Source organism: Nicotiana tomentosiformis, chromosome 3 (genome assembly GCF_000390325.3).
Source record: "Nicotiana tomentosiformis chromosome 3, ASM39032v3, whole genome shotgun sequence".
Classification (NCBI taxonomy): Eukaryota; Viridiplantae; Streptophyta; class Magnoliopsida; order Solanales; family Solanaceae; genus Nicotiana; species Nicotiana tomentosiformis.
In genome coordinates this window covers 124204918-124267569 of record NC_090814.1, presented here as the reverse complement: position 1 = coordinate 124267569, position 62652 = coordinate 124204918, and the positions used below count along the sequence as shown (strand labels likewise).

The 62652-nt window shown below is 39.6% G+C and overlaps 2 protein-coding genes across 2 annotated transcripts; one reads left to right on the top strand and one right to left on the bottom strand.

Annotated features, from left to right (window-relative positions):
• The first annotated feature begins 9849 nt into the window (after positions 1-9849).
• LOC138908449 (uncharacterized) lies at positions 9850-35891 on the top strand. Its single transcript, XM_070199115.1, has 14 exons — positions 9850-9931; positions 29597-29702; positions 29799-30093; positions 30253-30402; positions 30795-30974; positions 31228-31351; positions 31430-31531; positions 31626-31919; positions 32148-32470; positions 32721-32780; positions 32868-33145; positions 33489-33631; positions 34016-34086; positions 35775-35891. Exons 1-14 carry the CDS (start codon positions 9850-9852, stop codon positions 35889-35891), a joined length of 2325 nt encoding a protein of 774 aa, XP_070055216.1.
• Positions 35892-36276: 385 nt separating this feature from the next.
• Positions 36277-44283, bottom strand: LOC138908448 (uncharacterized). Its single transcript, XM_070199114.1, has 3 exons — positions 44231-44283; positions 40165-40481; positions 36277-36746 (listed from the first exon to the last, which is right to left on the bottom strand). Exons 1-3 carry the CDS (start codon positions 44281-44283, stop codon positions 36277-36279), a joined length of 840 nt encoding a protein of 279 aa, XP_070055215.1.
• Positions 44284-62652: the final 18369 nt, after the last annotated feature.

The following is a 62652-nucleotide window of genomic DNA, read 5'->3' as shown; positions in this document are numbered from 1 at the left end:
CTGACTAATGTGCGCACGGTTATGCGATATCCCAATAATGCAAAAGACAGCTTTTCATGCCATTGTCTAGAACTTTGAATCATTTTCCTAAGGATCTTCTTGATATTCTTGTTTGCAGCTTCAACGGTGCCATTAGCTTTGGGCTGATAAGGGGTAGAGTTACGATGCGTAATCTTAAATTGTTCGCATACCTGCCTCATCAAGTGGCTGTTCAGATTTGCAGCATTGTCTGTAATGATAGTTTTAGGAATACCAAAATGACAAATAATGTTGAAATGCACGAAGTCCACCACCGCTTTCTTGGTGACAACTTTGAAAGTGACTGCTTCAACCCACTTTGTGAAATAATTAATAGCAACCAAGATGAATTTATGCCCATCTGAAGCTTTTGACTTGATCGGCCTAATGACATCCATAACCCAGGCAATAAATAGCCAAGGCGCTGACATAGGATGCAATTCTGAAGGCGATGCATAAATCAGGTCACCGTGTATTTGACACTGATGGCATTTCCGGACAAAACTGAAGCAATACTTTTCCATGGTCATCCAGTAATAACCTGCCTGCAGGATTTTCTTTGTAAGGACATATCCGTTCATGTGGGGCCCACATACTCCCGAATGCACTTTGTTCATGATCTTTTCAGCTTCTTGGGCATCTACGCACCTTAAAAGATTCAAATCTGGAGTTCTTTTGTACAAGACTTCTCCGCTAAAAAAGAAACTGCTGGCAAGCCTTCTGATAGTTCTCTTTTGATCTCCACTGGCATGTTCGGGATATTCCTTTATTTTCAAAAACCTTTTGACATCATGATACCATGGCTGAACATCTGGTTCTATTTCAATTGCATTACAATAACCATGCCTTTCTCGAATTTGGATTTCCAGTGGGTCAATATGGACATTGCCCGGATATGGCAGCATTGAGGCCAAAGTAGTCAGTGCGTCAGCTAACTCATTGTGGAATCGAGGGATATACCTGAACTCTACGGACTTGAACCATTTGCTAAGATCTTTCACATGTTGCTTGTATGGAATAAGCTTGATATCTCGGGTTTCCCATTCACCTTGGGCTTGCCGAATGATCAAATCAGAATCCCCCATGATTAATAATTCTTCCACATCCAGATCAACTGCCATATTCATGCCCATGATGCAAGCTTCATACTCGGAGGTGTTGTTTATATAGAAGAACTGAAGTCGGGTTGTGGTCGGATAGTGCTGACCAGTGGGCGAAACCAAAATTGCCCCAATTCCGACAATCTTCTGGAATAAAAGAACATCTAAGGGGTATCTTCTGGAATTACTTTAACTGGATTTACTTCCTCGTCCGGAAAGTAAGTACTTAGGGGTTGGTATTCATCATCAACCGGGTTCTCAGCTAGATGATCCGCCAAGGCTTGAGCTTTCATTGCCGTGCGGGTGACATAGACAATGTCAAACTCCGTGAGCAGGATTTGCCATTTTGCTAACCTTCCCGTTGGGCATTGGTTTCTGGAATATGTACTTCAGAGGATCCATTCTGGTTATGAGATATATAGTGTAAACCAAAAGATAATGTCTAAGCTTCTGGGCAATCCAAGTTAGGGCGCAACAAGTTCTTTCCAATAAAGTATACTTGGCTTCATAACTGGTGAACTTCTTGCTCAGGCAGTATATGGCTTGCTCTCTCTTCCCGGTCATATCATGTTGCCCCAAGACACAGCCGAAAGAATTTTCTAAAACTGTCAGGTGCAAGAACAAAGGTCTTCCTAGCTCGGTCGGAACCAACACTGGCGGATTTGACAGATATTGTTTTATTTTATCAAAAGCCTCTTGACATTCATCCGTCCATTTAATCGCCGCATCTTTCTTCAGCAACTTAAATATGGGCTCACATATGGTAGTAAGCTGAGCAATGAACCTGCTTATGTAATTCAGTCTTCCTAGCAGACTCATGACCTCTTTTTTGGTTCTCGGAGGTGGCAAATCCTGAATAGACTTTATCTTTATTGGATCTAACTCGATACCCCTTCGGCTGACTATAAACCCTAGAAGTTTTCCAGATGGAACTCCAAATGCACATTTAGCTGGGTTCAATTTCAAATCATACATGCGCAGACGCTCAAAGAACTTCCTCAAATCCCGCACATGGTCTTCCTGCATTCTGGACTTAATGATCACATCATCCACATACACCACAATTTCTTGGTGCATCATGTCATGAAAGATGGCAGTCATAACTCTCATGTAGGTCGCCCCAACATTTTTCAGACCAAATGGCATGACCCTGTAACAGTAAGTACCCTAAGGTATGGTGAAAGCCGTCTTTTCTGCGTCTTCTTCATCCATCAGAACTTGGTGATATCCAGCATAACAATCCACGAAAGACTGTATCTCATGTTTGGCACAGTTGTCAACAAGAATGTGGATGTTTGGCAATGGGAAGTTGTCCTTAGGGCTTGCTTTGTTCAAATTCCGATAATCAACACACACTCGGGTTTTCCCGTCTTTCTTTGGCACTGGGACCACGCTAGTCAACCATGTGGTGTATCGGACCACCAGAATAACACCAGCCTTTGATCTTATCACTGATATCCGTTTTAAACATTCTCTGCTTTTGTTGGACGAGTGGATAACCGGGATAAGTTGGCAATTTATGTACCACCAAATCAACACTCAGCCCTGGCATATTATCATAGGACCATGCAAACACATCTTTGAATTCAGACAAAAGTCAGATCAATGCATCTCTAGTTCTTTCATTGGCGTGAATGCTTATCATGGTTTCCCGAACCTCTTCTGGACTACCCAAATTAACTGGCTCAATTTCATTTAAGTTTGGCTTAGGCTTATTCTCAAATTGTTCCAGTTCTAGATTTATTTCCCTAAAAGCCTCATCTTCGTCATATTCTAGTTCTTGATTCATTATTTCACATTTAGATAGCGTTTTAGGATCTGGGCATGAAGTCCGCAAGCATGTCATGTTATTTAAGTCCGCATTGTTAGAACTGAAAAAAGAAAAAGATAAGAAAAATAGCAAAATCATAATAAAGAAAAAGGAGACATCCATATATGATGAAATATTGATTTCATTTCATTGAATTGAAGATAAGAGGGTTTACATTGAAATCAAAAGACAATAAAATAAAAACATTCGAGTTACACCCTGAAATAACTCGTAATGTAGAAAAGATGGCAAGACTGGACTACCGGGATTCCCGCCTGACAGGGAATGGGGTAGCTTTCCAATTCTGCAGCTTGGCATTTGGTCCCATGTACAACACCTCAGCAGCGCTTGTGCCTTCCCTGGACCATGTGGGACCCATACATCATTTGTTTCATGGCTTCACAAATGTCCTCAATCTCTTCGGCCGTGAATGCCTCTTCTTCTTCTTCTTCTTCTTCTTCTTCTTCTTCTTTTTCTTCTTCTTCCTCCTCCTCCTCCTCCTCCTCCTCCTCCTCCTCCTCCTCTTCTTCTTCTTCTTCTTCTTCTTCTTCTTCTTCTTCTTCTTCTTCTTCTTCTTCTTCTTCTTCTTCTTCTTCTTCACATATCAAATGACTTGGCGAGATACGGAATGGGCTGAGGCAGGACTCACCCATTTTTCTTGCGCTCATCAGCCCATTTTCTAACGGCCTCTGTAGCTCAGAAACCTACGCCGAAGAACTTCTCATTGGCGGTTGAAGTAACGGGCTCTATGATGACTTGTAGAGATACCCCGAGCCCCTTTCCGTGCTTGTACCCATGTTTAATCATTTCAGTGGCAACCATGATCGGGGCATTAGATAAGCAAGGTTGAGGGAACGGGGCCCCTTCTTCGCATTGGTCGGCGACCACAATTTCGAAGGTTTGATAGACAATGTGCTCACTTTCTTCTCTAGCTTCGAGACACGGGACTGAAGGGTCCCTGTAAATGGACTTTTCATCCTCCCTATGTACAACAATTTCTTGGTTTTCATACTCAAATTTGACCATTTGATGGAGAGTGGAGGGCACATTCCCTGCAGCGTGAATCCATGGTCTTCCTAGGAGAAAATTATATGAAGTATCCATGTCCAGAACCTGGAAAGTCACTTCGAAATCCACAGGGCCAATGGTCAAAATCAAATAAATTTTCCCTATTGTTTCTCGCTTGACACCATTAAAAGCGCACACACAGACATTGTTTGGTCAAATTCTTTATGTTCCAATTTCCATCCTTTGGAGCGTAGAGAGAGAGAAAATGTCGACCCGGGACTCACCATCTAGCATGACTCTCTTCACATAATAACCTTCACATTTGACTGTCAAGTAAAGGGCTTTGTTGTGGGCAGCTCCCTCTGGGCAAATCATCGCGGCTGAAAGAAATCCTGTTGACTTCGAAGAATCGTTCAGCCATTCTCTCCAATTGTTCAACTGAAGTTTCAACCAGGACATATGCCTCTTTTAATGTTTTCAAGAGTACCTTCTGATGTTCATTTGAGCTCAACAACAGGGATAAAAGTGAAACCTAGGAAGGAGTCTTCCGGAGTTGATCATCTATGGCATATTCCGAAGTTTTCATTTTTCGAAAAAATTCTTCTGCTTCTTCAGCGCTCGCAGGCTTCTTGGGCGGAAACCATTTATCATTGTTCAGTTTTAACTTCTTTAGCTCTTCTAGGTTGTGGTACTTCCCAGATTGGTTCATTTCGTTCACCTCTCCCATAATCTCTTTCCCTTTGTAAGTAACCACTATTTTGTTATAATTTCAAGGGACTGTAGTGGGGTCTCTCATAGGGCTCTGTGGTGCGCGGCTGATAACCACGGGCTCAGTCAGCCTTGGAGGAATTACCGGCCCTCGCGCCACATAAGTCCCTTTTGGCACATATAACTTTGGTATATTTAGCGTGACTTTCATTTGCTCAAATCTTTTGGGAGTTTTCAACATGAGTTGTTCCTTCCTTGGGGACTTAGGAATATAGAGAATTACGTCCTTAGCAGGTGCTGCCTCGGTTTTTGTTTCTACAGCTTTTTCTGCAACTTGAGGGATTGGAGTGATTTTCTTCTCATTTCTGGCTTATTTCGCCGCCGCTTTGGGTCTTGCCTCTGAATCGGCATTGGCGATGATGGCTTTCAAGGCTGGATCAAACTCTTTATCATCACAAATTATTCCAATGACCGGCCTGCTATTGTGCGCCGGTAATGAATTATTAGTCACATTGGGGACTTCTTCGTCCCTCAGCACCACTCGTTTTTGTTCTATCAGATTCTCACCTGCCCTCTTGAGAGTCCAACAATCCTCCGTATCATGACCCTCTTCCCCCGAATGATAGGCACACCTGGTACCGGGCCGGTATGATGGAGATTTCAGATTTTGCTGATTTGGAGGCACATGTTACAATAGACCTATCTGGATTAATTTTGGAAGCATGCTAGAGTAGGACTCACCAATAGGGGTGAAGTCGCTTCTCCTGGGAGGTTCACGGGGGCGTGTATTATGTTGGTAGTTGTTTTGTGGTGGACAGGGGTTATATGGAGCTTGGTGAGGATGGTTATGTCTGGGAAGTGGAGCTCAGTTTTGGTTGCAATGCTGTTGTGGCCGTGTATAGGGTTGGGCATTCATCACCGCATAGGGAGGCGGTGCCACGGCATATGCTGCATCTTGATGGGGGTAGTAGTGTTGTGGGGTTCTAGGAGGCAGGTAGGAGTGATCACGTGATCGACGGGGGCCTCTCGAACCTGAATCCATCATGGCTCCTTCTTCCCTCTTCTTTTGATTTGCTAAACCTCCTGAGCCGTTCTGGATGGCTTGGGAGGTGGCTCTCAAAGCATATTGACTTATGATTCTGCTAGTTTTCAGGCCATTTTCTACCATTTCTCTGATTTTTATGGCCTTCTGCAAAAGGTTTGCCCATGGCAGACATCATGTTTTGAAAGTAATCGGCCTCTTAGGCCTGCAAGAAAACATTGACCATTTCTGTCTCATCCATAAGCGGTTTCACTCTGGCTGCTTGCTCACGCCACTTGATAGCGTATTCACGGAAACTTTCCGCAGTTTTCTTCTTGAAATTGGTCATGGAATTCCTATCTGGAGCTATATCAACATTGTATTGAAATTTCTTGACAAAATCTCGGGCTAAGTCGTCCTAAATATGCCAATGGAATATGTCCTGGTCCATGTACCATTCTGACGCAATTCCCGTCAAGATCTCCCCAAAATAGGCCATCAAAAGTTCTTCTTTTCCACCCGCCCCTATCAGTTGATTGCAATATCTTTTCAAATGAGCGATCGTGTCTCCGTGCCCATCGTACTTTTCGAATTTTGGCATTTTAAAGCCAACGGGCAAATGAACATGAGGAAACATGCATAGATCGAAGTACAAGACACTCTTTTGGCCACTCAGGCCTTGCATGTTCTGAAGACTTTGTTCGGGACTTTTCATCTCCCGAGCCATTTTTTCCTGCTCGGGGTTTCTTTCCGTTCTTTCCTGTTCTACTGGAGACTCGTATTGCGGGTGCTGAGGGTAGGGGTTTAGGATGACATGAGCTGTGTCTAGCTAAAATTGTGGTACTTGAAAAGTGAAAGCTGATGGTTCGAAGCATGGCCTAGGCACTGTTGGAAGTGCCGTAGTAGAGACTGGTGGTGCGATGAATACTGTAGAAGATACTCCCGAAAACAGTGCCTGGGGGCAAACCTCAGAAGGCATATCGGTGAAATTAGCTAATATAGTAGGGTACCCAAACAGGATGAATGGGTTGGTTACGGGAATGGGGACGTTGGAGGTTCCGCTTGTCCTGGGAAGCAGTTCAGGAAACCCGGGGATTATACTGGGCAGTTCTTTGCCATTAGACCAAACGTCCCACATCTCTAACATACGGCAACGCAACCTTCTATTTTCTTCAGCAGTTGCTGATTCTGACTGTGGGATAACCGATGCCAGGCTATCCTCAGAAGGATCAATAATTGGTAGATGACTTTCGGAGGCCATAGGAACACTGCCTTTGGATCTTGTGAAGTAAGGATGGGAAGCCAGATTACCAACAAAACCAACCACCAAACAGGACCTGTCTAAACTTGCACACACAACAACCTTGTCAGTTTGAGACATTTGACAGATAGAGAATCACATATTGGAGATGCAATGCACCTGAACAGTTAAACGTTTCTAAATATTTTGCAACGGCTATGTATTTCATCCCAGCTTTGCTATCTCTTTTCTCAAATTTCAAATCCTGATTTCTTTTCTCTTCTCTTTGCTGTTTTCCGCACTTTTATTTCTTCACTCTTTTCTTTCTTTTTCACTCAATTTTTCCTTTTTCTTTCTCTCTCCTTTTTCACTCATTTTCAGTTTATTTTTCACTCAGATTGTCTATAGTTGTGATCGAATCCGATAGGCATTGTCTACGTATCATGACGCCGCATGAATCAGATTATTACGTAGTTCAGAAAATAAATACAGAATAAAAGAAAAGAAAATTTTGCATTTTTCAATATTTCATTAAATAAAATCTTTTTGGGTTTTTCAATTACAAAGACTTTGGAAATATTGACGATTAAACATACAGACTCAAAACAGAAAAACAAACAGACTTGGAAAAGATAAACAGACTCGAAAAGGTAAAATACAGACTCAAAGCCAAAAATAAATAAATAAAAAAAAATCAAGAATACATAAGAGCCTCCAATACTATTCCGGGGGCCCGCGAGACATCAGTCGGTCTCGACGCGGGCCTGCGTACAATCTCTTCTTAAAGGTACTCTAAATCAGCCATCACGTGACGGACAAAGGTCATCATAGAAGCAAAGAACATGGACCTGGTCATATCTTCGCATTCATGGCACTTCATTGCGACGTAATCATCGATTTCTTTAATCCTCATTCTAATGACACCCTTTTCTTGGAGCAAGCATCCAATTTGCTGAGATCAGGCCTCCAACACCTGCGTGACCATATGGTTTTGGCCTTGCAATTGTTGTATGTCTTCTTCCAATCGGGCAATCAATGTATAGCAATGCTCTCTTTCAGCTTTGAAATCCTTTATCTGTTGGAACATTTTATTTTCGAGATTAGTCAGCTTTTCCCTTAAGATCGCGACCCCTCTATCATACTTTTACTTTAACTGCTGAACACACCTTGTCCGTTCTTCTGCATTTTTTGCTAGTTTTGCCCGAGCTCTTGCCAATTCTTCCTCAGCCTTTGTCAGATCAGCCCCATAATTACACACTTTTCGCCTAAGACTGCTTATGAGTCTTTCATCCTTTTTGCTTCTTCCCGGGTTTTCAGCGGCTATTTTTATTTTCTGAATCTCAGCTCGGAGGGCTTCATTTTCCTGAGCCAACTTTTTCTTTTCCCCTTCATCCACAACGGCCTGCAAACTACTATCAAATTTGATGTTTCTGATTTGATATTCTAGTTTGCTTATGGTAGTCCGATAGTCATTCTCTTTGGCTAACCAAGCCCATTGTTCTTGCGATGCGTCGACAAATTCTTGGATATGAGGCCTTTTAGTCTGCCTGTCAGATTCATCATTCGTCACGACTCTCTTTCCATACCAAGCAAGATAACCCGGTAAAACCTCGCCCTTGGACAAATCGCTTACTCGGGTGTTTGCCCCCAAATACTGGCATTCGTTCCAAATATGGCGAACCACTTCTTCAGGAAATTGAGCCTCGGAGCAGATTTCAACCACATGAGTACTAAGATCTTCATCTCTAGGAACTGTTTGGCATCTTCCAAGTTGTCTCAACACCCGGTACGGGGCATAGGGCTGAATGCTTCGGAGACCCATTAGAAGGAAGTAAGGACCGGTGGCGGGCATGTAAACAATCTTATCAACGGGAATCTAACCTAATGTCCACTCTATCTGATCCTATACCTGTTAATCGGGTCGGGCTAACCCGTTTACAACCCGGTTCAGCCCGGGTCAGCCCGGTACTGTAGCGTGGGGGGCAGGCTGGGACGGGTTGGGTGGGGAGCGGGTTTCAAACATACAGTTTTTTGATACCGGTGCACCGAAACCTGCTAATTAACGGGCTTCAGCCCGGTTCAGCCCATTTTTTAACGGTTTTTTTAATTATTTATTTTGGACCGTTGCCAATGGTCAAAATCAAATATTATAAATTATCCTACTATTGCAAATGGTTTAGTTCATATTGCTGAAATTTCTCTTTTACTACATAATTTGAAGAAGAAAGAAGTATATACTTCTGTTGTTGAATCTATGCTAGATAAGTTTAAAAAATATTTCTACCCAATTCCCCCTATTTACCTAATTGGTGCTATTTTAAACCCTTCTATCAAAATGGCCACTTGTCGCCAATTAATCACTGCATTATATTGTTATATGGATATTGGACCATCTGAAACTCCTGATATTGACACTTGTATTTCTGATCTACACAAACATTTAGAAATATTATATAATTATTATGCTAACATTGTTGATGCTTCTTCTGTTGTAGATGCAAATATTCCTTCAAGTTCAGTTTCAACATCTGGGACCAGTGCTTTGGATGATAATGATGGTGTTGGAGATTACTTGATTTGGTCTACACTAGGGGAGCATCAACAAACCAGTAGCAGGAATATTGATGAACTTTAATTCTACTTGCAAAAGTCAGCAGAGCCCTGCACAAAGAACTTTCTACCACTGGGTTGGTGGAGGAGCAACTCAAATCAATTTTCTGTTCTTTCGGCCATGGCTCGAGACGTGCTAAATGTGCCGATTTCAACAGTCGCATCATAGAGCGCATTTAGCCAAGCAAGGCAGCAACTAGGAGATACCCGTCATTCACTGGGCAACAACGCTTTGGAAATTTTAGTGTGCTTCAAAGATTGGATAAGATCAGAACGGCAAAATCAAAGGCATGACGAGGTATATGAAGCGGAGGACCAAGAAATTGGAGATATAATGGTTTATGGTTCTGATTCAACCAATGTCGGAAACCAAGAACATCATGTTGACATGGATGAACTTACAAAAATAATGCAAAGTATGTGATGTACTATTTTTATTTTTATTTTTTATAATTGTTGTAAACTTTTAATTTGCAAGTTCAAAAATAACAAAATCAAAAAAGAACTTGCAATTTAATTTGAAGTATTATATATTATTCAATAAAAATATCAAATGAAAGTCTTCGGAGCTTGATCTTTACATATCGCCTATTGGTCTTACTAAATAATTTTTTGTAACCACTTACTTTCAAATTTTAATTTTAAAATTATAAAATTCAAATTTTAAAGTTTAATTCTAAGCCTTAAAAGTTTGAAAATACTTAAGTATCAATAACATGGAATATGAAAAATAAAATTTACTTAAAAAAAAAAAATTGCACGGCCCGGTCTAGCCCAAACATGGACGGACAAAAAAAACCTCAAAAAAGTACAGCCCGCTAACTCAGCCCGCAACGTTAAACAGACGGGCTGGTTTTTTTGTGTTCAGCCCGTCCCAGCCCGCCTGTTAAACACCCATATCTGATCCGCAGTTATAGAACGAAGGCGGAATATCCAATCTTTGACCCCTTCCGGCATTTCGAACCCTGTTACTCGTGTACTAAACTCTTCGATGCTTTTTTTTTCCGTAGACCCATAGTTCATGTATCGGGGACGGTAACAAAGGTGATCGATCATCCACATTTGCAATAACAGATTGCACCCTTCAAAAAACCTGACTTCGGCCTTACAAGATGTGAGAGCTCGGAATATATCTGATACGATCATGGGCGCGAGGGTACTCTTGGCCTGGGTAGTCAAAACATGGACAACTTTCGCTACACGTAAATCAATGCACCCGTCCTCCCTCGGGAACACTAAAAGGCCTAAAAATGCAACCATGAAGGCAAAGCATCTATGTGTTTCCCACTTTGACCGGTTTCCCTTACTGCAGAGTCCATTTTCTGGGTCTTCAAATCCTCTTAAGTGCTCGTACCGCTGGTATAGAAAGTGAAAAGTGGAAGCTCCACATACTAGACTTTCAGTCTTGATCTGCCTGTTTATTTTCAGTAGGTCTAGAAACTTGTGGGGAGTAACAATCCTTGGAGATATCATATACTTGTGCCTTAATCCCTCCGTATTCTCGGTATAACCCGCAATTTGTTCCAAGGTAGGTGTAAGCTCAAAATCTGAGAAATACAAAACATTGTGAGAGGGATCCCAGAACGAAACCAGTGCCTCTATCAAATCCCTTCTAGGTTGAATTTTTAATAGTTTAGTGAGTGCCTCTAGGTATCAGTTGACCTTGTCTTGCCCTTGTTTTCCCAAGTCTTCCCACCACATGTGGATTGCTAGTGGAATCTGATCCATAACCTTCACCGGTAAATTCTGAACAGTGCTCATTCTGCACATTTTTAAATTAGGGTGACTGGGTTAAAACATGTGAGTTTTGTTTGAAAACTGATCAGAAAAGATTATTTTTGCAAAATTCAATTTAAAACAAATCACGGCTACTTTTGCAGATATGACCCTTTAGCACTTCAGAAGGGAAGATTTTAGGGCTGTGTTTGCTAAGTGGACAAACAATAGAAAAAGGACTATAGGCGACTATTCTTGCAAAACGGTCTTCTGGCGTCCGGTCGGGACATTTTTGGCTATTTGGGCAAAAACGGAATCACCTAACTTATTTATGACAAAATGACAACATTTCATATTTTTGGTTATTTTTTGCAAAAAAGCGGGGCTGGACCCGATGAAGGTTGCCTACGTATCCCACATCCGGTGAGAATCAAACCCACGTAGTTCGGTAAGTTTTGACGCAATAGGAAAATATGACTTATTTAGAAATAACTTATTCTTTTTAAAAAAAAGAATTTGGCAGAGTTTCGGGATATTTTGAATACCGGGGTTTTCAGAAACGGGTGACTTTCTCTCTCCTACCTCAATCTTGGTTTTTCTTGATTTTTCCTCCCTATTCTAAAAGCCAGTCAACATGCAAGCCGAAGCAAATAAATGCACAAGTAGTACGTAAAATGCATCAGGATGGTCTTTTTATTTCGGGTACACCTGTCCTAGACGGACCCAACTCTTGTGTTGAGTCCCCAAGGTCAAATGCACATGATGCAAACAAGCGTTCCTACTAGGGATCCGGCATGAGGCTATGTTATTCTAAGTTTAAAACCTGGGTGTATTGTTCTAGACTTGACTAACCCGAGCGGACAACTCGAGCCGGGAGGGAGGGGGGGAGGGGAGGGGGAAGGGCAGCGTACCGGTAACCAAAAGATCATCCGGCTTTGCAACTTATCCGATCCTCGTTCTAAATTAGGGATATGACACTAACAGAAAAGAAGTCACGCCAGCGTGCACTTCCCAGAAGATTTAGAAGACTTAGAGAGAATAAGGGTTTCGTAACAGTTTATATACAGTTCAAGCAATATCAAAACGGTAAAAAGCGGCATTTAGCACATTAGGCTCAAACATGTAAAAATAAGATAATAAACAAAAGCCAAGTATAATAGTTATTCTAAGCTAGAATTCTGAACCCAGAACCAGAGATTCTGGGTTCGATCCCCAGCAGAGTCGCCAGAGCTGTCACACCTCCTTTTTTCCGAGGGGGTAGGGAGTTTTTCCAATTAAAGTGACATTATTCGAAATGTGATTATTTATTTAATTAAAAGTCGCCACTTGGAATAATTTATGGTGTCCTAAGTCACCGGTTCATTTTAAATCCCAAATCGAGAAATTTTGACTATGTTTTAAAGTCTGCGAAACCAGAAGACCGGGTAAGGAATTCTGTTAACCTGGGAGAAGGTGTGAGGCACTCCCGAGTTCTGTAATTTTAGCACGGTCGCTCAACTATTAATAATTAGCCTAGCTATCTGATTTAATACATGTTTTAAACCTATGTGCTTTTTTATTCCTTTTACCGCTTTTATTACATTACTGCATTTTAAACTTCTATGGAATTAATATGAGACGAGTTACATTGTCGTACACCCATTATTTTTACACATCGCAAATCGCACCACGTAAAACGCACCCGCAATCTACAATGTGTTTAATGTTTATTATTGTTTGAAGTTATGGTCGAGTCACGCGAAACGCACACTCCAATTGGGGATTACTTATGATGACTATGCCACGACAACCGTACCCATAGTCACGATGATTATTATTAACGCGCCTAAAACAAACTATGGTATTCATAATTGTTTTTCTAAACTAATTTGGGGTTACTGGAGGATCAAGAGTTTATGGATGGATGATAGCTTATAATTAAACCACATTTCTTATTTCAATTAACCACATCGATGTGGATTTTTAAACTGGAAAACTGGCACAAGTCAAAATTTGTTTAGGCACTCAAATTGGACTTTTAACAATTACATATACATATAAAAATGGACTTCAAGTAATAGTTTAAACGTCTTCTACCTTATAGAGGAAGAACAGACCACTGGCTCATTGAGCGAGCCCAAAATAAATCTGACCAGGGGTCGAAAGTCTGTTAGGGCTGCAAAATTTATTTAAAGCTTCGTTGGGCTAGTTTTTAGGCCCAATGACTGGGAACCAAACTTAATGACTCAAGACTTCATCTATCATTGAAAGAAAAATATAGTAATTTAAGCATAATCCCAAAATGAATATATACGATTCAAATTCTAATTACAACACCAATCTCTCATAACTAATTTGCCATTCAAATACGCTAGTAATAGCTATTCTAACAAGGCTGGTCAATGAACTTCAGTTTAACTCATACGAACTTCTATAGCTAACCATTGAAACCTGGAGCTGTTAAATGTATGAAAAACTATGAAACTCATACACTATATACTTTTACAATTTAAAGTGCTGTATTGGCTCCTTTAGAGATGACTCCGACCAACTCGTGGTCAAATCCATCCATGCCGCCACATCTTAATACCATTTTTGAGCACAAATCATTAGTTAGACAATAACAGGCTATAGAAGATGATGAACTGATTAATACAACATTTTTAACAAACTAAAATAGTTTCAACAGACAAAAATCAACCAAGGAGGAATACTAATGAGTCTAGAGCACACTGGACAACCAATTCAAGTAAGCAAAAGTTAGGGCAAAGGGTTCTGGCTTGCATTATTCAACACATCAAACAAGCAGAAATAAACCATAATGAAGTTAGTTAAATTTCGATCCACTAATCGACAGACTAATAATAAGAGAATCAACATATGAATACAGTAAATGTTTAGGATTTCATGGAAACAAATAAAGAGATTGATTCATTCATGTCAAAAATAACAACTCAATTTTACAGATGAGCACCTGATTACTGCAAGATAGACAAGATAGAAAATAGATCTCTGAAGTTGAGAAGTGCAGCAGAAAAACATAGCTTAAACAGTAGCAGCCAATAGCAGTGGAAAAAGTATACATGAGCTTTGATTTTCAAACCAAAAATCCAGCAGTAAAACCAAAGACCAATGAAACTCTAATGCGGAATCATAGCCAAATGAGAGGGAAGTTCTCAATTTTTAAAAAGAAGAAAAATTGAATTCCAAATCTGTTTCCAAGTCAGTCTCAAAACGAAGGAAAAGAAATCTGAATTTCAGAGATTTCTTAGGGTGAAAGTCTGTTTTGAATCCAGAGAGAGTAAAAATGAGAGGAGATGAGGTCTTATATCGAGAATGAAATCTGTTGTGTGCACAGAAAAATCAGGGAATAATTCTAGAATGTTAGTCCCTAAAATTTAGGAATAAAGCATCTTTTCTGCTGAAAAGGGACATCTGTCCCTGTTTCTAGATAATTCTTTTTATTTCCTACCCTTTTTACTTTTGTTTTTACCTCTTTTCCACCCCAAGTTTTAACTAATTTGCATTTTAATCCCTTTTACTTCCTTCTAACATTTTTTCAGTAGCTCAAACAAAAGATTTCCTAAATTTCTATCTCATTTAACCCATTTAGACTTTTGTTAATTATAAACAAACTAAACACAAAAGATTCGACCAGATTGGAAATCAAAATAGAGCAAACAATGTGCAAAAAATCAAACAATTTAACCAATAAACCCTAATTCAAACATGGTGACTAACAAAATCAGGATTGACTAGCCTACAAGATAATTATTATGCAATTAAAACTGTTAACCTAACTAGGTAAAAACAATATGTGAAATGTCTACTAAAAATACAAAAATAGGGATTCATTTGAAATCAACCAAGAACAATTAATCTGAGACAAAGAAAAGGTCGAAAGGTTACCGATCGATGCCATATAGACGCAGGTTAGAAGAAAACTGAGGATATACCAAACTCCGCCAGGCAGAACAAATTCCGGTGGCCGTGAGATGAACTTAGACCAACATCAATCGATTTCTCTCATCAAGAGCAATCAATTGATGTAGGTTTCGAGTTCAAACGGGTCGAGATTGAGGAGAAACTAGAAAAGGACAAATTTAGGTTTTTCCGACCTTCTTAGATCTACGATTCGACCAATTCGATGGGGCTTTTGAAGAAATTGAAGGTGGATTATAGCTGAGGGAGTGCTGGAGGTTGTAAGGTGGTGATTTGGAGTCATTTGGAGAGTGCCGCCGGTGAAGGGTTTTGGGGCGGCTAGGTTTTGAGTGGGGGAGATGAGAGTGGTCTTTGAGAATGAGAGAAATCATTTTGGGGGAGTGGGTCGGTTCGGACAGTTAAAAGGGAGATAGGAAGGGAGTTGCGAGCCGCTGGATTAATGAAGATGAAGTGTTGAGATTTAAGGGATCAAAATGGGGTCGTTTTGGGTTGAGGGTGTGGACCGGATTGGACCATGAGTATTGGATTGGGCGGATTTGAGAATTGGGCCGCTAAAATGGCTATTGACCCAAATTATGAGTAAATCAAACAAAAAAACCCCTTATCTTTCTTTATTTCTTTTTCTCTTGATTTTTAAATCCTAAACAAATTAAATAAGAATCCTAAATTTGATCCTAAATTAGTCTAATTCGTAAAATTAATCTTACTTAATTATTTTCCATTAACTTACCACTATTTAGTTTAAAACTAAAAGCAAAAATGTTAACAAGACCATTGTATTTTTTTGTAATTTTTGTTTAATAATGCAACTAATAAAAACCTAAAATGCTATGCAATAAAGATTTGGACATTTTATGGTACTTTCCATGATTTTTGAAATATTAAATATACACAAAATGCAATTAAAATGCAAACAATAATTAACAAGAAATTCCTTAAAATTCTATAAAAATTAGAAATAATTAGAGAAAAGAAAAAAAAAACTATTTTTGCAAAATTTGTAGGAGTATTTTTTGTGAGGCAAAAATTACGTGCTCACAATGGGAATTCACTAATTACGCGGGCTGCTGGGTAAAATAGCTTGGGCCGGGTATGAGAATCCGCTAATAAGTGGGCCGCATAAATAGTCTGGGCCGCATGGGTAGGAAAAGTAAATAGTTTGGGCCTGGGTATCAAAGGATAAATAGTTTGGGCTTAATAGGTATAAGTGAGATTTCGAGTAGACAGTCCATGAAAAACCGAAGTGTTCAATAGCTTAATACGTACCTTTTAAAAAAACTAGTCTCTATACTCGTGCGTTGCATAAAAATTTAAGTCAAACCTGTAATTGCATATGTTTTTAAATAATAACATTTGTGAGACTAATAAAATGGATTCTTTTAAAAATGTATATAATAAATTACCATAATTAGTGAACTATTCCCTCCATTCACTTTTACTTGTGTGCTATACTAAAAATATTTTTTTATTTTTACTTGTCAATTTTAGCAAATCAAGATAAAATCAACAAAAAATTTCCGTTTTATCCTTATCATTAACTATTCCTTCCCAAATCATTTCCCAAGACTTTTTAAAATGCTATTATTATTAAGGTTATTATGATGAAATATGTACTTTATTTATTATTTCTTAAGGGATGTGCCAGGTTCAATGTGGACAACTTAAATTGAACGGAGGGAGTAATATTTGAAGTCAGAATTCGCCCAAAGGATCGCCATTAAAATAGTTACATGTAATTTTTTGCTACATTACCTTTATTTATTAAAAGATACAAGCATGTTATTGGTCCTTTTTTGTGTGTGTATATTTTTGTTGCACTTTTATTGATATCTCTAAGGCGGTGTCGTTCGCAGGGGTGAAGCTACATCGTCCTAGGGATGGTCAATTTACTACTCTTCGTCAAAAAATTATAATGTATATATAAGTAAAATATTAGATTTTACAGGTATATAAAAACATATATTGAACATACTTTGTCGGAATTTTTTTTTTTAATTCTTTCAAGTTTGAACAACGTTAGAGAAATTATCTATCTTTATATGGTTAAACTATTATAGCAAGCAAAGAAGAAATTGGAAGGTTTGAAAGCTGCGATATTTCAACAAATAAAGATAATAGTTCAAAGTTGGATAAAATTGTATGTGATATTTAACATTTTGTTCAATACTTAGGATGTCGACTTCAACTAAAATTTATTATTTGACCACAATTGTGTAATTGGAATTTTAAAGCTAAATACACTAAACTTTCCCATAGGCCAACGTGAGTCGTGACAATAAATCATCTTGAAAAGGGATAATACTTAATAGATCTTTTACTGAAATTAGAATCCTAAAATTAATACTTATCATTCTACTAAGCCAATGTCCTCTCAATTTCTAAGATTCCCTAGTTGGTTAATGCCTATATCTCTTTATAGTTGAATCCTATTTTTACTTTCATCTAATAAGTAACAGAGCTCGCACATACAAATTTACTCTACAAAACCTTTGAACTTTATGAGATGAATATACCTCATAAAGCTGATGTACTTTAGTAATGGTTCTGAACTTTAGTTTTCATATGAATTTAGAGTCTGACCCTCGTGTTATTTGCTTAGAAGAAGATGATAAAATTTGAAGTTAATTTTTGTCACCGTAGGCCTGAACAAGGTAAATCGAAAAATTAGACCTATATCATTGGGATTCAAGGGTTAAAAAAATTAGTGATAAAAAACCAAGCAAAAAATCTAAGAAATAAGAAGAACATGAGATAAGGATTAACAGAAAGTTTGAACACCTATTGATATTCATGAAGCAAATAATTTGAACGGGGTCAAAAGGTTATTTTCTTAATTTTCGGAGAAACTTATACTCTGAAGTAAAGATTTAAGCGCTGGGGAAGGTGGAAAATAAAAATTATACTTGTTACGATCCGGAATTTTCACCGACGGGACCGTGATGGTGCCTAACATTTCAGTTGCTAGGCAAGCCAACGTTAGAGAATCATTAAACGAATTCCTTATTTCCATTCAGTAAATAACAATAATTAACTAAGATAAAATATGATAAGTGCGGAATAATATAAAAACTGTATTAATTACTACCACCCGGATCTGGAGTCACAATTCACGAGCATTCTAGAATTTACTACAAGTAATAGTCTGATAGAAATACAACTGTCTGAATGAAAGAAACAGTAGAACAGAAAAGAGAGACGGGGACTTCAAGGTCTGTGAACGCCGACAGATCTACCTTGAATCTCTGGATAGCGGTCCAATAGCAAAATCTCGATCAACCCGAGCCGGTACCAAAATCTGCACAGAAAGTGCAGAGTACAGTATCAGTACAACCGACCCCATGTACTAGTAAGTGTCAAGCCTAACATCGACGAATTAGTGACGAGGCTAAGGCAAGGCACCTACAAATCAACCTGTACAATTTAATAGTGTATATGCAAATAACAGTAATGAAGAGCTAGACAACAATTATCGGGAGGGGGAAACATGCTGAGGGAAATACGAGATAAAGAATTACAGCAGAATAATAACTGGTACAACCAATATACTATGAATCAACAGAAACAACGAATACAGTAAAGGAAAAATGCACGGCATCATCCTTCGTGGTTTTACTCTCAATCTCACCATAAAATCAATAGAAACAGCACGCCATCACCCTTCGTGTATTAACTCTCATATCATGGCACGACATCACCCTTCGTGCATTAACACTCACAATATGGCATGGCATCACCCTTCATGCTTTTACACTCACAATATGGCATGACATCACCCTTCGTGCATTAACACTCACAATATGGCACGACATCACCATTCGTGCATTAACACTCTCCCTCACCATAACGCAATGCATAAATAACAACAGGGAGATAAAATAACAAGTACAAACCTTACTTCAATATTTGGTTCCACAAATATCAATCTTAACTTTGAAATAAATACTCAATTATCACCAGAAAATCCGAAAACATAATAAGAACGGTCAATTTAACAACACTAGTGTAAAAACATAGCAATTAGGCATAGGAAGAAACAATGTAAGAAAAACGGAAGAAACATAGAAAAGAAAACAGGTAATTTGGCGGCGCATAAGTACTCGTCACCTCACCTATACGCCGCTCGCATGAATTTCACATAGCAAATAGTCTAAGGTTCCTAATTCCCTCAAGTCAGGATTAGACACAACACTTACCTTGTTCCAAGAGCCACTTAATTCTCAATCATAGCTTTTCCTCTAGAATTCACCTCCAAATCACTCGTATCTATTCAAAAATGACTCAATAATATCAAATATTACTAAAGGAATCAATTATATTGTATAAATTAATTTTTTCAAATTTTTCTCCTAAAAGTCAAAAAATCGACCCCGGGCCCGCTTGGTCAAAACCCGAGGTTCGCACAAAAATTCATTTATCCATTCACCCCCGAGCCCGAATATATAATTGGTTTTGGAATCCGACTTCAATTTGAGGTCTAAATCCCCAAATTTCTGAAATCCCTAGTTTCTACCCTAACCCCTAATTCTACCATGAAAACTCTAGCTTTTAGGTTGATAATTCATAAAATGTAATGGGTAATTGAAAGAAAATAGTTTAGAATCACTTACCAACACTTTGGGGAAGAAAATGACTCTTGAAAATCGCCCCTACCCGTTTAGTTCTTGAAAAATGTTGAAGAAATGGCTTAAACCCGTATTTGATTCTGTTTTAAATGCTGGGCGACAGTGTGCATCGCGTTTGCAAGGCCACTATCGCGTTCGCGAAGAGCATTGGCTACCAAGCCTTAGCGTTCGTGAGACAGTGTTCGCGTACGCTACCCTCTGGCCTTCGCATTCGCGAGGCATTGCTCGCGTTCGCGATGAAAGAAAGACTGACTCCCCCCACCCCCGCCCAGTTCCTAACACTATGCGTTTGCCATGCGCTCGTCGCGTTCGCGAAGGGTAATGCTCCATCGCTTTGCATACGCAACCAAGCCTTTGCGTTCGCGAAGAAGAAAATTCCGGCCTCATCAGTTTACTCTTGGCATTCGCGAGAGGACCTTCGCAAATGCGAAGAAGGACATGCCAAAACACCAAAATCTGCAGAAAACCAGATTTTTCAAAGTCCAAAACATCTCGTGGCTTATCCGAAACTCACCCGATCTCTCGGGGCTCCAAACCAAATATGCACACAAGTCTAAAAATATCATACGAACTTGTTCGCGCGATCAAATCGCCAAAATAACACCTAAAACTACGAATTTAGTACCAAATCAAATGAAATTCTCAAGAACATTTTAAAATTTCTATCTTCACAATCGGACGTTCGAATCACGTCAAACCAACTCCGTTTCTCACCAAATTTCACAGATAAGTCTTAAATATCATAATAAACCTGTACCGGGCTCCGAAAGCAAAATACAGACCCGGTACTAACAATGCCAAACGTCAATCAATTCTTAAAAATAAATAATTTTCAGACTTTTAATTTTTATCAAAAATTCATAACTCGAGCTAGGGACCTCCGAATTCGATTCTGGGCATACGTCCAGGTCCCATAATTCGATACGGACCCATCGAAACCGTCAAAACATAGATCCGAGTCCGTTTACCAAAAATGTTTACCGAAGTCAACTAAAATCAACTTTTAAGGCATAAATTCTTATTTTCATCAATTTTTAATATAAAAGCTTTCCAGAAACATGTCCGGACTGCGCACGCAAATCGATGAGGGTAAAAATGAAAATTTTAAGGTTTAAGAGCGTAGAATCGAGTTCTAAAACATAAGATGACCTTTAGGGTCATCACATTCTCCACCTCTAGAACAACCGTTCGTCCTCGAACGGACATAGAAAAGTACCTAGGCTGGGGAAAAGGTGGGGATATCTACTCTGCATATCGGACTAAGACTCCCAAGTGGCTGCCTCAATAGGCTGACCTCTCCACTGCACTCGAACTGAAGGGTAACTCTTTTGATCTCAATTGGCAAACTTGTCGGGCTAGAATAGCTACCGACTCTTCCTCGTAAGTCAAATCCTTGTCCAACTGGATAGAGCTGAAATCTAACACATGGGACGGATCGCCGTGATACTTTCGAAGCATGAACACATGGAATACCGGATGAACAACTGCTAAACTAGGTGGTAACGCAAGCCTGTAAGCCACCTCTCCTACAGTTTCTAGAATCTCAAAAGGTCCGATATACCTAGGGCTCAACTTGCCCTTCTTTCCAAACCTCATTACACCCTTCATGGGTGATACCCGAAGCAACACTCTCTCTCCGACCATGAATACAACATCACGAACTCTGAATAGTGCGCTCTGACTGTCCAAGTCTGTCTGCGGATGAAATGCTGTACTCAACTCAACCCGCGTACCCAACTCACGTTGTACTGCCCTCCAGAAGTGCACGGTGAACTGCGTACCTCGATCAGCAATGATGGACACGGGCACACCGTGAAGACGGACGATCTCATAAATGTAAATCTCTGCCACTCGCTCCGAAGAATAGGTAACCACCACAAGAATGAAGTGCGCTAACTTGGTCAGCCTGTCCATAATGACCCAAACTGCATCGAACTTCCTATGAGTCCGTGGGAGTCCAACAACAAAATTCATAGTGATACGCTCCCACTTCCACTCAAGAATGTCTATCTTCTGAAGCAAACCACCAGGTCTCTGATGCTCATACTTTACCTGCTGGCAATTTATGCACCGAGCTACATATGCAACTATGTCCTTCTTCATTCTCCTCCCCCAATAATGCTGCCGCAAGTCCTGATACATCTTGGTAGCTTGGACTTAGAAGAAATTCTGGCATGCTGGTTTCTGGTGTTTTCGCACATGCGGTGGGGAGTCCGCAGGTGCGGCCCTGCAGAAACGAAGCTGGGATCGCAGGTGCGCCTTTAGGCTTGGGAGTCAGTGGTCGCAGATGCGACGAGTGAGACGCAAGAGCGGAGTCGCATCTGCAGAAGGGCAATCGCAGATGCGGAGATGAGAAGGACTCAAGGTTCAGCAGAAGCGGACGAGTAGACGCAGAAGCGCATCCGCAGATGCAGACTTAGGCGTGCAGGTGCGGACTCTGGAGTCCTAGCCACAGAAGCGGTACCGCAGGTGCGGTTGAAGGCTCGCATAAGCGAGTTTACTGGGCAGAAAAGTGGGGTTCCGAGAGTTAATTTCCCATTTCGATTTTGGGAGTTTGAGAGCTCGGTGGAAGATGAGTTTTTGAGGTTTCCTCAAGGAAATTATTGGGGTAAGTGGTTCAAACTCAGATTGGGTTATATTTCATGAATATATCGTTATTTTTGTCTTCTAATTTGGGATTTGAGTTGAAAATTTGGGGAAAAATGGTAGAAACCTCATAGGCCATAATTTCGAGTTTTGGAAGGCGATTTGAGATCGGATTCGAGTGACTCTTGTATGGTTAGGCTCGTGATAAATGGGTGTTCGTATTTTGTGACTTTTATCCGATTCCGAGACGTGGGCCTGGGTCGACTTTTTTAGGACGGATTTCGGAATCTTTTTTAAAATATTGATTTCATTAAGTAGATTAGTCTATTATAGTTGTATTTGTGATATGTGATTGTTTTGGCTAGATTTGGACCATACAGAGTCGGATATTCGTGGAAAGACATTGTTACCGATTGATTGAGCTTGGTTCGAGGTAAGTGGCTGGCCTAATTTTGTGTGGGGGAACTCCCCATAGGATTTGTACTATTTTTGATATATGAGCACCGGGTACGTAAGGTGACGAGTACGTACACGAGCTAATTGTGTGAAAACCCATTTTTTCTACTAAGTAATAACCTGATTTCCTTCTTATTTGAGTTCCATCAGCATGTGTGGTATCCAGCTAGACTAGAATAGCATGCCTACTGCCTTAACTATTTACTTGAACTATGTGCAGCATGTTTAGTGAATTTACTTGTCTTTCCTTAACTGGTACTTAGGTTGAACTGTAGAATTTCGTGCCGTAAGTATTGAATTCTATTGTTTGGCTGTATATTTACTTTGGGACTACGGAACGGTATTTCGGGAGATCCCCCTGTACTACATATTTTACTTTGGGACTACAGAACGGTATTCCGGGAGATCCCCCTATACTGCATATTTACTTTGGGACTATGAAATGGTATTCCGGGAGATCCCTCTGTACTGCACATTTACGTTTGGGACGATGAAGCGGTATCTCGGGAGATCCCCTGTTGTTATCTCTATGTACTGAGCTGTTGTCTTCTATGATATCATTCTTGTTAAATTTCAGTCTTTATTTTACTGCAGTATTTCATTCTATCTTGTTTTATTATATATATACCAGTAGAGCCCTGACCTGTCCTCGTCACTACTCGACCGATATTAGGCTTGGCACTTACTGGGTACCGATTGTGGTGTACTCATGCTACTATCTGCACATGTTTTTCATGTGCAAATCCAGGTGCTCCTTATCAACCGCATTGTCAGTTAGCCGAGACAGCTTTGGAGACTTTAAGTTATATCTATCGCATCCGCAGACCTCGGAGTCCCCTTCTACTCTTCTCAATGTCCATTATTTTATATATTTTTCTTTTGATAGACTTTGATGTATAGAGACACTAGATTTTCCTTCTGTAGTTTGTGATTCACGATGTTCCGGGTTTTGGGATTTCTGTGTATTTTTGAATAGTTGGTTATTGTACATGCCAAGCGGCATGGTACCTAGTTATGTTGTTATTGCTACAGTTAGTTGTTAAATTTATGTTTTCATTTCATTATTCCACAAATGTTAGGCTTACCTAGTCGTAGAGACTAGGTGCCATCATGACGTCATATGGAGGGGAAATTGGGTCGTGACAAGTTGGTATCAGAGCTCTAGATTCATAGGTGTCGTGAGTCACAAGCCGGTTTATTAGAGTCTCGCGGATCGGCACGGAGATGTCTGTGCTTATCTTCATGAGGCTATGGAATTGTTAGGAAATTTCACTACTTTGATTCCTTATCGTGCGAAGATTGTTGACTTAAAAATTTCTAAACTTCTATATTCTATTCTCTCACAAATGGTGATGACAAGTACAATCGGATTTGATGACCAGGCACCCGCGCCCCCTGCTAGAGCTGCGAGAGGCCGGGTCCGGGGTAGAGGTCGAGGACGTCCACGTGGTGCAGCCAGAGCACCCGCAAGAGTTGCTACAGAGGAGCCCCCAGTAGCTCTAGTTGGAGGGCAGACACATGAGGTACCTGTTTCTGCACCAGCACTCCAAGAGACTCTAGCCTAGTTTCTGAGCATGTTCAGCACCTTAGCTCAGGCTGGATTGATTCCACTTGCTCCTGCCACATCTCAGGCCGGGGGAGGAGCACAGACTCCTGTCGTCGGTACTCTAGAGCAGCGGGTTCAGGTCGACCCGGTTCTAGATATTGTACCAATGCAGCTGGTAGATCCAACTCAGCCCGAGGTTAGGGTAGCAGCTTCTGAGGCGGAGCAACTCAGACTTGAGAGGTACAGGAAGTACCACCCACCTATCTTCAGCGGATTGGCTACAGATGATGCTTAGGGTTTTCTGGAGGAGTGTCATCGTATTCTCCGTAGTATGGGTGTAGCGGAGATGAGTGGGGTTTCTTTTACCACCTTTCAGCTTAGAGGAGCAACCTATCAGTGGTGGCGTGCTTATGAGTTTAGTAGTCCGGCTGAGGCAACTTCACTTACATGAACTCTTCTGCCTGGACTGAACTGTGCGAAGTCGATCCTGAATAATCTTGACCTTATCCAAGGCATCCTGTACTAAGTCTGTGCCCAACAATCGAGCCTCCTCTGGCTCGAACCACATAACTGGCGACCGGCACCGCCTACCATATAATGCCTCAAAGGGAGCCATCTGAATGCTCTAATGGTAACTGTTGTTGTAGGCGAACTCTGCAAGTGGCAAGAACTGATCCCAAGAACCTCCAAAGTCTATAGCACAAGCGCAAAACATATCTTCCAATATCTGAATAGTGCGCTCTGACTGTCCAAGTCTGTCTGCGGATGAAATGCTGTACTCAACTCAACCCGCGTACCCAACTCACGTTGTACTGCCCTCCAGAAGTGCAAGGTGAACTGCGTACCTCGATCAGCAATGATGGACACGGGCACACCGTGAAGACGGACGATCTCACAAATGTAAATCTCTGCCACTCGCTCCAAAGAATAGGTAACCACCACAAGAATGAAGTGCGCTAACTTGGTCAGCCTGTCCATAATGACCCAAACTGCATCGAACTTCCTATGAGTCCGTGGGAGTCCAACAACAAAATTCATAGTGATACGCTCCCACTTCCACTCAGGAATGCCTATCTTCTGAAGCAAACCACCAGGTCTCTGATGCTCATACTTTACCTACTGGCAATTTATGCACCGAGCTACATATGCAACTATGTCCTTCTTCATTCTCCTCCCCCAATAATGCTGCCGCAAGTCCTGATACATCTTGGCAGCACCCGGATGAATAGAATACCGGGAACTATGGGACTCCTCAAGAATTAACTTACGAAGTCTATCCACATTAGGCACACAAACACGACCCTGCATCCTCAAAACTCCATCATCTCCAACAGTAACCTGCTTGACAATATGGCACGGCATCACCCTTCGTGCTTTTATACTCACAGTATGGCACGGCATCACCCTTCGTGCATTAACACTCATAATATGGCACGGCATCATCCTTCGTGCATTAACACTCTCCCTTATCATAACGCAATGCATAAATAATAACAGGGAGATAGAACAACAAGTACAAACCTTACTTCAACATTTGGTTCCACAAATATCAATCTTAACTTTAAAATAAATACTCAATTATCACCAGAAAATCCGTAAATATAATAGGAACTATCAATTTAACAACACTAGTGTAAACACATAGCAATTAGGCATAGGGAGAAACAATGTAAGAAAAACGGAAGAAACATGAAAAAGAAAACAGGTAATTTGGCGGCGCATAAGTACTCGTCACCTTACATATACGCCGCTCACATGAATTTCACATAACAAATAGTGTAAGGTTCCTAATTCCCTCAAGTCAGGGTTAGACATAACACTTACCTTGTTCCGAAGGCCACTTAATTCTCAATCACAGCTTTTCCTCTAGAATTCACCTCCAAATCACTCGTATCTATTCAAAAATGACTCAATAATATCAAATATTTCTAAAAGAATCAATTATATTGCATAAATTAAATTTTTCAAATTTTTCTCCAAAAAGTCAAAAAATCGACCCCGGACCCGCTTGATCAAAACCCGAGGTTTGGACCAAAATCTATTTACCCATTCACCCCCGAGCCCGAATATATAATTAATTTTAGAATCCGACATTAATTTGAGGTCTAAATCCCCAAATTTCCGAAATTTCTAGTTTCTACCCTAACCCCTAATTCTACCATGAAAACTCTAGATTTTAGGTTGATAATTCATAAAATGTAATGGGTAATTGAAAGAAAATGGTTTAGAATAACTTACCAATACTTTGGGGAAGAAAATGACTCTTGAAAATCGCCCCTACCCTTTTAGTTCTTGAAAAATGTTGAAGAAATGGCTTAAACCCGTGTTTGATTCTGTTTTAAGTGTTGGGCGACAGTGTGCATCGCGTTCGCAAGGCCACTATCGCGTTCGCGAAGAGCATTGGCTGCCAAGCCTTCACGTTCGCGAGACAGTGTTCACGTAGGCTACCCCCCGGCCTTCGCGTTCGCGAGGCATTGCTCGCGTTCGCGATGAAGGAAAGACTGACTCCCCCCAGTGCCTAACACTACGCGTTCGCGATGAGCTCGTCGCATTCGCGAAGGGTAGTGCCCCCATCGCTTCGCGTTCGCGACCAAGCCTTCGCGTTCGCGAAGAAGAAAATTCCGGCCTCATCAGTTTACTCTTCGCGTTCACGAGAGGACCTTCGCGAACGCGAAGAAGGACATGCTAGAACACCAGAATCTGCAGAAAATCAGATTTTGCAAAAGTCCAAAACATCCCGTGGCCTATCCGAAAATCACCCGAACCCTCGGGGTTTCAAACCAAATATGTACACAAGTCTAATAACATCATACGAATTTGCTCGATGATCAAATCACCAAAATAACACCTAAAATTATGAATTTAGTACCAAATCAAATAAAATTCTCAAGAACACTTTAAAATTTCTATCTTCACAACCGGACGTCTGAATCACGTCAAACCAACTCCGTTTCTCACCAAATTTCACAAATAAGTCTTAAATATCATAATAAACTTGTACCGGGCTCCAGAACCAAAGTACGGACCCGGTACTAACAATACCAAACGTCAATCAATTCTTAAAAACAAATAATTTTTATAAAAAATTTATAACTCGAGCTAGGGACCTCCGAATTTGATTTCGGGCATACGCCCAGGTCTCATAATTCGATACGGACCTACCGGGACTATTGAAACACGGATCCGGATCCGTTTACCAAAAATATTGACCGAAATCAACTAAAATCAACTTTTAAGGCATAAATTCTTATTTTCATCAATTTTTAGCAGAAAAACTTTTCGGAAACATGCTCGGACTGTGCACGCAAATTGAGAAGGGTGAAAATAAAATTTTTAAGGCTTAAGGGCACAGAATCGAGTTCTAAAATATAAGATGACCTTTTGGATCATCGCAATATTCAAGACAACTGAAAGATTAAAGAAGTTAGAACATGTAATAGAAGAGTATTCACTTGCAAGAGAATTTCGAGAATGCATACCTTTGTCTAGTCTATCCTCTTCATGCTCCAGCAACATAGATATACTTTAGGATATATTTGCACCATAAATATATATATATATATATATATATCATAAGCAAGTATCTGGATATAGCTAGTCACAGATAATACAACGTGTTAATCCCATACAATAACGATAAAGATAAACCTACAGCATCATCATTAGTTATCTAGTTAACAGCAAAAAAAGATATAAAGAAGGAAGTTCTAATAATTCATATCACCCCAAGAGACCTAAGAACTCATTAATTCCTAAAAAATTGATGTGATTAATCTAATGTCGTATAATAATAAAATTGTTACTGTTACTAATCATACCTTTTGAAAACTTTGCCCAAGAATAATTTTTGTGTAATATTCCCTAAAAATCTATGATGAAATAATAGCTTCTTTTATAGAAAAAATTGACAATCCTTATTCTACATGAATTCATGCAATAAATATAAATCATATACAAACTAATAAAATCCGAAGTGTATTAGATGTCTCCAGGTTTGCATGTCGGCAAGCCGGCTATTTTGCAAACTTTAGAGTGATATTTGATTCATATCACAATTAGAACTGAAATAACTAAGCCAACGTGAATTCGTGCATGAAACAAAGACTCAACCAATCGATATTGATTGTAGCGATGGTTTTCAAGTAAAGAAGAAAAAAATTGGTGTCGTGCCCAAGAAGATAATTTTCTTAAAATTAGGATCTGCGCTTTTGAATATATAATACATTATTATTTTTTGATTTCTTGGTATGCTTTTGTATTATATTATAGTTATAGTCAGTTGTGGGAACTAGGAATGACCCCGTACAACTGTATACCCTGTTGGTATAGCTATATAATATATTGGTATCATATGTTTGTTGGAACCTCAGTTGCGGGAATGACCACATACAACTATATACCCTGTTGGTATAACTATATACTATATTGGTATCATACCTTTTTGGCTGTATTAACTTCCTTTAATTGGTATGCTATCTAATTTTTCTTTAATAATAGTAGTATAGTACAATATCTTAAAATACTTTATTATATTAATATGTGATACACTATTTTTTGATTTTTGCTTTATGCATGTGTGTTATGTAATAGTAGAATAGTTATATATAGTTGGCAGAAATTAATTAGTAGAACTGTATAACCTGTTGGTATAATTATATGCCATACTGGTATCATATGATAGTTGTAATATTTTTTTGGTTGTTTTAGCTGCATTTTTAAGTGAATTATGTTTCTGAAATTATTTATATGATCATGTTTTGAATTGTTGAGATTCCCTTGTGCCTATGGATATAGAGTATGCGTGTTATGTAATAGTTTTTATAGTTATAGGCGGTTGTTGAAATAACCCCGTATAACTATATACCCTATTATTATAGCTATATACTATATTGGTATATTGGTATCATATGCTTTTGGATCCTTTTTTGGCTGTATTGGTTGTATTTAATTGGTACACTATTTATTTTTTATTTAATAATAGTAGTATCGTATAATATCTTGAAAATACTTTATAGCTGCATACCTTTTTGATTTTTCTCTTTATGCTTGTCTGTTATGTAATAGTAGTATAGTCATTTATAGTTGCCGGGAATTAGCCAGTAGAACTTTATACTCTGTTGGTATAGTTATATGCCATGTTGGTATCATATGGTAGTTGTAACATTTTAGGTTGTTTTAGTTGCATTTTAAGTGAATTTTAATTCTGAAATTATTTATATGAACATGTTTTGCAGTGTGTTGGGATTTTCTTGTGCCTATGGACATAGATTATAAACCAAAGGTAGATTGGGATACCAACTGCAATGTCATTCGTCTATTGAAAGAGAATTTAACAAAGACGTAACTTCGGATGTTTAAGAAAACATGCTTTGGATATTTTTTGGATCTGCCACCAGTTCTTGTGTAAATTCGGGTTATGCTCCATTTACTTATTAGAGAAGTACATCATGAGGTGAAAAATGAGATGCGGTTTGTAGTGAGTGATTCTAGGTTGCGCTTTGATTTGGATGAATTTGCACTCGTTACTGGGCTGAAATGTAAGGGTGATACAAGTATAGAGAGCGTACTAGAGAATAGGTTGATTTCAAAATATTTTGGGACTGCATTTGTGACATTGGCCAAACTAGTAGATTGTTTTACGAAGAAGAAATGGGAGACAAATGATGATGCATTGAAGATAGCAGTTCTTTATTTTTTGAACATCTTCTTACTTTCTCTGCTCAAAACAAAGGTTATTTCACGGTCTTACATTGACTTGGTTGAGTGCAGTGATTTTAATAATTATCCCTAGGGTATAGATATTTATAACACTACAATCAACTCGTGTTCCAACAAGTTTCAAGATAAGCCTTCTTTTTATAGACTCAGTGGCTTCCCGTTGGCTTTACAGATTTGGTTGTATGAATGTTGCCCAAGTTTGGATGGTCACTTTGCTGATCATATTGGAAACAACCTTCCACAGATTTTGAATTGGGTAGTCAAAGGTCAAATACAGAATGAGCGAGTTGCTTTGCGAATGTTTAGATTGCAACGCGAGCAGGTAATTTTCTCATACTTTTATTGAATCTTTTAATGTTTTGGTACAATAATTTAGTCACATGTAGTTGTAGCAATATTCCATAGCAATGATATACTCTATTGGTATACATGTATACCATATTGGTATAATATGATAATAGGGATCTTTTCTGCTACTTATACTTTTATTGCTACTTATACTTTTAATTTTCTCATACTTTTATTGTATCTTTTAATATTTTGGTACAGTAGTTTAGTCACAGGTAGTTGTAGCAATATCCCAAAATAATGATATACTCTGTTGGTATATATGTATACCATATTGGTATCATATGGTAATAGGGATCTTTTATCTTTCCATGTTTTATTATCATTTCTATTTCTAACTAGTGTCATTAATAACTGTAACTAAAGAACATCACCCCAACTGTTACTGAGAAGCAACTATTTGATATGCGTGGTCTAAACTTTGAAATTGAAGTTGATTGCACTGACAGTCAGCCTGATAACTTTCAAATTTTTGGCACTCAATTGCCAAAAACACAAAGTATGCATCAAAGTACTGGAGGTGATTCCGAACCTGCCAATGCTGAGGTAATGAAGGAGTTACAAGGTTTGAAGCTTTTTGTAGAGACCAAGTTTGAGGGGGTGCTTGCAGCTATTGGTAGGCAGTCAATAAAATAGAGGAAAATTCATCGGCATTATTCTTTTATATAATATAATGCTATAGTATATTGTTCAAAGATGCAATATATGCTTATAGCATACTATTCCATTCTTTACTTTTAGTGCACATAGTATTCTTGTAATATACATATTAATAAAATTGTTATTTTCTCATTTTCAGCATAAGCAACAGGATAATGATCCTTACTTTGGTGAGATGCATACAGATTATGACCAGTTTGAAAGGGGCGACAATGGGAATGATCCTGTAGTTATTGGAGATAGCACGCCCGAAGCGCCTTCTAGTATGTAAATCACAATTATTATTTTTTTGCTGTTGTTTTTTAAAAATAGTACTCTTGATTATACTTTTATATGTTTAGTGTTTGGTTTTGGTGGGGTTGGTCGTGAGGGTGGTGCCAGTGGTGTCAATGAGAAGAACGTCACAATAAGGCATGTCATAGTTAATGATGATTTGCGTTCTGGTAAAATGTTGTATATGTAATTATTTAATTCTTTTTTTATTTATTTAACTTTATGTATTTGTGCATTCACTAATCTTTTTTTAACTTTTTTCAGCCCCTTTTGTAAATGAGCATGATCTTGGCTTGGATTCTAACTTTGGGCATGATATTAGCTTGGATTCTAACTTTGAACTGTCTGCATCTGCAATTGATCAAATCATCGCCATTACACAACATGTAAAATATAAGCAACCATCTCATGATGTTAAAAAGTCTGGACCTGCTCTGTTGCCATCAAGAATCCCTGCACAGACACGACTAGATGTTATTATTGAGTCTAAAGCTCTTCCTTTACTACAAAATACTGCTCCATGGGATACGATTGTTGATGTTACAAATTCTGAAGTTTGTATGTAAATGAGAGATTTTTGATAATTTTTTTATTTAAATAGTGATGTTGATAATAATTTTATGTGTTCAACATCTCGGGTTGATGGTGTTGGTCAAGAGGATGTTGGTGGCAGTAATGTGAATTTGCCTTCTGGTAACGTCTTCTATATGTAACTTTTCATTCTTTTTTAAAAAAAATATCTTACCTTTGTATATTTGTTCATTCACTAATATTTTGTAATTTAAGCTCCCTATCGACACGAGGGTGATCTTGGCTTGGATTCTGTTTATGAATATACTGAGTCTCAACTTGATCTAATTGCCGCCATTACACAAAGAGGGAGACGTACTGTAAATCAATCTAGAAATGAACTAACAACTCATGATGTAAATAAGTGTAAATCTAATCAGTCGGTATCAAGAACTGTTGTCCAGACACGAACAGATGTTGAAAAAACTCATGCAGTTTTCACACGGAGAAGGCGCCCTACAGCTGTAAAACAGTCGCCGTATAGGAATGACTGGCAATCTGGTGTTAGTGCAGTTAGGGGTTCCTTGAAGGTTATCAAAGTAAGATTTTAATTTGTAAATGACATTTCAATGGCTGTTGATTATAAGCTTACGACTGCATTCTCAAACTTTGTTGAAGCAGATATGCAGTTGGGAGAGTGCGCATTCATTTTCATGTATTTTTGTTTTCATGTTTTCTTAATTTTTGTTGATGTATTTCTTATCCATGTATTCTTTTATATGAAATAGTGAAGTATATTTACCTGGTGATCGAATGCTGGACTCTTGTTTTGACTTTGAAGTTGAATAGATTGATGATAAGACATTGTTTCACACATTAAATTATTCTAGCAGGCCATTGTCTAGTTCGGTATGTGTATTGCTTTTTATTTTTGTTTTGGTATTACTTCATGCATATTGTTAGTGTTAGTCATGTTTTCTTCCTCTTTTTTTGCAGCACTTGAATATTATAATCTACTATCTTATGAAGAAGGCCAAATATGAAATTAATATGCCAATCAAAGTCACAACTACATATACTCTTTTTAATAATATCATTCAAAGGGTTTACACAGAATTTGTAAAAGGTGGGAAACAAGATCATTTAATTGATAGATCAGGCGATATCATGGAGTACATGAAAGGATTTAGGATGCATTGCAACACTCCATGGCACCAGGTTGATCATGTCCTCTTTCCAATTAATTTGGCAGAAAAGTGGCATTGGATATTGGGGTATGTATCATTCCATAAGAGATATATTTTTATGTATATGACTCGCTACGTAGTCGAAAGCACAAAAAAACTATTTAAAAGGTGGCAGCGGCATATACTGTGTTGATCCCCCTATTTTTAGTTAGCATTGAATTTTAAAAACAAAGAAGTGACATTGTAGTAGAAAATGATCTGCACATGAAAAAGATCTTGATTGATCCATTTGAGATGAACTGATTACAAATCTGCCAACACAGCAAAATTCGTAAGAATAGTTAATTTTTTTTACTTTGTTTTCCTTATTCATATTAATATTTTTCACTACTAATCGATTTTTATATTATATTCATTTATTTTATTTTAGAGATTGTGGAGTATATGTTGCATGCTTTGCTGAGTACATTATTGAAGGTCTTCCAATCCATGTTGCTAATTTCGATGTGGATGCTCTTCGAGCTAGGTTTGGTAAACTTTTGTGGCACTATGGGAGGAACAAGAAGTTGCATGGTGAATCAAGTGAATCTGAGGCTCTAGTAGTAACAAAAAAGACTCTAGAAAGAAGCGCAAAAGTAGTATAGGTCTCTTTTTTTGCTTTTAGTTAATCGTAGCATGAAAACTTTGAAGGATTTTAATAGTTTTTGGTGAAGTATTATATTTTGCATTATTTGATTATAAAAACGCTATCTTTTAAAAGTGTGTTCTAGGAATACAATTGTAATAGTACAATATGTTGCTATAACCGTTTTAATATTGGAATCTATCTTCAGTTTATTTCATTTTGGAAAACTGTAGGAGTTTTAATTTTGGCAACATATTTATTTGAATGAGAAGAAATATTTTTAGAACGCGAATTGGTTTTGGATTTGTATTGAGAGCAATTTTTAATTGTAGTTGAATCTAAGAAATTCTGTGCAGATTTTGCATTGATGTACCAGTTGTATTCTGCAAAGATTTTGGTTCAGGTATATTAGTGCAGTAGAACTATATACCAATAAGGTATACAAATATATCATTTGGGTATCATGTTGTATTTGAGTACTTTTTTTCCTACACCAACTAGATGTAAATACTGACATGAGTTGCAAAGTGTGCTAATTTTGTTGAGGAAGTATGTACAAATATTGTATTTTTTTGGTGCATCACTTGTATTTCTGCACATATTTTGGTTTAACCATATTAGTGCAATACAACTATATACCAATAAGGTATACAAATATACCATTCGAGTATCACATTGTATTTGAGTACCTTTTTTCCTGCAGTAATTAGATGTAAATGACTTCCAATTTATTATACTTCAATACTGACATGAGTTGCAAAGTGTACCCATTTTGTTGAGGAAGTATGTACAGATATTGTATTTTTTTGGTGGACCTCTTGTATTTCTGCACATATTTTAGTTTAACCATATTAGTGCAATACAACTATATACCAATAAGGTATACAAATATACCATTCGGGTATCACATTATATTTGAGTATCTTTTTGTTATACTTCAATATTGACTTGAGTTGCAAAGTGTGCCCATTTTATTAAAGAAGTATGTAGAGATATTGCATTTTTTTGGTGCACCACTTGTATTTTTACACATAGTTTGGTTTAACCATATTAGTGCAATACAACTGTATACTAGTAAGGTATACAAATATACCATTTGGGTATCACATTGTATTTGAGTACCTTTTTGCCGGCAGTAATTAGATGTAAATGGCTTCCAATTTGTTATACTTCAATACGGACATGAGTTGCAAAGTGTGCCTATTTTGTTGAGGAAGTATGTACAGATGTTGTATTTTTTTAGTGGACCACTTGTATTTCTGCACATATTTTGGTTTAACCATATTAGTGCAATACAACTATATACCAATAAGGTATACAAATATACCATTCGGGTATCGCATTTTATTTGAGTACCTTTTTGTTATACTTCAATATTGACATGAGTTGGGTATACAAATATACCATTTAGGTATCACATTCTATTTGAGTACCTTTTTTTCCTGCAGTAATTGCGTGTAACAACAATAACAACAACCTAGTAAAATTTCACAAATGTGACGGTAACTGCATGTAAATGGCTTCCAATTTGTTATACTTCAATACTGACATGAGATGCAAAACATGCCCATTTTGTTAACGATGTATGTACAGATGTTGCATTTGGGGCACCACTTCTATTTCTGCACATATTTTGATACCAATAAGGTATACATATATACTAATAAGGTATACAGATATATCACGTGGGTATCACGTTATATTTGAGCGCCTTTTTCCTGCAGCAACTAGATGTAAATGCATCCCACTTTTATATACTAAAATAGCAAATAAACAGATTCTTATTGAAAACAAAAGTAGCCATATACATTTTTTGCCAAAAAGTAATATGGCAAACAATCACCATACCAAATATATGTCTAGTGCAAGACATGCATTTTATTTTTTGGCAATTCAAATGATGATTCTACGATATATAAGTTATATAAAAATATTGAAGCATTATATCAATCTCTCTTTGGAATATTTTGGCACGTTCTCCGGTTGTGTCTTTTTTTTTCCTGTATATAGTGCATATGTAACTGTATTTTCTTTCCAACCTCCTATGCCTCTTTTCTTTTTAGTTCTTCCTGGTTTGATTTTTCCTTTTAGTGGCAGTACCACCTGCGAAGAGACATGTTCTGGAATTTGACACATTGTTTCATCCGTCAAAAGGTTTACTGGTATCTCATATGTTTTCAGCAAGTAGTTTATGCTGTAGTAATCTGAGCAATACTTGTATGAATCCATATGGAATTTTTGTATAACTGCCATTACATGTGGACATGGAATATCATCTAAATGTAAGTATTGAGTTGATCGCAACACCTAATATAATTTTAATTAAGAAAAGTCATTAGTTGTATGAAGTAATAGTATTTTTAATAACAATATGTAGTTGTTAGTGAAATATCTAAGGTGCAGAAGTAAAACTACAAAACATGCAGTGTTTTTATGATTCTGAAAATACATATTATCATCGTCTGTAATAAGATAGTATTATCTGCCAATATTTTTTTATACTTTTCACCGATCTTCATAAATGATTCTACGGCATCCTTCCGATTGGTGTAATTCTATTTTTGAATCAATGTTGTCATAAAGTCAAGAAAATTCATAACTGGGAGGTCTCTTGCGTGCTTGTTTGCTCATTTACTGATTCTGCAATATTCGATACCATGGTCATGGTTCTATTTGCCTTGGAATGTGCCCAGAGCCATTTATCATATTCAATATCCATCAGGTATTCTTTCACTATACTATCAATAGCTTCTAACTCTGCCATATACGTGTTGAATTCTTCAACAGTGTATGCTCTTGGTAACGCAAAGTATACATCTTTGATTTGTTTTTGGCTCTTCCTGAAGTTCGTCTTTATGTTGTTCCACAGATGGAACATACATGCACAATGAGGGACTTCTGGATAAACAATTGAAGTTTCTCTCCATATACCATCATGCATGTATGATACAATGCACATTCCCTCTCTTTGTCCATATGTTTCTCTGAACTGCACGAAGAACCACTCCCACGATGCATCATTTTCCGAATCAACAATTGCACATGCGAGGGGTAGAATTTGTCCTGTAAAATCAAAAAATAATATTAGTTACTATCACGACCTAAAATCCCAACCTGTCGTGATGACGCCTATCTCGATACTAGGCAAACCTATAATCTCAATAAACCACAATTTCTTTTAAGTTTGAAAATATAATATTTAAATACAATATAAAATCCCACAAATACTGATACGAACACTCCCCAAAACCTGGTGTCACTGAGTACTTGAGCATCTAATATGAATACAAGTCCGGAAAATACGGTCTATAATAGTCTAAGACCAAATACAGTAAATAAGGAGATAGGGAAGGATTGACAAGGTCTGCGGAATACGACAGCTACCTATGAATCTCCGAAAAATTATATGTGCGAGAGAATCAACACTGCTATGTCCAGAAGCACCTGGATCTGCACACGAAGTGCAAGATGTAGTATGAGTACAACCAACTCAGCAAGTAACAATAATAGATAAGGAACTGAAAATAGTGACGAGCTATACAATTATAATTCATTTTTTCAGTAATTCCAGCAAAGAATAAATATGCTTTCAAATCCGGCAGGTTAAGTCAAATCAATTTTATACAATTCAAATTCATGTAATTCGGATATAGAACCACAACAACAGATATTAACTAAGTGCACCAACCAATGAAAAACAAGTACAACCTCTCAAGACAACAATCACTCACTGGGCTCCCAGTCCTCAACACTCACACTCAATGGGTACCCTCGCTCACTGGGGGTGCACAGATTTCGAAGGGGCTCCTACAACCCAAGCGCTATAATCTGTACGGATAACTCACGTGCTACACGGACAACTCACGTCCCATAATATAAATATCTGGATCCGCACGGCCAACTCACGTGCTATAGTATAATATAAGGATCCGCACGGACAACTCACGTGTTGCACGGACAACTCACATGCTATGGTATAATATCTCACAATCAGGCCCTCGGCCTCACTCAGTCATAAAGCTCTCCAGTCTCTCGGGTTCTCAAAAATCATAAAATCAGCCCAAACAACAATGATATAATACATCAATAATGAGCAATAGAGACTGAGATAAAATAATCAAGTAAGCTGTGACTGAGTACAAAACAACAATTTAAGCAGATAATTCAACATGTACACGACCTCTGTGGGTCCCAACAATACCAACATATAGTCTAAACATGGTTTCTAGCATGTCTAATAGTCATGTTTCCACAACACATAGAGAGCACATAACTATCAACAAGTTATTCAGCTTTACAGTTTCCATGGGACGGATCAAGTCACAATCCTCTCGGTGCACACCCACACGCCCGTCACCTAGCATGCGCGTCACCTCCAAAATAATCACATGACACAAAATTCTGGGGTTTCATACCCCCAGGACCAGATTTAAAACTATTACTTATCTCAAAACATGAAATTCTTTACTCTGCTATGCCTTTGCCTCGCAAATCGGCCTCCGAATGCCTCGAATCTAGTCACAATTAATTCGTTTAAGTCAATAAAATTTATTGGAATTAATTCCATAAGAAAATACTAATTTTTCATAAAAAATCAAAATTTAGCTCAATAATCGCCTGTGGGCCCACGTCTCGGAACCTGACAAAACTTACAAAATTCGAAAGCCCATTCAACCACGAGTCTACCCATACCAATTTTACCAAAATTCGACCCCAACTCGACCCTCAAATCTTCAATTTAAACAAAGAGGTTTTTCAAACTTTTCCAACATAATTCACTAATTAAATGATAAAAACAACCATGGATTCGGGTAATTTAACCAATATTGAGTTAAGAACACTTATCCCATTGTTTTTCTTGAAAAACTCCCGAAAATCGCCTCTTCCCGAGCTCCAATCCATCAAAAACTGCATTTTCAGAACTTAAACTCTCTTCCTAGACATTTGCTCTACGCGATCGTGAACATTCCCACGCGATCGCGAAGAACAATTTTCCATCGCTCCAGATTTAACTCTACGTGATCGCGGACTTTCCCATGCGACCGCGATGCACAACATGACAGACCTACGCGATCGCGGACTAAACCACGCGATCGTGAAGGACAAACACGTGATTTCCATTTCTGCCCCATTTCCTCTACGCGAACGCGACCTTCTTCACGCGTTCGCGAATAACAAACTCACATAGCTACGCGATCGCGTCCCGCTTCACGCGATCGCGAAGCACAGAATATCACTGCCTCAAATTAATCCTACGTGATTGCAGATATCCCCACGCGATTGCGTAGAACAAAAACCTCCACTGACCAACTAAGCCTATGCGATTGCAGACACATTCACGCGATCACGTAGAAGGAAAACAATATCACATATCAGAAAATTCCAGCAGTAGCCCCTCGGGACCTCAACCAAATATACCAACAAGTCCTAAAACATCATACGAACTTAGTCGAACCCTCAAATCACCTTAAAAAATGCTAAAATCATGAATTACACCCCAATTCAAGCCTAATGAACTTTGAAATTTTAAGTTTCTACAAACGACTCCGGAACCTATCAAATCACGTCCGATTGACCTCAAATTTTGCACACAAGTCATAAATGACATAACTGAGGTATTTTAATTTTCAAAATCGGATTCCGTCCCCGATATCAAAAAGTCAACTGCCCGATCAAACTTCCCAAAATTTCAACTTTCGGCATTTCAAGCCTAATTCCACCATGGACCTCCAAATAATTTTTCGGACACGCTCCTAAGTCCAAAATCACCATACAGAGCTATTGGAATCATCAAAATTTTAAATCCGAGGTCATTCTCACATAGGTTCATATCCGGTCAACTTTACTATCTTAAATTTTTAATTATGAGACTAAGTGTCTCATTTCACTCCGAATTCCTTCCGGACTCGAACCAACTAAACCAGTAAGTCATAAAACAACTATAAAGCATAAATTGAGTAGTAAATGGGGGAGCGAGATTATAATACTCAAAACGACCGGCCAGGTCGTTACAGTTATAACACACAATATTACTATATCATTTCTTATAGTAGTATAGTCATAGGTAGGTGCATATATATAGCAAAATAATTATATAATCTATTAGTATACTTGTATACCATATTGGTATCATATGATATTTGAAGATCTCTTTTGATGCTTTAACTGAATGTAATTGGATTGCATTTTTAAAATAGTAAAGTACATCAATTATTCAATACTGATTTTGAGACAACTTTTTTTCTTACCCTCTGCATCTTGCGTGGAAGCCGTGAGTATGGTCCCTCTGTATGTTGACTTTAAAAAGCTTCCATCAACTACAACTGTTGGCCTACAATAGATCCAACCTCTAATCGATGCATATATAGCTATGAATGCATACAAGAAGCTCCTATCTACTTCAGTGTGTAGTCGTGTCACTGATCCTGGGTTAGCGTACTCTAACATGTAAAGATATATTGTATTTTCTTGTATGACTCACTTGGTATTCCTCTCAACAATTGCATTGCTTTTTCTTTTGATCTCCATGCTTGCATGTAGCTTAAGTCCATACCATATGCTTTCTGGATGTCTCTCTGGATATTTGTTGGTGTATATATAGTTTTCGGGTCAACAAGTTTATCTTGTACCACAGCTAAAACAAAAGCTGAGACAACTTGCTTTTGCGAACAAAATCTCTTATCATTTAAACAACTGTGGACAGAATTGAAATCCGTCACTTTGAAAAGATTGGATGCTCGTAGGCTTGATGCTTTAAGTCTCCAAGTGCATCTTTCATCCACGCAATCAAGGGTATGCCTGTTTATAATACAAATACAGTTATGTGCAGAGAAGAAGAATGATCAAGATAATTGTGTACTCAAATAGTATACTAATATGCTAAATATGTATAATGTTTACATATTTATGTCATTGTTTGCTTTTAACATAATATACTAATATAGCCTACTTATTTACTATATAAGTATCATGTTTTACTGGTAAAAAATACAAACAAACTAGTACAATTCTATAATCAGATAACATACTTATATACTATATTAGTATCATCTTTTACTGATAAAAAATACACACACAAACCAATACAATTCTATACTTACATAGTATACTGATATAGCATAGTGATATACTATATCAGTATCATATTTTACTTATAAAAAACACACACACAAAGCAGTACAATTCTATACTCACATAGTATACTCATATATCATACTTATATACTATATCCGTATCATCTTTTACTGATAAAAAATACACACACAAACTAGTACAATTCTATACTCATATAGCATACTTATATACTATATCAGTATCATCTTTTATTGATAAACACACACACACACAAAAACCAATATAATTCTATACTGACATAGTAAACTGATATAGCATAGTGATATACTATATTGGTGTCACGACCCAAAATCTGACTAGTCATGATGGCACCTAACCCAACCCGCTTGGTAAGCCGAGTACAACCGACCCCATGTACTCAATAAGTAACAAACCTAACCTCATGTTAAAAGTAGTGACGAGCTAACATGAAGGTCGGGTCCAATACCTATATTCCACAAGTCAACATAACAACATAGTACAAGTAATAAAAGAGTATCTCAGAAATCAAAGGCTCAGTTTGTTCACATTTCTAGAAAAGTAGGCATTTCTTTTCAAGTATATCAGTAAAAATCCAAATCTTTTACCGAAAAATCCAAAATACGAGTAAGTATGAAAATTGTGATTTTTCCCAAAAACTCCTTTCAACAAATAGTAAGTTGTTTCATTTTCAGATAGCATGAGGAGAGTACTTCTCTATGCCTACATGTCAAGATACAAGTAAAATCATAAATGTCCCAAAAATCGGGTAGAGAATGAAATGCATCTCTATGCATGTATCTCAAGTACGCATGTCAAATATAATACATCTCAAGTATGAACTTATGTACTCACACTCGCAGAGTACTCAATCTCGCTGTCTCGCATTTTCTCTCACTATGCTCAGCACACTCAATCACTCAGCGTTGTACAATACCCGCTGCGGCGTGCAGCCCGATCCCTATTTATAGCCGAATGCGCTCACTGGGGGTATGCAGACTCCTGGAGGGGCTCCTTTCAGCCCAAGCACTATATCGCTGCGGCGTGCAGCCCGATCCCATAATATATAGTTAGCCATAAGGCTCGTTGCGGCGTGCAACCCGATCCATATGCATATACAACCCTAAGTTTCGTTACGGCGTGCAACCCGATCTCATAAATGTAATCAATGTATCATGCTGCGGCGTGCAGCCTGATCCCAAAAAATATTACTCTCACTCAGGCCCTCGGCCTCACTCAGTCATCAATCTCTCCAGTATCACTCACAGGCTCACGATGTCATGAAACTAGCCCGACAACAATGATATGATGTATCAATAAATAATAACTGAGACTGAGCTATGGCATGAATGCATGAATATGACTGAGTATGAAATATCAATGAAATCAGTGAGGTGACAGTAAGAAATGACCACTATGGGTCAAAACAGGATCAACATAATACCTAAACATGATATCTAGCATGGTTGACAGCTTAACTACTTTATCACATAGTGAAAAGACGGATACCAACAAAGTAGGACCACTATACAGTGCCATGGAAACAATAGAGTCCCAATTCACATGGTGCATGCCCACACGCCCGTCACCTAGCATGTGCGTCACCTCAATGCCAATCATATAACACGTATTTTGGGGTTTCATACCCTCAGCACTAAGATTAGAAGAGTTACTTACCTCGAACAAGCCAATTCCAACACCGTGCAAGTTAAGAGATGCTCCAAAATTCCATCCCGCGCGTTTCGACCTCCGAACGGCTCGAAACTAACCAAAAACAACTCAAATACATCAAACAATTTCTAAAGGAACCAATCCCGATCGAAAAAGATCAAATCTTGAATCAAAAGTCCAAAATCGGCCAAAATCCTAACCCGGGCTCGCACCTCGAAACCCGACAAAATTTACAAAATCCAACAACCCATTCAATTACGATTCCAACCATACTAGTTTCACTCAAATCCGACTCCAATTTTGTGTTCAAAACTCAAATTCATATTATGAAACTTTAGTCCAAACCCCCTAATTTCCTCTTTAAAATTCACAATCCAATTGCCAAAAACAAAGGTAGATTTATGAAATATAACCAAAACCGAGTATAGAACACTTACCCCAATTCATACGGTGAAAATTACTTCAAGAATCGTCTCAATCCGATCTCCATAGCTCCCAAAATGTAAAAATGTATGAAACCTTCGAAATAGAGCACTTTTATAATCTGCCCAGGCCTCCTCTTTCGCGAACGCGGGAAAACCATCGCGTTCGCGATGAACAAAATGCACACTGCCACAAAAGACTCTACGCATTCGCGATGCACCCTACGCGAACGCGATGAACATTGCTGCCAAAGCTTCGCGAACGCGACTAGCCTTACGCGATCGCATAGAAGAACACTCAAATTCCCGGCTGCCAACCTCAACACTACGCGAACGTGATCCTCCATAAGCGAACGCGAAGAGGACTTTCCCCAACTCTACGCAAACGTGAGAAATACTTCGCGATCGCGAAGAACAATAGTTGCTGCCATCAAAATACACTACGCGTTCGCGACACTTGCCACGCGAACGCGATGAAGAACTGAGATACTAGAAAACAGTAGAACACAGCAGTACCAAAATGAAGAAAAATGATCCGAAATCAACCCAAAACATGCCTGAACCCCTCGGGACCCCATCCAAACATACCAACAAATCCCATAACATAACACGGACCTACTCGAGGACTCAAAACACACAAAGCAACATCGGAACGAGAATCACACCTCAATTGGAATTCAATGAACTTTGAAACTTCAAACTTCCACAAGCGATGCCGAAACCTATCAAATCACGTCCGATTGACCTCAAAGTTTGCACACAAGTCACATTCGACATTACGGACCTGCTCCAATTTTCGGAATTGGAATCCGACCCCGATATCAAAATGTCCACTCCCGGTCAAACTTTCCAAAATTTTAACTTTTCGCCATTTCGAGCCAAATTCAACCACGGACCTCCAAATAACAATCCGGACGCGCTCCTAAGTCCAAAATCACCCAACGGAGCCAACAGGACCATCAAAATTCCAATCCGAGGTCAAATGCTAAAAAGGTCAAACTTGGTCAACTCTCCCAATTTAAAGCTTCAATAATGAAGTCCATTCTTCCAATTCGATTCCGAATAACTTGAAAACCAAAACTGACGATTCACACAAGTCAAAATACATCATACGGAGCTACTTACGCCCGTAAATTATCGAGCAAAGTGAAACTGCTCAAAACAACGGGTTAGGTCGTTACATCCTCCCCCACTTAAACATACGTTCGTCCTCGAACGTGTCCAGAGTTGTTCTCAAAGCTATCAAACCGCCGAATAACCTTACCATGCACATACCCGGGGGTGATCCCACGTCACTCTATCCCATATAGGTCTGATAACACAACATAACTGAAATTTCTCAATTCAACCTAGCCCACAAACCTTAGAATCCAACTTCCAACATCCACAATTTCTATAAGATCAGAATCTCGCATTTACACACTGTATAAGTCTGAACAAGCTGTATCAAGCCATATCTATAACCCAAGATGTACTCACATGATGTACCACATAACTCAAATACTCATAGCAAAAATTTCAAATCACAGTAGCTGCTCAAAACAACCCAATACCGGTAATAAACCTCATATCAAATAAAACCTCGCTCTAAAACCTTCGTACACTGCCGATGATGAAAGAAACATGCATAATTCATAACCATTCATCATACCAACAGGTCATGGAGCTCCCGCTCCTTCTACAAGAACTATAGCCAATTTCTAAGCGGACTTCCGATATTATCCTCCCAAATATACCACAATCAAATCCGATAGCATCCATTCTAGGTCTAATGACCTCATCTCATCCAACGCGACCACTCTAGTGACATGACACATCAATACAATCTAAATCCACAACCCGTGCAATACGTGCACAAATAGCAACATTCCAAATGTACTCAATCGTGAAAATGACTCAAATAAGAGAACCGTCCCGCAAGCTCGACGGGTACCACCCCGACGCAATGCTAAGAACCCATCACACACCGCATAACCATAACACACGAATCTAACACAAAGGATCATATTTCCACATAACTCTGCTGCAATACGCGACCCTATCCAAATACTGGTCCATATGAAATACCTCACGCCACCCTGCTAAAAATCAATAACCATGCGCAATTCGATATCAAGTACTCAAAGTGCATACCATAACCACGGAGAAGCAAATGATACCATGCCACACAAAACCCGAAAGAACATAACCAATACGCCATCAACCAAGCAATACCCAATACTTTTCTCGCTCAAATTTCGCTATAAGGCCACAATAGAACCGCACCATATGTGCATATAACCAACGAATCACAACTCATCGTAGCATAGAAGAGTAACTCACAGATCATTTCAGAACACGAATAAGCTCAACAACAACCGAATGGCACATCCCTCAACAATAGCAGTATAGAGCCAACCAATCCGGCTCGGTGTAGAATACGCATCCTAATTGGGCCTACCAATGGACTCACAAATTAGCTCTAGTCACCCACATATAGATAATTAACCTCCGAAAGTCCACAATGACTGAATCATAACACATTCTATCATCTGGCTAGCTTCGGCCACAACTTCACAGTCTGCAACCATGAAACACTCTGCTCCTGAGAACTCCAAATCCATAGAACATACGAATCACCATATTTAATCCCAACTCCACCGCCAGAATATCTAACCCATCTCTCAACCACGATCATCCCGCGAGGAATACTTCTAAAATTCTTCCGTGCCATATAGCAAAATTTGAATATCCACAGTCGATCAACCGGAAGAGTGCCGCAGTACCAGTGAAGTGCCCATAAATCAAAACACATTGCCTCTTCTGAAATGTATACTCTCATCCAGCCATACCGATTAGTAATATCATTTACCTAGTCATCTGAAAAGGTCCATGCTGCCTACAAATTTTTATGACCTTCCCTTCCAAACAGAACTGTGATCCCGCTCACGTAAATCTCAATACCACATAACACACCACATATACCATGCCATCATATGAAAAATATGAGAACTTCATAATCCACTCCGAGTCACAAGCAACTACATACTCAATTAGCCAAGGACCTTCCATTTGATTGCATCCAGGAGAAATTCACTATATACCACATGCTCCTCACGCCAGCAGGAAATATACCCCTTGAACCTTGGTAAAAACCATTGAGAACTCTTCGAAATCCATTTGCACATAACCAAGCTATCTGAACTGAATCTCTCTAACTCAACCCAGCCACGCAGGTTGCCAAAACCCAAGAGCATCGCCACGAAACAACTGTAGAGACTAGCCATGTCATAATGCCCAAAGAGCCGATCATACCCATTACTGTGCTAACCCAACCTACTACCAAGCTGTCCTATTTCTCCAAGTCCTTTCCAAATTGCCTTCAAATTTATACTTCTCCTTGCTAGAACACCACGATCCCTAACCAAAACTCACCGCACAAGAGACCCTAGTATAAAACCACAACGCCCTAAGGCCCATAAGCCGCTGACTCCCCTCTTAAGCACCCCAAGGCGCCACAACTGAGACACCCACTCTAAGAGACCTTATGTGAACCTAAAACTGTTTCCTTCACCTTCTTGATATTGAAATGCACAATCCACAATGATATAAAATGCCACAAGTCTCAACACCATCCAATGCAACTCCCAGTTTCTAGCCATATATAAATCTTAAAAATTTCAAATCGCTACATATAAATCTTGAATCCATTAGAACCATTCTCGAGAGTCATTCATTCTACTCACATCTCAATTAAACCGGCCAAACGGACCGAACGACCTGTGCCCCATTAGCACACTAACACCCAAGGGAGTAAAGAGTAATCCACACTCCTAAGCAACCGAGCAAATTCCTACTCCATGTACACTACATCCTTTGCGAATAACCACTCAATTATTTTATGATTCCCATATACCCATAGAGTATAATACAACCCGTATCCAGAAACTCCCTTACTCGAGTCATCCTCAATCTCAACCCTTGCAGTCATAACTGATTCACCAGTATACCTCGAAGTGAAACCAATACAACACATAATCGTGCAATCAACTTGTTGATAACAGACTCCCCCACTTGGCTCAAAGCCATAGAACAAAACAGTCGATAACATCACGATACCCATACTCTATTACTGTCAGAATCCCGCACTAAAATTCAACTAAATCCTTAGCAAGCCCATGTAACACAAACCATATAATACCTCAAATCATCTACAAATCTCACATTCACCCTTGTAATAGTCAAGTCAACTTCCGCAAGCGATCCAAACTCAAATTGCAACATATATCATTTACTGGTAAAAGAGAACTCTCTACAAAATATCATAAGGACCACACAATCTCAGGACACCTCGCAGGAGATAACCTACCTGCTCTGCCTCAAGGTGACATCTCTCTATACCCTTCCACAGTCATAACTATTACGCAATCACTTAATCTTCCTGAGTCGGAACTCATAACACGACATGAAATCTAATACACTCCACAACTAAACAACATGAGAGGTCCTTCAACACATCCATAACTCGAGGCCATACGCCAAATCAAGATAGAAATCAAACACTCAATAGTTCTTGCTACATCTCAAGTAAACTCTTCTCGTCACATTCAAACCATATGAACTCATCTCGCAGTCACATCATACTCAACACATAGCAATTCCACCGCTCATCGAGGCATAAATTCCACTAATAGGGACACTACCGGACATATATATCCAAAATCACGTGCTCACACAATCAACATCTCTACGCTCAAGTCACAGTCAAAACCTGGCTGTAAGTCATCCAGACTGGCCCATCATCAGCATACTAAAATCACATCTCGCAACCCGTTCATAGAATCACAAGTCGACGAATGCACAACTGATACCGAGCACTCACATGCGCATACGAATGCGTGGAAGGAATTCAAAGAGTTACGCTTCAAGCTGAATCAATGCCGCATGATAAGGAAAGAAAGATGGAAAGTATATCCTAAATGTCCTGTAGCCTCTCGAAGATAAGTATGGACGTCATCATACCGATGTGTAAGACTCTACTAGACACTTGCTCATGACTTGTAGAACCTATGAACCTAGAGCTCTGATACCACCTTGTCACGACCTAAAATCCGACTAGTCGTGATGGTACCTAACCCAACTCGCTAGGTAAGCCAATAAACCACTATCCAATTCCAATAATATTAATAAGACAATTATTCAAAAGAAATATCTGAATCTAATACATTCCCCAAGAACTGGTAGTACAAATCATGAGCTTCTAAGAATAGAGTTTATAAAGCGAAAATGAAATAAATACATAGTCTGTTTGAATAGTACATAAATAGAGTTTTAAGAATCTAAAGCTACCATGAACAAGAGGCAGCTACAGCCGGAACGTAGGTACATCTTTAATCCAGCTCCTATCGAACATAGCCACATTAGCAGCCAACATCTGCACGCAAGGTGCATAAGTGTAGTATGAGTACAACCGACCCCATGTACTCAATAAGTAACAAACTTAATCTCAGATTGAAAGTAGTGACGAGCTAACACGAAGGTCGGGTCCAATACCAATATTCCACAAGTCAACATAGCAACATAGTACAAGTAATAAAAGAGTACCTCAGAAATAAAAGGCTTAGTTTGTTCACATTTCCAGAAAAGTAGGCATTTCTTTTCAAGTATCTCGGTAAAAATCCAAATCTTTTACCGAAAAAGCCAAAATATGAGTAAGTTTAAAAACTGTGATTTTTCCCAAAAACTCCTTTCAACAAATAGTAAGTTGTTTCATTTTCAGATAGCATGAGGAAAGTACTTCTCTATGCCTACATGTCAAGATACAAGTAAAATCATAAATGTCCCAAAAACTGGGTAGCAGAAGAAAATGCATCTCTATGCATGTATCTCAAGTACGCATGTCAAATGCAATACATCTCAAGGATGAACTCATGTACTCACACTCGCAGAGTACTCAATCTCGCTGTCTCATATTTTCTCTCACTATTCTCAGCACACTCAATCACTCAGCGCTATACAATACCCGCTGCGGCGTGCAGCCCGATCCCTATTTATAGTCGACTGCACTCACTGGGGGTGTGCAGACTCCTAGAGGGGCTCCTTTCAGCCCAAGCACTATATCACTGCGGCTTGCAGCCCGATCCCATAATATATAGTTATCCATAAGGCTCGTTGCAGCGTTCAACCCGATCCATATATATATATATATATATATATATATATATATATATATATATATATATATATATATATATATATATATATATATATATATATATACAGTCCTAAGGCTCGTTACAGCATGTAATCCGATCCCATAAATATAATCAATGTATCATACTGCGGCCTCACTGAGTCATCAATCTCTCCAATCTCACTCACGGGCTCATAATGTCATGAAACTAGTCCGACAACAATGATATGATGTATCAATAAATAATAATTGAGACTGAGATATGCATGAATGCATGGATATGACTGAGTATGAGATATCAATGAAATCAGTGAGGTGACAGTAAAAAACGACCACTATGGGTCAAAACAGTATCGACATAATACCTAAACATGATATCTAGCATAATTGACAACTTAACTAATTTATCACATAGTGAAAACACGGATACCAACAAAGTAGGACCACTATAGAGTGCCATGGAAACAACAGAGTCCCAATTCACATGGTGCATGCCCACACGCCCGTCACCTAGCATGTGCGTCACCTCAATGCCAATCACATAACACGTATTTTAGGGTTTCACACCCTCAGCACTAAGATTAGAAGAGTTACTTACCTCGAACAAGCCAATTCCAACATCGAGCAAGTTAACGGATGCTCCAAAATTCCATCCCGCGCGTTTCGACCTTTGAACGGCTCGAAACTAACCAAAAACAACTCAAATACATCAAACAATTTCTAAAGGAACCAATCCCGATCGAAAAAGATCAAATCTTGAATCAAAAGCCCAAAATCGTCTAAAAGCCCAACCCAAGCCCGCACCTCAAAAACTGACAAAATTTACAAAATCCAACAACCCATTCAATTACGATTCCAACCATACTAGTTTCACTCAAATCCGACTCCAATTTTGTGTTCAAAACTCAAAAATTCATATTATGAAACTTTAGGCCAAAACCCCCAATTTCCTCTTTAAAATTCACAATCCAATTGCCAAAAATGAAGGTAGATTTATGAAATATAACCAAAATCGAGTATAGAACACTTACCCCAATTCATACAGTGAAAATTACTTCAAGAATCGTCTCAATCCGATCTCCATAGCTCCCAAAATGTAAAAATGTGTGAAACCTTCGAAATAGAGCACTTTTATAATCTGCCCAGGCCTCCTCTATCGCGAACGCGGGAAAACCATCGCGTTCGCGATGAAAAAAATGTACACTGCCACAAAAGACTCTACGCATTCGCGATGCTCCTCATGCGAACGCGACGAATACTGCCGCCAAAGCTTCGCGAACGCGACGAACCTTACGCGATCGCAAAGAAGAACGCTCAAATTCTCTGCTACCAAACTCAACACTACGCGAACGCGATCCTCCATGCGAACGCGAACGCGAAGAGGAGTTGCCCCAACTCTATGCGAAAGCGAGACATATTTCGCGATCATGAAGAACAATAGCTGCTCCACTACCCTTGATCGGATGATATTCGCAGAGCTATCTGGATCCACTAAAACATGCTTAACCTGAACTTTATTTAATAGTATAGAAATTACCAGAGCGCCGTTGTGGGGCTGAGAGATGCCTTCTGCTTCTTCGTTTTCGAATGATAAAGTGCCTTCGGACACATAATCTCGGGTTCGTTTTTCCCCTGTGGCCGATACCTTAATGCGTTTGAGTGCGGGTCTCTGTAGAGTGTCGACCCCGCCGATGATCATGTGAATGATATGTTGAGTTTCCTCGTGTTTGTCTTTTCTGTTGGAGTCCCTTTCTCTAAAGTGATTCTCGGCTCGATCACTGAGGAATTCTCTAAGGTGGCCTTCATTGAATAGATGGGCTACCTCCTCCCTTAACTGTCTGCAGTCCTCGGTCCTGTGGCCATGCGTACCATGATATTTGCACATAGAATTTGGCCTTCTTTGATTCTTCCGATTGCCGATACAATAATCGATGCATCAACGCTGAAGTTATACTCCGATAACTAAGGTGCCTCTCTAGGATCGGCATGTTTGTCAAAGCCATTCTTGCTCATCGGTCCCCGATAATTCTGTCTTCGATCACTCATTCGATTGTTTCGGGCGGCATTGTGTGTCAAGCCGCTATTCATTCGATCTGTGACGTATGGTTGATATTGGTCTCTGTTCAACCTCGGTTCTCTATCGATGTCCCACTGGTTTTTAATAGCCGATCTGTTTGGATGTGCGGATCCGGAAGGAGTTCCTAATTGGTCGTCTTTGACCCTAATCGTCGATTGATATCGATTATGCACATCTTCCCAAGTTATTGCCAAGTACTCGATCAAATTTTGTTTAGTCGACATGATGCCATCGAGCTTTGCTCGTTCAACCCTTGAGTAAAATCTTGGATGGCCCAATCGTCTGTGACCGGTGGAAATTCCATGCGTTAAATTTGAAATCGGGACACGAACTCCCTCAGCCTTTCATTATCCCTGTGTTTTACTTTGAAATGGTCCGATTTCCTTGTTGCAACCTTTATGGCACCGGCGTGTGCCTTTACAAATGAATCCGCTAACATGGCAAATAAATTGATGGAATTTGGTGGCAGGTTATGATACCAAATCATTGCCCCCTTCGAGAGGGTCTCTCCGAATTTTTTCAACAATACGGATTCGATTTCATTGTCTTCTAAATCATTACCATTGATGGCACACGTGTAAGAGGTGACGTGTTCGTTGGGATCAGTCGTACCGTTATATTTGGGGATTTCAGGCATACGGAATTTTTTGGGGATTGGTTTTGGGGCTGCACTCGAGGGAAAATGCTTTTGTACGAATTTCTTGGAATCCAACCCTTTTATAATGGGCGGAGCCCCTAGAATTTGATCGACCCTGGAATTATATGTTTCTACTTTCTTATCGTTGGCTTCGATTCGCTTTGTGAGCTCCTTAAGTATTTTAGCAATTTCGAGAGTAGTCCCCGATTCTTGCTCGTTCGACCTTACTACGGCTGGCTCCGTTCGGTGGGCAATTTCTCGAGGTGGACTGGGTTCCGGTCTGCTTGGTAGCTGGGTTTGGCTATGAAACTGAGCTATCGCTACCTACTGGGCTTGCAACATTTCAAAGATCATACGCAATCTGACTTTGTTCTCCTCTACGTTATGGGAGTCTCGAGCTGCAGATCGAGTACCGCCATGAATGCTATATTTAGGCTCGGAACGTTAGTTTGCCTCAAAGGCCACATGCGAGTTGACATCTAGCGGTACTTCGGCTTGAGCTTCAGGTACTTCGACTCAAGATTCAATGACATCGATAAGCGGCCTTCCAACCCTGGGCATCAAGTTATTGGTTTCGTCTTGAAGGCCGGCTTCATTGTCGGTAAGTAAAGCCATTAATCGAGGGTTTGCCATTGCTAGTTCGAAGTCAGATACACCCTCAAAAGACGAGCGTAAACTGATGTGTGTTACAGATTTGCATCAAACAAATACTTTTATCCTTAGCCCCACGGTGGGCGCCAAACTGTTTTACCCGAAAACTGGATAGAGTTAAATTTTACGTAGTTCTAAGGATATGTGGTATAGCTTAATACAAACCGTAAGGATAAAAAGAAATATCAAATATGGATTGCAAATAGTACAAAGTAAACACGGTTGTAAAGAAGATGATTTTTAGGACTGAACATGTTGAACCAATTTATGAAGCTTAGAAGAACAACTCTTCTCTATATGAACAAAAACTTGCCCCTTACAGAAATAATAACCATTCCCTTTATTGTAGAGGGATCTTACTTTAGATATAATTAAAAATATATAGTGGGAGACCCATGATAAATCAGCTTTTCCATAATTTTTGCCAGGATTCTCTCCTCTAGTGGGATTGCAATGGCTCTTGTCTGTAAGCTCGATATTGACTCGAGTTTTCGGTCTTGACTTGAGCTCTCGATCTTGACTTGAGCTCGATTCTGACTCGGATCCTTGCATTGATTCGGGGTCAGTGTTGGTCGGTCTCTGAATCATAAGCTCGATAACTTTACTTTGCATCATAGTTCGATTTGGATTCGAGCTTGATAATGATATCGAGCTCGACATTGATCGGTCCCTCGGGCTCGAAGGCTGTTTGTACCATCTTCGGAACCCATTTCGAAGTCTTACTCCGCTCTATTACAGTTTGACCTCGATCGATTGTACGAAGGCTGAAATCTATTTCGACCATATACATATAGTCCCCTCATTTCTCGGGAAGGATGTGGTGAGAAACGATATGATTTTTCAATGGCTCGATCGGATTATAAGCTGACGTTTACATTGGGCTCGACCATGACATACGTGATAGCTGTCCCGTCGATTTAGTCTTTCAAGGCATTTAATGCATGTCAGACGGTGGTCGTCCACCACTGATACTGAACCACCATTGCTTTAATCTATAAATAGCCCTTCCTTTTATTATTTACCACTTTTACATCTTCAATCTTCCAAATTTTCCCAAGTTCTTTTTCATCCTCTCTAAGTTTATTTGCAAATCTGTGATTCTTCTTTGCAATATTCTTCTTCTAAACCACCAAATCTTTGTTACCTTCTTTAAATCCAAAATGGTGAAGACATCAAAAATCGTCCCCCAAAAAGAAAAAGCTTCTTCTTTCCAATCCGCCGCCGAAAAAACACCGGTGGATCCACGACATGAGGAGTGCGCTCTGGCGGCGTATGTTCTTACCTCCGATTTAAAACTCGATAAAGGTTCGCCAGTCCCTGGCCGATGTGAGCCCGTATCAAGATATATTTGTTCGATAACCCGGGAGCACATCGAGCGGGTAAAAAAAGATTATAACTGGGAGAACAAAGAAGTGGTAGTGCCGTCTCCCGAAGAGGATATTACCACTCGCGTGAGAGGGTTTTTAAACATGTATACTTACCCTTTCACGTTAGGTCCCCTCGACCCCGTTATCATAGATTTTTGTCACAAATACCTAATAACCCTAGGCCAGATACATCCTTTCCTTTAGCGGATCATTATTTTGATCCGATATTTTGTGAGTAAAATCGAGGGGATGCCTTTCACCCTCGATCACCTTATCCGATTATACCGTCCTCGCCTTTTTCGAGGAGTGTTAATAAAACTCCAACGTTGAGCTACCAAGGCTCTGTTCTCGAGTATAGACGAGGATAAGGATCGAGGTTGGATGGGTAGATTCGTTCGAGTAAGGACTTCGGACCTGATTCCGATCAAAAAGATGCCTTTTCCCGAGGAGTAGAACATGAAGCGTAAGTGTAATTCTGCTGTTATCTCCTACTATTTTATCCTTTCATTTCCTTTACCAATATTCTCCTTTTGTGATTCAGCGGTTCCCTGGATGCCCGACGCAGTGCCCGATCTCAAGAACTTGGTACGTGATCTGGTTTCGACCTCCTCCTACGCCGAGCGCTCATGGCGTGACTTGTCGAAGGGCCGATGGGAGGCCAAAAATCACGGTAAGCACCTTTCTCGTATCTTTTGATAATTTGAATAAAATGCTTTTCACAGACTTTAATAAATTTTTCTGTGTGTAGGTATGGGCAAAGATGCGGTTTTGAGGCCCTCATCCGTCGAGGAAGAGGCTTCGGCCTCTGTTCCAAAGCCGGTGAAAGATAATAAGAGGAAAAGAGCCCCCGTCCTTGAAAATCAGAAACCGAAGAAAAGGACGGCTCATAAGCTGAACAAGAATATCGTTTCTTTGACCGTAGAATCGGTTCTGCATCTGAGGGATGATAAAGAAGAAGAAGAGAATGATGGGTCTACACTGGCGGCCCAAACGAAAAAGACCATCGACGTTCCATAAGCAGCTGGATCGATGGTGGTTTATAAGGCTCCGCCTCGAATTAGATAGGCCTCATGATGGAGAGGATCCTTTTTGTGACTTGTTTATAGGTGTCGAGGACACTACCGGTATGAGTGACGGATCAGATCTTTTTCACGGAGTGCACCAGGCTTTGAATCAGGTAAGCCTTAAATTATATGACGTTACCTTTAAGTTTGCTTTTATTTTCTAACTTTATTTCTTCTTTCTTTGCAGGCCTCGACAGTTTATCGAGAATCATGTTTTCGGTCCCGAACCAAGCTGTGTCGATACAAGGCCGAGCTTCAACAGGTTACGGAGGAGAGGAACTCCCTAAAATTCCTCTTAGGCCAAAGGGGGGAAGAAATAAAAGCCCTCCGAGCTGAGTTGGCCAAGACTCACCAAGATCAGATCGATCTGTCCGAGCAGGTAATAATACTTTTAAAAGCCTATGGGCTCGATATCGGAACGATGGCTAATTTTTCGGTCTCACAGCTGCAGCAGAAAATTGAGATGATCGGATAACTCCGTGAAGAAGTCGATGTGATAAAAGCGGAGTCTTTGAAGTGGAAAGAAGGAATGGACCACTTTGCTGCAGAGAAAGAAACTGCTCGAGCCCAATTGTCATCGGCTGAAAACTAACTTCAAAGATGAAGGAGAAAGGTTCGGTCCAAGCGAGAAGAATAGAGGAGCTCGAGGCTCGGTTGGCCTCTGAACTTGCAAAGGCCGAATCTGACGCCGAAAAGGCAAAGGCCGATGCGGATGCATTCGTGGCCATCTATCAGGCCGAGGTTGAAGCTGCCTAGGTCCAAGTAAGAGAGGCAGTCGAGACCGCCGATGCTCGAGCACTGGGTCGCTGAACTTGCTAAGTGCCGATCTCGGAGGGAGACCCTCGAGGAGATCCATGCTCGAGGTTTCGACCTCGATGAAGAGATTAAAAGGGCCAAAGAACTCGAAGTCGATGCTGAAGCTTTGGTTTTCGATGATGATGGGAGTAAGAGCGGGTCCGAGAATGGGGGGAGCCCGATAGAGAAGAGACCGCTCCTGGGGATAACCAAGAAGCTTAGTCCTCAATTTTTATGTTGTAATCAATTATGTAAACAATCTTGTATATAAAAATATCCCTTTTTTTTGACTTGCTTCTGTTCTATTTCCTGTCTTGTGAAGATTTTATTCACACCTTATGAATATTTTCACAAAGATTTAGGCAACTTGATCAAATTTGGGCTTCGTAGCTTTTATAACTGAGTGATAGCTTACTCAAACTTGAAGTTATGTAGCCCTTAGGCTTAGTAGTCGAGTGAATGATTTGAACTCGAAGTAATGTAGCCCGTAGGCATAATGATCGAGTGAGTGCTTTCTTGAACTCAAAATAAAAATAGCCCATAGGCTTAATGGTCGAGTGAATGATTCGAACTCGAAGTAATGTAGCCCGTAGGCGTAATGGTCGAATGAGTGCTTGCTCGAACTCGAAATAAAAGTAGCCCGTAGGCGTAATGGTCGAGTGAATGATTCGAACTCGAAGTAATGTAGCCCGTAGGCATAATGGTCGAGCGAGTGCTTTCTCGAACTCGAAATAAAAGTAGCCCGTAGGCGTAATGGTCGAGTGAATGATTCGAACTCAAAGTAATGTAGCCCATAGGCATAATGGTCGAGTGAGTGCTTGCTCGAATTCAAAATAAAAATAGCCCGTAGGCTTAGTAGTCGAGTGAATGATTCGAACTCGATCCTCTTTGCATAATAAATCTCGAAATAGAGGAATTTCTCTTGGATATAAGATATCGATATAGAAGAGAACTTTTCTTTGCAAGTCATTATACATGTGTTCACGTTTTGCGTCAGGGCTCGGGCCAACTACATGAGCATGGTTCGTTTTGACCATTTGGCTCTTATAACTTTTTCTATTAGAACCCTGTTGTTACGAAATATCTTTCTTACATCAGAACTTGATATATTTGAGGGCTAATGCCCCTAGTATTCGAGGTTGATTATGAAGAAGCCTCAGATACTGTTGAATTTCCCTCAGGTAGCACATGGTTGTTGCCTCGTTAAAAACCTCATCGGGAAAACCCATTTGGGATAAAAGCCGATCTAAGGGGAAAAAGAGTGCAACGCGTACTTTAAAACCTAAGGTCTCGACATCTTTGATCGAACTCCTGCGATGGGTTAGCTTCGAATATGTATATATGGGCGAAAGGAAAGAGAGAATCATACCTTAACAATAATATCGTTTGAGGAGTGATATGTTCCAGTTGTTCGATAATGGCTTGCCATCCATCGTTCCGATTTTATAAGATCCCTTTCCGACTATATCGAGGACCTGATAGGGTCCTTCCCAATTTGGGCTGAGCTTCCCTTCATTAGGATCTCGAGTATTGATGGTGACCTTCCTTAGGACTAAGTTCCCGATCCTGAAGTGGCAGAGGTTGGTTCTTCTATTGTATTACCTTTCGATTCATTGTTATTGTGCAGCCATTTGAACGAGTGTCACTTCTCATTTTTCATCTAATAATTCGAGGCTAGTGTTCATTGCCTCATGGTTTGATTCCACTGATGCATGTCGAAACCTTGCGCTGGGTTCTCCGACTTCGACTGGAATTAAGGCTTCGGAGCCATACACTAATGAAAACGGAGTTGCTCATGTACTGGACTTCGATGTTGTTCGATATGCCTATAGGACTTCAGGCAGAATTTCTCTCCATTTCCCTTTGGCTTCGTTCAACCTTTTCTTCAAGTTTTGGACGATAGTCTTATTTGTTGATTCGGCTTGTCCGTTCCCACTAGGGTGATACAGTGTCGATAATATCCTTTTTATTTTATGATCTTCGAGAAATTTTGTTAATTTACTGCAGATAAATTGCTTACCATTATCGCATGTTATTTTTGTGGGTATCCTGAATCGACACACGATGTGATCCCAGATGAAATCTATAACCTCTTTTTCTCTTACTTTCTCGAACGCCTGTGCTTCAACCCATTTAGAGAAATAGTCAGTCATAAATAAAATAAATTTAGCTTTACCTGGGGCCGATGGTAGGGGGCCGACGATATCCATCCCCCATTTCATGAATAGCCATGGGGATAGGACTGAATGAAGTTGTTCCCCGAGTTGATAGATCATCAGTGCAAACCTTTGGCATTTATCACATCTTCGAACAAACTCCTTACTGTCCCTTTCCATTCTATCCTAGTAATATCCTGCTCTGATAATTTTGTGAATCAGTGATTCGGCGCCGGAGTGGTTCCCACAAGTGCCATCATGGACCTCTCGTAAAATATAATCGGTGTCTCCAGGTCCAAAGCATACTGCCAATGGTCTATCGAACATCCTTCTATAAAATGTTCCATCTTCAGCCAGCGTAAATCGAGCAACTTTGGTTCGTAGGGCCCTTGACTCTTTAGGGTTCGATGGGAGTTTTCCGTTTCCCAAATATTCAATATACTTATTTCTCCAATCCCAGGTTAAGCTTGTGGAGTTTATCTTGGCGTGCCCCTCCTCGATTACGGACCTCGAGAGTTGAACGACAGTCCCCGAATCAATCTCATCTTCCTCAACCGATGACCCCAAATTTGCGAGTGCATCGGCCTCACCGTTTTGTTCTCGAGGCACATGCTGCAAAGTCCATTCCTTAAAATGGTGCAAAGTTACCTGTAACTTGTCCAAATATCTCTGCATTCTGCCTTCTCGAACCTCGAAGGTTTTGTTTACTTGGTTTACTACCAGTAAAGAGTCACATTTAGCTTCAATCATTTCTGCTCTTAGGCTTTTTGCCAGCTCGCGAATCTGCAATCATGGCCTCGTACTCGGCCTCATTGTTAGTTAACCTAGAAGTTTGATAGACTGCCTAATGATGCCACCCGTGAGGGGTTTCAACACGATGCCAAGCTCGGACCCCTTCACATTTGAAGCACCATCTGTGAAGAGGGTCAAACCCCCAATGATGTACCCGATTTTAACAAGAGTTCTTTTTCAACTTCGGGTACGAGGGCTGGCGTGAAATCGACCATGAAGTCTTCTAAAATTTGAGACTTGATGGCTGTGCAAGGTTGATATTTGATATCGTACCCGCTGAGCTCGACGGCCCATTTGGCCAATCGGCCCGATAGTTCAGGCTTGTGTAAAATATTACGAAGTTGGTAAGTTGTCAACACGCATATGGGGTGACATTGAAAGTATGGTCTTAATTTCCTAGAAGTGCTTATCAGTGCGAGTGCTAATTTCTCTAAGTGTGGATATCTAGTCTCTGCTTCTCCTAAGGTCTGACTTACGTAATAAACAGGAAATTGTATACCTTGCTCTTCTCGAACTAGGACGCCACTTACCGTGATTTTCGATACGGCCAAGTATAAGTAAAGTCTTTCATCTGTCTTTGGAGTGTGAAGCAGTGGCGGGCTCGACATATATTGCTTCAATTGTTCTAAAGCTTGTTAGCATTCCAGGGTCCAAGCGAAGTCGTTCTTCTTTTTGAGTAGATAGAAAAATCTGTGGCTTCGATCCGATGACCTCGAAATGAATCGGCCTAGGGCAGCTACCTGTCCGGTTAGTTTTTGCACCGTTTTCACACTATCCATGATGGTGATGTCTTCGATGGCCTTGATTTTATCGGGGTTGATCTCGATTCCCCGATTTGATACCATGAAGCCAAGGAATTTGCCCGAGCTAACCCCGAAAGCATATTTCTCGGGGTTGAGCTTCATGTTGTATTTCCTTAAAATCTTGAACGTCTCCTGCAAATAAGTTAAATAGTCCTCTGCGCGCAGGGACTTGACTAGCATGTCATCAATATAAACTTCCATCGACTCACCTATTTGTTTTTTGAACATTTTATTCACTAGGCATTGATAAGTAGCTCCTGCGTTTTTTAGCCCGAAGGGCATTACATTATAACAATATGTTCCATACTTGATGATAAACAAAGTTTTTTCTTGGTCCTCTAGGTTCATTCGAATTTGATTGTACCCGGAATAGGCATCGAGAAAAGTAAGGATCTCGTGGCCGGCTGTGGCATCGATCATCCGATCGATTTTAGGAAGTGGAAAAGAATCTTTGGGGCATGCTTTGTTTAGATCTTTATAGTCTATACACATTCTGGGTTTGTTCCCTTTTTTAGGTACAACAACTACATTAGCTAACCATTCGGGATATTTTACTTCCCGAATCGACCCTATTTTGAGAAGTTTACTTACCTCGTCCTTCACAAACGCGTGCTTTAACTCGGACTGAGGCCTTCTTTTTTGCTTCTTCGGTCTGAACCTAGGGTCCAAGATCAGTCGGTGCATTGTTATCGACGATGGGATTCCTGTCATGTCTACATGGGACCAAGCAAAGCAATCTATGTTATCAATAAGAAAATTGAATAAGTTTTTTCCTGAGTTCGGGGGTCAATCCCGTTCCCAGGTATACCTTTATTTCTGGCAAATGTTTGATCAATATAACCTGTTCCATTTCTTCGACCGTCGATTTGGTGGCATCAGAATCCTCGGGGATGATAAAAGTTCGGGGGGTCAGGAAATCTTCCTTGTCATCTTCTGTTTCCTGCTTCACCAATTTGGTCGAGACAGGCGGCTGTGATTGCTATTTGTCCTTTCGTACATTTCTAATGCTCGATCTTTCTAAGGCTGATAATGTTGATATTGGTGTTACCTCATCGACTGCAATTACGCCCAAATACGGAGAAAAATAAGAGGATGCATAGGAATAAGTGGATCTTGGATCAAATAAAACCGACGCATCCCAATACTGCATATTTAAATTGGGACTACATACGTATTCCGGGAGATCCCCCTGTCTTGCCTATTTACTTTGGGACTACGGACATATTCCGGGTGATCCCCCAGCACTGCATATTTAAATTGGGACTACGGACGTATTTCGGGAGATCCCTCTGTCTTGCATATTTAATTCGGGACTACGGGACGATATTCCGGTAGATTCCCCTGTGGTTATATCTGTATTCGGAGATGATAATCTTCCATGCTTAAGTGTCACAGGATGACTTATACTCGAAAGATATTACTGGAAAAGTTTATATTTGAAAGATTTTTATCTTGAAAGAACTACATTTGAAAGATATTTATTTGAAGGAAGAATATTTCAAAAAATAAAAAAATAAAGAAAAATATTTCTTATTAGAAAGGATTATATTCTAAAGACCTCAATTTAAAAACTCACGAGTGAAAGTTTACAATTGAAGGATTTGACTAATTTATTGGTGTTTGTTGGGTGAGTCCTGATATAAAAACTATCGCAGTTGCTGAGTTACTACTTGCCTTTACTGTATTGTGATTTTCGAATTTGGGTTGTGCTTTCGTTCATTCTTCTGTGTCTTATTCGGGTGTTCCGCTATTGCTTGCTGTCTTTCCTTCCTTATTGCAGTTGTTATGTCGTTAGCCATATCGTGGGGTCCTCAGATAGATGTCATATTCTGTCATCCCTATACTTATACTTATTCAGTTTATTAGACCAGTGGGTGTCTTGACTAGTCCTCGTCACTACTTTACCGAGGTTAGTCTTGATACTTATTGGGCACCGCTGTGGTGTGCTCATGCTACTCTTCTGCATATTTTTGTGCAGATCCAGGTATCGATCGTTAGTAGCTGTGCGGATCCTTGCTGAGGAAACTCAAGGTAAACTTGTTGCTGCGTTCGCAGGCTTTGGAGTCACCTTCCTATTTTGTACTTACACTATTTTTACTTACTTCCGAACAGTTGTATTTAGAAGAGATAGCAAACTCTGTAGAGCTTATGACTTGTACTACCGGTTTCGGGAATTGTAAGAGATTTCTATTTAACTCGTTAGATGTTATTTAAATAATGTCGTTTCAATTAATGTTAGGATTACCTAGTCCCTAAGACTAGGTGCCATCACGATACCAAACGGAGGAAAAATTGGGTCGTGACAAGTTGGTATCAGAGCTCTAGGTTCATAGGTGCTACAAGTCATAAGCGAGTTTAGTAGAGTCTTGCGGATCGGTACGGAGACGTCTGTACTTATCTTCGAGAGGCTACATCACTATTAGGATAATCTCACTTCTTTCATTACACCGTGCGAGTTCATTGATCTCAAAGTTTGAACTTCTATCATTCCATTCTCTCACAAATGGTGAGGACACGAGCTGCAGTTGCTGATAATGTTACCCCGGAGCGGATGTCGCTAGAGGCAAAGGCAGAGGCCGACGAGGAGCACGTGCCGCAGCCAGAGTAACTCCAGAGCAGCAGGTTCACATTGGTTAGGTTCCGGGTATAGTACCAGTATAACCCGTTATTCCGGTTCAGCCTGAGGTCAGGCCAGAGGTATCTGAAAAAGAACAAAAGAAGCTTGAGAGGTTTAAGAAGTATAACCTACCTACTTACAGTGGCACAACTTTAGAGGATGTCCAAGGATTTCTAGAAAAGTGTTACCATATTCTCCGCACCATGGGTATTGTGGAAGTGAGCGGAGTTGCCTTTATTACATTTTAACTGTCAGGCACAGCGTATTGGTGGTGGCAAATCTACGAAGAAAGGAGACAAGCCGATGCAACACCACCAACTTGGCTCAATTTTCGGAAATGTTCTTGAACGAGTTTGTTCCCCAGACTCTCCGAGATGCGTGACGCACAGAGTTTGAACGGTTGCGTTAGGGCACTATGGCAGTGTCAAAATATGCTATCAGGTTCAGTGAGTTAGCCCATCATGCACCTATCTTAGTTCCTACAATCAGAGAACGGATCCATAAATTCATTAAGGGGGTCGATTATGATATTAAAATATACATGGCTCGAGAGTTGCAAACTAATACTCCATTTCAACAAGTACTGGAGATTGCAAGGAAGATTGAGGGTATTTTAGACAAGGAAAGGGAGTCTAAGGAGGCCAAAAGGTCTT

Bases quoted from the DNA above. Each gene is read 5' to 3' on its own strand.
- LOC138908448 (XM_070199114.1), bottom strand. From the start codon at position 44,283: ATGCGAGATTCTGATCTTATAGAAATTGTGGATGTTGGAAGTTGGATT. The intron at 40,482-44,230 runs GTTTGTGGGCTA...TATTATAAACAG, and splicing joins GTTGGAAGTTGGATTCTAAG to GCATACCCTTGATTGCGTGG. The intron at 36,747-40,164 runs GTGAGTCATACA...TTGATTTTACAG, and splicing joins ATTGTTGAGAGGAATACCAA to GACAAATTCTACCCCTCGCA.
- LOC138908449 (XM_070199115.1), top strand. From the start codon at position 9,850: ATGGTTTATGGTTCTGATTCAACCAATGTCGGAAACCAAGAACATCAT. The intron at 30,975-31,227 runs GTAATGAAGGAG...TCTCATTTTCAG, and splicing joins CCGAACCTGCCAATGCTGAG to CATAAGCAACAGGATAATGA. The intron at 31,352-31,429 runs GTATGTAAATCA...TTATATGTTTAG, and splicing joins CACGCCCGAAGCGCCTTCTA to TGTTTGGTTTTGGTGGGGTT.